At 42.5% G+C, this 72,089-nt stretch overlaps 1 protein-coding gene across 1 annotated transcript; it reads left to right on the top strand.

Annotated features, from left to right (window-relative positions):
• The first annotated feature begins 21,389 nt into the window (after window positions 1–21,389).
• HTR3B (5-hydroxytryptamine receptor 3B) lies at window positions 21,390–62,016 on the top strand. Its single transcript, XM_008073347.2, has 9 exons — window positions 21,390–21,435; window positions 28,172–28,332; window positions 47,708–47,752; window positions 48,080–48,189; window positions 48,589–48,758; window positions 49,561–49,718; window positions 60,217–60,427; window positions 60,562–60,744; window positions 61,781–62,016. The coding sequence occupies exons 1-9, from the start codon at window positions 21,396–21,398 to the stop codon at window positions 62,014–62,016; spliced, it is 1,314 nt and encodes a 437-aa protein (XP_008071538.1). The 5' UTR covers window positions 21,390–21,395.
• Window positions 62,017–72,089: the final 10,073 nt, after the last annotated feature.

Here is a 72,089-nt window from a genome sequence, read left to right as displayed (position 1 = left end):
GCCACAGAGCGAGATTTTTTTTTCTTCTTGTTTTAGTTTTATGTTTTTTTCTTCTTTCTTTCTGTTTTTTTTTTAGATTTTCTGTTTATGTATGGTATTTTTGAGGGTAAATACACCAACAGGGGGGTTTTGTTTGTATGTATGATTGTCTGTATGTTTTTGTCTTTTTTGTTTTTTTATTTTTGTCTTTATCTCTCTGTTTAGTCACTAGTTGGTACCCTTGTCTGTTTTCCCTCTTCTTCTTCTCTCTCTACCTCCCTTTTGTATTTCTCCTGCCTTTTCCCCTTTTTTCTCCTTTCCTTATCTCATTTTGCTTTCAGGGGGCAAAGAAACAGTCCCACTGCATGGACAGATTGTAAAGCAGTGGGAAGGGTGTTGCAGGGGCCCACACACCTGTTAGCAAACACTAAGATCTACAGACTTATCTACAGAAACACTTCAGGCTAGGAGAGCTTGGAGTCGAATCTTCAGATTTCTCAAAGATTAACGATTTCAACCAAGAATTACCTACCCATCTAAGCTAAGTTTCATCAGTGACAGAGAATTAAAATCCTTCCCAGACATTCAATCCCTAAAAATTTATACTGCCTCTAGACCAGTTCTACAAAAAACACTTATGAAAGTATTAAACACAGAAGAAAGGAAAAAAAGAACAATAATGCCTTACCCAAAAATGCAGGGAAAAGGTTGAAAACACACATGAATCAACCCCCAAATCAAAAGAAAGACAACAAACAAACAAACAAACAAATAGCAACAACAACAACAAACTCTACAAGAACCTCATGATAGGGATAAACTCTCACCTCTCAATAAATAGCCTGAATGTGAATGGACTAAATGCACCACTGAAAAGACATAGAATGGCAAATTGGATAAAATATTATAAGGCAACAATATATTATCTTCAAGAGACTCATCTCACCAGAAAGGAGACTCACAGACTCGAAGTAAGAGGATGGGAAACAAAATTTCAGGTGAACGGAACACAAAAGAAAGCAGGAATCACAATCTTAATATCAGAAAGAATACCCTTGAAGCTATCAAAAAATTAAAAAACATATGGAAGGTAACTACATAATGATAAAAGTTTCAATCCATCAATAAGAAATATCCATCCTAAACATATATGCACCCAACATAGAAACACCAACTTTCATAAAGCACCTTCTAGATAAACTAAAAAAAAGATATTGACTTTAACACTATCATAGCTGGGGACATAAAAACCCCACTAACTACCCTAGATAGATCATCAAGACAAAAAGTCAACAAGGAGATCTGGAACCTCAATGAGACGCTTGACCAAATGAACTCCATGGTTGTTGGATAGAACAACATCTACTCATCACCACATGGAACTTACTCTAAGATCAACCACATCCTCATCTATAAATCAAGCATAAACAAGTTCCATAAAACTAAAATTTTGCCATGCATCTTCTCAGATCACAGTGGAATAAAAAGAAATATCAACACCAACAAAGTTTCCCCAAAACTCACAAAGACATTAACACTAAATAGCATGATGCTAAACAACTCCTGGGTCAAAACAGAAATCAAAGCAGAGATTGAAAGATAACTGGAAACAAATGAAAACGAGGAAACATCTTACCAAAATCTCTGGGATGCCATGAAATCAATACTAAGAATGAAATTCATATCTCTACGAACACAGATGAAGAAAATGGAAAGATCACAAGTTAACAATCTAACAAATCTAAGGAAGCTGGAAATACAAGACCACAAAAACCTTAACTTCAGCAGAAGACTCCAGACTACCAAAATAAAAGCCCAAATTCGAGACATGGAAGACAAAAATATAATACAAAAACTCAATAAAACCCAAACCAGGTTTTTTGAAAGGGTAACCAAGATTGATGGAACCCTAGCTAGACTGACCAAGAAAAAGCCCAAATAAATAAATCAGAAATGCAAAAGATGAAGTTTCAACTGACTGTGAAAAAATACAAAAGATAATCAGAGATTACAATTAGTTTTGGAAACAAACTCAAAAACCTAAATGAAATGGAGGACTTTCTTACATCACACAACCTCCCCAGGTTGAAACAAGAAGAAATTGAGACTCTAAATAAACCCATAACAACCCAGGAAATCGACTAGGTCATAAGAAAACTACTTGCAAAAAACAAAAAAACAAAAAACATCCTGGACCAGATGGCTGTTCAGCAGAATTCTACAAAGCATACAAGGGGGAGCTGATACCAGTCCTATTGAAAGTATTCCAAGCAAAGAGAAAGATGGAACTCTCCCCAAATGATTTTATGAAGCTAACATCACATTAACACCCAAACCAGGTAAAGATCCAACAAAGAAAGAGAACTACAGGCCAATATTCTTGATGAACATAGATGCTAAAATTCTCAACAAGATTCTAGCAAACTAGATCCAAGAACACATCTCAAAAATCACCCACCATTACCAAGTAGACTTCATCCCCAGAATGCAAGACCATAAATGTAATTAAATACATCAACAGATACAAAAACAAAATCCACATGATTATATCATTAGATGTGGAAAAAACTTTTGATAAAATCCAGCACCCCTTCTCAACAAAAACTCTTGAACATCCAGGCATATGTGCGACATACCTCAAAATAGTAAGAGCCATCTATGAGAAACTCACAGCCAACATGCTGCTAAACAGACAGAAATTGGAACCATTTCCCCTGAAACGTGGAACTAAACAAGGATGCCCACTCTCACCCCTCCTGTTCAACATAGTATTGGAAGTCCTAGCTAAAGCAATCAAACAAGAGAAGGAAATCAGGGGTGTCCAAATAGGAAAAGAGGAAGTTAAGTTATCCTTCTTTGCAGACGACATGATTCTATACCTTGAAAACCTAAGAGAATCTGTCAAAAACCTCTTTGCACTGATAAAGGACTTTGACATAGTCTCAGGGTATAAAATAAATGTGCAAAAGTTAGTTGCATTCCTATACAACAATAAAAAAACAGAAACCCAAATATAAAACACAATCCCATTCACAATGGCTACACAAAAAAATGAAATACCTTGGCATCTTCCTAATCAGAGAAATCAAAGACCTTTACAATGAAAACTACAAAACACTGCTCAAATAAATCAAAGATGATACAAACAAATGGAAAAACATTCCATGCTCATGAATTGGAAGAATCAACATTGTTAAGATGTCCATCCTTCCCATGGCAACCGATAGATTTAACTCAATACCCATTAAATTGCCAGCAGCATTTTTCTCAGACCTGAAAACCACAATGCAGGAATTCATATGGAAACATAAATGACCAAATAGCCAAAACAATTTTCAGCCTAAAAAAGCAAAGTGGGAGACATCACTCTTCAAGACTTTAAGCTTTATTATAAAGTTACAATAATCAAAACAGCCTGGTATTAATAGAAGAACAGGCATGTCGACCAATGGAACAGGATAGAGATTCTAGAAGCAAAACCTCAATTTCTCAACCATCTCATCTTTAACAATGCCTCCACCATCAACCACTGAGGAGAGGAGAACCTAATCAGTAAAGGGTGCTGGAAAAACTGACTGACCACATGCAAAAGATTAAAACAAGACCTCTACCTATCACCGTACACAAAAATTAACTCTAAATGGATCAAAGTCCTAAATGTAAAACCTCAAACTATAAGAATCTTAGAAAATGCAGGAGACACCCTTATGGAAATTGGAACTGGCAATGAATTTCTGATAGAAGCCCCAAGTGCCCATGCCATAAGAGATAACATAGACAAATGGGACCTCATTAAACTGACAAGCTTCTGCAAAGCCAAAGAAACCATCAAGAGAGCAGGAAGACAGTCCACAGACTGGGAAAAAATATTTGCCAACTGTATATCTGACAAAGACCTAACACCTAGGATCTACAAGGAACTCAAACATGCTGAAAAGAAACAAAGTGGGCAAAGGATATGAATAGACACTTCTCAAAAGAAGACATACAAGCAGCTAACAGATACATGAAAAAATGCTCAGCCTCACTAGTCATCAAAGATATGCAAGCTAAAACCACACTGAGATGCCACCTAACTCCAGTCAGGATGACCATCATCAATAACTCAAAAAACAATAAATGCTGGAGAGGATGCAGCAAAAAGGGAACACGTCTACACTGTTTGGGAATGTAAACTAGTACAGCCTCAATGGAAAACAGTGTGGCAATTCCTAAAAGTTCTAAAAATCGACCTCCCCATGATCCCGTAGTCCCCCTATTGAGAAAATACTCGGAGGAACTCAAATCCCTCTATGGAAAAGATACCTGCACATGCATGTTTATTGCAGCATTATTTACAATAGCAAAAACATGGAACCAACTGTGTTGCCCATCAAAAGAGGACTGGATTAAAAAAAAAATCCTTTGATGGAATATTACATAGCCATAAAGAAGGACAAAATTATGATCTTCACAGCAACTTGAATGGACTCAGAGGCTATAATACAGAATGATCTATCACAGAAAAAAAGATCTGAATATCACATGTTCTCACTCATAATCATACCTTGAACAACTATCATAATATTATTAGAAAGGGATTGGCAGTAGTAGGAAACTGCCATGGGAGGGAGGGCACACCTCATCAACAAGGGTTCCTGCATAATGAACATTTGTATACCTAGCCCTGAATTGTACCTCACATATTTTTTTTAAAAATTGTAAAAATAGAAATAAATTTAATGAAAAATGTGCAAGTCCACTTTACTGAAAACTACAAAATTGTCAAAGAAAAAAAGAGACTGAAAATAAAGAGAAATACCATGTTCATGGATGGGAAGCCTCAAAAACTGTTATGTTGTCAGTCTTCTCAAATTGATCTTCAGTTTCAATATAGCCCCATCAAAATCCTAGCAAGCTTTTGTGTAGAACTTGCTAAGCTGATTCTAAACTGTATTTAGAGGAGCTAGAATAGCTGAATAGCTAATACAATCTGGAAAAGGAGAACAAATATGGAGAACACATTCTATATGATTCCAAGTCAGGTGGTATTGGCAAAAGAATATTCCAGTGGTTCTCCCCCAGGAGACACTTGGCAATATCTGGAGACAATTTTGATTGTCACAAGTAAGAGAGTGGATAATACTGACATCTAATGAATGCATGTCAAGGATGCTGCTAAAATCCTATGATGCACAGAACAGCCCCCCACAATATGTAATTATCTAACTCATAATGTCAGTAGCCTATAGTTCCAACTACTTGGAAGGCTGAGGCAGAAGGATCGCTAGGACCCAGCAGGTTGACGCTGGGGTGGCCGTGAGTGTGCCATTGCACTCCTGCCTGGGTGCTGAAGTAAGACTTCAATTTAAAAAAAAAAAAGAAAAGAAAAGAGAAAAAGAAATGGGGCCTTTTGGGAAGTGATAAAGTTATGAAGACTTTAACCTTTATACATGGGAATAGTGCCCCGATAAAAGAGGTTGTGATGGAAACTGTCTTGCCCCTTCCATCATATGAAGACACAGAAGGTGCCATCTTGGAAGCAGAGAGCAAACTTTCAACAGACATTGAATCTACCTACACCTCGAGTTTTGACTCCTCAGCCTAGACAACTGTGTGCAATAAATTTCTATTGGTTATGAATTATCTAGTCTAAGGTATGTTGTTATAGCAACCTGAACATACTAAGGCAAACCCAAACTCACATACTTACATTGCTGGTAGGCATATGAAATGGTATAACCACTTTGGAGAACTTTGACAGTTTCTTAAGTGTTAAAAATACACTTATCCTAATGTCCAGCAATCCCCATTCCTAGGTTTTTACCTAGAGATGGTGAAAGTTATATTCATGAAAATATTTGTACAAGAATGTTCATAGCAGTTTTATTTATAATAGTCCTAAAAATTTTTTCCATTTATAAATTTATTTTTAGTTGAGGTCTCACTCCATCGCCCAGGTTGCAGTGCAGTGGCACAATTACAGCTCACTATAACCTCTAACTCCTGTGTTTAAGGGATTTTCCTTCCATAACCTCCTAAGTAGCCACGCACCACCACACCTGGATGATTTAAAAATTTTGTATAGAGATGGAGTTCTAGCTATGTTGCCCAGACTGGTCTTGAACTTCTGGTCTTAAATGACACTCTCACCTTGGCCTCCAAGTGCTAGGATTACAGGCATGAGCCACTGTACCTGGCCTAATAGCCCCAAATTATGAATGACCCAAATGTACATCCATAGGAATTTATTGTGTTATATCCATATGGTAAAATATTATTCAGCAATAAATATCAATGAATTATTGATACATGTAACAACATGTTTGAATTTCGTTTTTTTCTTTTTTTCGAGTTGAAGTTTCTCTCTGTTGCCCAGGCTGGTGTGCAGTGGCATGCTCATGGCCACCACAGCCTCGACCTGCTGGGCTCAGGCAATCCTTCTGTCTCAGCCTTCCAAATAGCTAGGACCACAGGTGCACACCACTGTGCCTGGCTAATTTTTTGGATTATTGTAGAGATGAAGTCTCGCCAATTTGCCCAGGCTGGTCTCGAATCCCTGGGCTCAGACAATCCACTTGCCTTAGCATCCCAATGTGCTGGGATTATAAGCTTGAGACACTGTGCCCGGTCTGTGACACTTAAGAAAATAAAAACAGAAGCCTCAGACTAGAAAAAAATATTCATAATACGTATATAACAAAATGACTCATAACCAGAATGTATAAAGAACTCCAACAGATTTATTGTTGCTGTCGTTGTTGTTGTTGGAGTCTCACTCTGTTGCCCAGGCTGGAGTGCAGTGGCACGCTTGTGGCCACTGTGGCCTCAACCTGATGGGCTCAGGCAATCTTTCTGCCTCAGCCTTCCAAGTAGCTGGAACCACAGGCACGGGCCACCACGCCTGGCTGATTTTTTATTTATTTATTGTAGAGATGAGGTCTTGTCAAGTTGTCCAGGCTGGTCTCAAACCTGCAGGTTCAGGCAATACTCTGGCCTCTGTCTCCCAAAGTGCTAGGATTACAGGTGTGAGCCACTATGCCCAGCAATTGTGTACATTTTTCAAAACCTATCTGCTATGGTTTGAAAATGTCTCCCAAATTTTGTGTGTTAGAAACTTAATCCCTAATTTCATATGTTGAAGGTATTTGGAGGTGGGGCCTTTGGGAGGTCATTAGAATTAGATAAGGTCATCGGGTGGGTCCCACCATGAAACTGGTGGCTTTATAGGGTGAAGAGAGACCTGAGTTAGTATGCCTCTTCTCACTTACCTCCTAAGTAGCTAATGCCTCCCACCATGTCATGATGCAGCAGGGAGGCCCCTACCAGATACCAACCCCTTGATTTGGACTTCCCAGCCTCCAGAACTGTGAGCTAAATATACCTCTACCTTTAGAAATTCCTCAGTCTGGGGTTATTCAGTTATAGCATAGAAGATGAACTAAGATATCATCAGACTATATGTGCATTTTGCTGTATGAAATTATCTCTATTGAACAGTAACAACAACAAAGCACAAAAAAGAAAAAATGTAAAAAGTAAGAAAAAATAAAAAGTGAGCTTTCTAAACCAAAGGTGGAAGTTAGAATAAAACCCTTTCAAAAACTGTATCCAGCTGGGAGGCTGAAGCAGGAGGATCACTTAAGGCCAGAAATTCAACACCAGCCTGGGTAACACAGTGAGACCCTATCCCTTAACGACAAAAAATTTTTATGAATGCCATAGCCATACTACTATTTGTTTATTAATTTACTTATTTGCTTCTCTATTTAGAGACAGGGTCTTGTTATATCACCCAGGCTGGAGTGCATTGGCACAATCATAGCCTACTGCAGTCTCAAACTCCTGGGCTCTAGTGATCTTTCTGCCTCAGCCTCCTGAGTAGCTAGAACTACAGGCATGTGCTGCCATACCCAGGTGATTTTTCTTTATTCTTTTTTTTTTTTGAGTTGGAGTCTCATTCTGTCATCCAGGCTGGAGTGCAGTGGCATGCTCATGGCCATTGCAGCCTCAACCTGCTGGGCTCAGGTGATCCTACCACCTCAACTTTCCAAGTAACTGGAACTACAGGCACACGCCACCACACCTGGCTAATTTTTTTTTTGTAGAGATGAGATCTTGTCAAGTTGCCCAGGCTAGTCTCGAACCCGTGGGCACAGTAAATCCTCTTACCTCAGCCTCCCAAAGTGCTGGGATTATAGGCGTGGGCCACCGTGCCCCGCCAATTTTTCTAAATATATCGTTTTGTAGAGACACAGTCTTGCTATGTTGTCCAGGCTGGTCTCAAATTCTTGACTTCAGGCAATCCTCCCTCCTGCCTCAGACTCCCAGAGCACTGGGACTACAAGTGTAAACCACTGTGCCTGGTTCAGACTAGTTTTAATAATATGATCTTTATTTATTTGTTTTAATTAATTATTTTCAAGGCAGAGCCTCACTCTGTCACCCAGTCTGGAGTAGAGTGGTGTAATCATAGTTCACTGTAGCCTTGAACCCCTAGGCTCTAGTGATCCTCCTGCAACAGGCACATACAACCATGCATGACTCATTTGCCTTTTTTTGAATTGGTGTCTCACTCCGTCGCCCAGGCTGGAGTGCAGTGGCATACTCAGAGCCACCCCAGTGTCAACCTGCTGGGCTCCGGCGATCCTTCCACCTCAGCCTTCCAAGTAGTCGTAACTACAGGCACGTACTACCATGTCCAGCTAATTTTTTGATTTAGTGTAGAGATGAGGTCTCACCAAGTTGACCAGGCTGTTCTTGAACCCATAGGCTCAGGCAATTCACTCACCTCGGCCTCCTAAAGTGCTGGGATTGCAGGCTTGGGCCACTGTGCCCGGCCAATTATATAACTTTAAAAATAGTAAAATGGCTAAAAACTTACTATTTTTCTGAAGTGGGTAGCCACTTCAATTATATAGCCCGACCACTTATATAACTTTAAAAATAGCAAAATGGCTGAAAACTTCCTATTTTTCTGAAGTGGGTAGTCTTCAATTTCTTCCAAGGGCTAATCAGGTAATTTGGAGTTGATTCCATCTCTAAGATTCCTTGAGAGTTACAAACTAAGAATATGAAGGGGTTAGTACATTTAGCAATGACAGAGCATCTTGGAAGACTACACTGGGCCTGTTTTATTACAATCAATAAAAGTATGTTGTATACATAAATGAAAGAACCTGTAAGCCAGGTGCTGTGGCTCACTCATATAATCCCAGCACTTTAGGAAGCCAAGGTCAGAGGATTGCCTGAGTCCACGGGTTTGAGACCAGCCTGAGCAACTTGGTGAGATCTCATCTCTACAATAAATCAAAAAATTAGCTAGGCGTGGTGGCACGTGCCTGTAGCTCCAGCTATTTGGAAGGCTGAGGTAGAAGGATCACCTGAATCTAGGAAGTCCAGGCTGCAGTGGCCGTGAGTGTGCCACTGCACTCCAGCCTGGGCAACAGAGTGAGACTCTGACGCCAAAGAAAAAAAAAAAAGAACATACATTATTATGAGCTGAATTACGTCCCCCCAAAAACCTCACATGTACCTCAGAATGTGACTATATCTGGAGACAGGTCCTTTAAAGAAGTAATGGTGTTAAAATGAGATCATTAGAGGAGGCCTTAACCTAACATGACTCATGTCTTTACAAAAGAGAAGATTAGGACACAGACAACACACAGACAGAGAGTGACTTTGTGAGGACCCAGTGAGAAGGCAGCCATATGCAAGCAGAGGAGAGAAGCCTTAGAAGAAACGAACTCAGCTGGCTTCCTGTTCTTGCATTTCTTGTTCTTTTTTTTTTTTTTTTGGAGTTAGGGTTTCACTCCGTCACAGGCTGGAGTGCAGTGGCACACTCACAGCTCATAGCAGCCTCAGTCTCCTGTGCTCAGGTAATCTTCCTGCCTCAGCCTCCGGAGTAGCTGGGACTACAGGTCCACATCACTGTGCCTGGTTAATATTTTTGATTTTTGTGTAGAGATGAGGTCTCGTTACGTTGCCCAGGTTGGTCTCGAACTCCTAGGCTCAAGCTATCCTCCAGCCTTGGCCTCCCAAAGTGCTGGGATTACAGGTGTGAACCACCATGCCAGGCATTTGTTCTTGAACTTCGAGACTCTAGAACGGTGAGACAATAAGTTTCTATTGTTTAAGTGACCAGGTCTGTGATATTTTGTGATGCCAGCCCTAGCAAACTAATGAGTACATATTCTATTCATTAATTCTAATAGGCCAGGCATGGTGGCTCATGCCTGTAATCCCAGCACTTTCAGAGGCTGAGGTGGAAGAATTAGGAGTTTGAGACCAGACTGAGCAACATAATGAGAACCTTGTCTCTACAAAAAAATAAAAAATTAACTGGACATTGTGGCACACACCTGTAGTCCCAGCTACTCGGGAGGCAGAGGTGGGAGGATCATTTTGTTGAACCCGGGACTCTAATGAGAGAGATAGAGACCACAAAGAGCCAGCTCCCAGGAGGTCAAGGCTACAGTGAACCTTGATCATGCCCCTGTACTCCATCCTGGGTGACAGAATGAGGTTCTGTCTCAAAAAGAAAAAAAAAATAACCCTAATTGTTGAATTTAACAATTATTCATTGAACATACACTTTGCTGTGCTAGATGGGGGCTGGCAGATTAAGATATGGCCTCTTGCTCTTAAATGACCTCTAGTTCAGTGAGGCAGACAGACATGGCAATGAGGAAGGATTCTACACAGGCTCAGCGATGTCTCCACACTGTCAACTTACATTCCTCTGCCTACAGTCATGTGTCTTTGAATGACAGGGATCCGTTCTGAGAAAAGCACTGTTAGATGGATCTTGTTGTGAAACTTTGTGGAGTGTACTTACATGAACCCAGATCCCGGTTTCTGTTTCTGTGTGCCCTTCTCTCGGCTTCTGTGTGCTGTTGCTTCCAAGGCCCACATGTAGGGCTTTTTTATGGAGGCTTCTCATGGAGCACTAAAGCTTTGTCTGCCCAGGAAAAGAGCAAGAAATATCTGGGCATTCACCTGCTATGTCCCCTTAGCCAAGGACCCACAGGTGTGAGGGAGAGTATGCAAGCCAGACTTCCTTGTGTAGTCTTTATTGTAAAGTTTCCTGAGTGTTCAGGTGGAAACCACCTTTTCCCCTTCCTGATTTCTTTCTTTCTTTCTTTCTTTCTTTCTTTCTTTCTTTCTTTCTTTCTTTCTTTCTTTCTTTCTTTCTTTCTTTCTTTCTTTCTTTCTTTCTTTCTTTCTTTCTTTCTTTCTTTCTTTCTTTTTTGAGTGGGAGTCTCACTCTGTCACCCAGGCTAGAGGGCAGTGGCATGTTCCCAGCCACTGCAGCCTTGACCTGCTGGGCTCAGGCGATCCTTCTGCCTCAGCCTTCCAAGTAGCTGGAACTATGGGCATGTGCCACCATGCCCAGCTAATTTTTTGATTTGTTGTAGAGATAGGTCTTTCCAAGTTGCCCAGGCTGATCTCGAACCCGCGGGTGCAGGCAATCCTCTCACCTTGACCTCCCAAAGTGCTGGGATCATAGGCGTGAGCCACCCCACTCAGCTTATAATAACATTTAAAGTGGGTTGAATGTTTTCTAGGACTACAGGGAATCGGTGAAGGCCAGCGTGACAGCCGCCACAAGGTGGTGCTCTGACTGTATTCAAGCCCCAAACTCGAACTGTATTCACAGTTCCCCACTCTTTTCAGGGCTCTAACTAGAGGTCTGTCACACTCCAGCCATATGCAGCCAGCCTATTATTAGTGCCAAGCCTTCCTCCTGGCGCAATGACAGTGTAAATTTCAGTGATGGCAGAAAGGGGACAAATACAGCTGTTGTGCATTTTAGAATAATTGCTCTAGGCCATTTGGAGACAGCTTTATAATAACAGCACTTGTACAGACTTATACAATATTTCACTTGCCTATTTTATCGCCCCCCCCTCCACCCAACACTCTGCATCATGAACTGGTGAATTCATTCAACTTGTGTGAGTCTGGAATGATCTGCCTCCAGTTTTACAAAGTGAAGGTTGTGATTCCCCCCAGAAGGCACTGTGCTCCCTCTCGTCTCAGCATTCAGCCTTTTCACATACAGTTCCTTCTGCTGGGAGCTCCATGCCCCCTCTGCTCACCCAGTTAACCATCCATACTCAGCATAAACGCTGAGTAAAAGCCCACGCCCATTCCAAGTCTGGTCTCCGTTATTTACCCCAGTCTTCTCCAGTTCACCCATTGGTAGGCGTTTCCCTCATGGTATTCTAAGTGGTTCTTGTTTTTTCAAAACTGTTGAAAACATAATAGAGACAGGGGTCTCATTATATTGCCCAGGCTGGGCTCGAACTCTTGGCTTCCAGTGATCCTCCTGCCTCAGCCTCCCAAATGCTAGGATTGCAGGCCTGAATCACTGTGCCTGGTCCTAAGTGTTTGTTATCTGTCACCTCCATGCCAAGTCCCTTGAGCTGTCTTATCTTTATAGCCTCAGTGTCTATTACAGTTTTCTACATAGTGAGTAGAAGAATGAATACATAATAAAAAAGCTCTAGCCGGGCACAGTGGCTCAGCCTCTAATCCCAGCACTTTGGGAGGCGGAGGCGAGAGGATTGCCTGAGTCCGCAGGTTCAAGACCAGCCTGGGCAACTTGGTAAGACCTCTTCTCTACAATAAATCAAAAACTAACTGGACGTGGTGGTGTGCATCTGTAGTTCCAGCTACTTGGAAGACTGAGGCGGAAGGATCACCTAAGACCAGCAGGTGTAGGCTGTGGTGGCCATGAGTGTGCCGCTGCACTCCAGCCTGGGTGACAAAGAATGAGACTCCAACTCAAAAAAAGAAAAAAAAATCTCTAAAAGATCAAAGATTATTCCTCACTTTGAGTCTGCAAAAGAGATGGAAATATCCAGAAATATATACCTGAACTAGAATAGCTTACTGGCTATTGTGATGGACTGCTTCCATGTCTTTCCACAGAAAATTCCTTAAAGAACCTAAATGTAAAAGCAGGGACTATACAGTGAGCCACAGATCAGTGGAGACTTGCTAGTGCTGGTACAGCAGAACTTGAAGGCCGGGAGTCTGTGCAGAAGGCTTGAACAACATAGCTTACCGTGTAAGATTGCCACACCTCATAGGCTAAGTAGTTTCTTGGAAATGATATAATTGGGAGCATAAACAGTAGCAGCAAACTTCTGTATCCCTCCAAATTCCTTCTATGTCTTATCTTCCTCTGGTTTGGGAGGGACATCTTACTCCCAGGGAATATAAGACCCTTGAACTTTGGGCACCTTCTGAGAGAATCAAAAGGAGGCATGACCTGCCCACATTTGTGTTTCGTGTCTATTCTTTGCACCGATTGCTCAATGGTTCGGGCACAAACTAAATACAAGCAATCTTGCTCTGAATCCACATCTTCCTTCTCACTCAGCCTTTGTGAGATGGGTGGTGAAAAGACAGAATTTGGGTGCAGCTGAGAAAAAGCTGGGGTCTGCTCGGCATCTTTTGTGCATAAGCCGTTGTTATTTTCTGTGTATTTGTTAATTTTTCCTTCCATCCTTCTGAAACATTTAAGGAACACGCACTAGGTGTCAAACTTGGTGCTGGAGATACAGAGATGAATAAGACAACAGTGTTCTACCTTCAAGGTATTCGCAAAATTCTAGAATACAAATACTCATAATGCACTCGAGTGGGTGCTGTGATGGAGGGATATATGAGGAACTGTAAGATCAAAGGAGTAGTTGTGGTGTTCTGGTAGAGGTTTTGTAACCAGCTGGCAGGAGGAGTTTTGTAGTATTTACCAGTTTCCATGTGACCAATTCTCCTGTCATGACTGACTTCAAGTTACCAGCCAGATGTCACTGAACGCATTTAGGAAGGTATGTGTGCAATTGTTCTTTTGGTCAGTGAGAGCTGGGTCCAGCACTCTACTGTGATTTCGACCTTTTGAGACCCTGAGCAAAGAATCCATTCATGCCGTGCCTGGACTTTTGACCTACACGACAGTGAAGGAATACATGAGTTCTGTTTTAAGCTGCTACATTTGTGATAATTTGTTATGAAGCCATGGAAAACTAACCTATGCCGATTAAACCCTTTTTACAGATGTGAAAACTAAGGCTTAGAAACAGTAAACAGGCATGGTGGCCTGCGCCTGTAGTCCCAGCTACTCAGGAGACTGAGGCGGAAGGATTGCCTGAACCCAGAAGGTCGAGGTTGCAATGAGCTGTGATTGTGCCACTGCACTCTAGCCTGGGTAACAGAGTAAGACTCCAACTCAAAAAAAAAGAACTTCAGCTTCAAACATTCACTGCCACGCTTACCTTTGAGCATTTGACCCCTTTCTGTCTGTGGAAAGTGGATAATAAACTTTTTCCTCCTCTCTTAAAAAAAAAAAGGAAGAAGAAAGAAACAGTAAACAATTTGGCCAAGGCTATGAGCATCTAGCAAACGATGAAGCTGGAATGCAAAATGAGATCTCTTTAACTCCAGGGACTAGGACTTTATCTCTTGTGCTCTGTGACTTTTCACAGAAAACCATGACATATAAACCATGAGAGGCCAGACCTGTGAAGGACTGTATTCCTTTGCTTATTTATTTATTTTTTCAGGGACTAGAAAATGTGCATTATATTAAAAATGCAATTCTAATCTAGAGGAAAATTTAATACTGAGTATGTCTTTGGACTTTAAGTGCCACTTCCGTGGTTAGCTTGATATTTATTTCAGAGGACCACACCACAGGGTAACAGAAGCTCCACATAGGACTCTACTCATTAAATGTTTGAGTTTGGCTGGAGTGTCCATTTCTGCTTTTTTCCTCCAGCCTGACCAGATGTGCTCAGAAAATTTGGTTTCCCCTGAATATGTACATCTGTCAAAACTCCTGTCAATTTCAGCACGACTGCCAAGGGAGTGAACAAAGAGAGTTAGCGATTAACTTCAAAGAACTTTGTTGGAGAGGAATAAAGATATTTAAGGCTTATTTTGTGAACTAATTGCATTTGCATATTTATGGGATTTACTGATATAGCAGTAATTAAAAACTATTTAGTAGTCTTAAAGGACACATAACTCAGTTGCTGTTTGCATAATAAACACTTCCTTATTATGTTTGCATAATAAACCCTCTCCCCTTGCTTCTTCCAAAAGACATTGGTCGATCTAAGAGGTGCTATATCCTACTTCAAAATAATGGGGAAACATAGTGCAAGGGCTCATGGGACTGTGAAGTGGGGGCGTCTGAGGGAACTATATTTCTAGGTACTCTTTTAATGATGGGCCTGGTCTGAACTTCTGTGGGAGAATGGCAGATTAAGTCTTTCTTTCACTTAAGTGATATTCCTTAAGAAGTCAAAACATCATGATTCCAGTTGTTTTATTTATTTATTTTTAAGATATGGGTCTTACTATGTCATCCAGGCTGGAGTGTAGGGGTTTCACTCATAGGTGTGATCATAGTTCACAGCCACAGCCTTGAACTCCAGGCTCAAGTGATCTTCCTTCCTCAGCCTCCCAAGTAGCTGGGACTACAGGCACCAGCCACCGTGCCCAGATTTCACATTTTTGCCTTAAATAACACTGATTTGCCTGAAAGGCCTGAATGAAGCTTATCCTTTCTAAAAAGATGTCTGGGGAATTATCAGAAACAATGCTAATAAAAAGCTTTCTCTGGGCTGGGTGAGGTGACGCATGCCTGTAATCCCAGCACTTTGGGAGGCTGAGGTGGGGGGATTGTTTGAGCCCAGGAGTTCAAGACCAGCTTAGGCAATATAGTGAGACTTCTCTACCAAAAAAATAAAAAATTAGACAGGTGTGGTGGCATGTGCCTATAGTCCCAGCTACTCAGGAGGCTGAAGTGGAAGGATTGCCCGAGCCCAGGAGGTTGAGGCTGCTGTGAGCCATAATCATGTCACTGCATTCCAGCCTGGGTGACAGAGTGAACCCCCACTCAAAATACAAAACAAAACAAAACTAAAACCCTTTCTCTGGATGAAAAATGCTATATTTAAGGAGCATGAAGAGGAACCATTTTCATGAAATATTAAAGGTTAGGGTGAGGGGAAAACACCACATCTAAAAATACTGAGTAAACAAACTAAACCCAGACAGGACAGTAAGTTTAGAAAAAGAAAGATCGGGCCGGGCGCGGTGACTAAAGCCTGTAATCCCAGCACATTGGGAGGCCAAGGCAAGAGGATTTCCTGAGCTCAGGGGTTCGAGACCAGCCTGGGCAAGTTGGTGAGACCTCATCTCTACAAAAAATCAAAAAATAAGCAGGGCGTGGTAGCGCACACCTGTAGTTCCAGCTATTTGGAAGACTGAGGCGGAAGGATCACCTGAGCCCAGCAGGTCGAGGCTGCGGTGGCTGTGAGTGTGCCACTGCACTCCAGCCTGGGCAACAGAGTGAGATTCCGACTCAAAAAAGAAAAAAGAAAAAAGAAAGAAAGAAAGATCGGAGCCAGCTGACAGTACAGAGAAGGGCTATCAAGGAAAGATCAGGAAGCATCTGTATACAAATAACCTTGAAGACAAGTCACTCACACAAAACCATCCCCATCTTGGCAGAATTCATCAGACAATAAAGAGCTGTAATGGCAGGATCACCAGACTGTTGTGAAGTTAGCTAATGAAGGTCATAATGTACCTATATTACACATCATTAGCAATGGCCTTCCAGTAACAGATGGGCATATGAGAAAGTAGGAAGAAAAGGAAGGGAGGCATGTCCCAGAAGGTTTGGCTTAGAGTCATAGCTTACTAAACTGTGTGGCAAGAATTGCAATGTCAATCATCACCTTAATTAAACCTTTGTACAAAGAGAAGTTTCTGCTACCCTTTCCCTCCCTAAAATGCTACTTATGTAGCTATGTTGCCTGTAGCTTGCCTTCCCTTGTCACAATTCATCTCATAAGTAACTGATAATTCTAAGAACTGATGGAAAGTGCTGAGCCTTTGAGAGCCAGATCAATTCTCACTGATTTCATTTCCTGATGAAGCTCCATTTATCTGCTCACCTTCTCTACAGAGCATTTCTCAGATAAACTTTCCATAACTGTATATCAAAGTTCCTCCACCAGGTTGCGTTCAAATGTCTTTCTTCTTCTTTTTTTTTTTTTGAGTTGTAGTCTCACTCTGTCGCCCAGGCTGGAGTGCAGTGGCATTCTCATGGCCACTGCAGTCTCGACCTACTGGGCTCAGGCAATCCTTCCACCTCAGCTTTCCACCGAACTACAGGTGAGTGCTACCATGCCCAGCTAATTTTTTTGACTTATGGTAGAGATGAGGTCTCACCAAGTTGCCTGGGCTGGGCTCAAACCCACAGACTCAGGCAATTCTCTCACCTCAGCCTCCCAAAGTGCTGGGATTATAAGCATGTGCCACTGCGTCTGGCCTAAATTTCTTTTTCTTCTAAATATTTTCAAATGTACTGCAGAATCTGAAGAACAGTAGAAAGAACTCCCCCCCTCTATCCCTCCAGCCATCTGAGTGTAAGTTAGCAACATGAAGTGCATTCATCCTTGAATACTTAGCCTGTTGGTCTTACAAACAAGAGCATTCTTTTGCATAATATCAATAAAATCAAAATCAGAACATCAACATCGCTACATTACTACAATCTAACCCATATACCTCATTCGAGTTTCACCAATTCTCCCCAAAATGTTCTCTATAAGAGAAGGAACCAATCCGGAATCACATGTTGCACTGTTATCATGTCTTTTAGCCTCCTTAAGTTAGATACAGTTCCTCAGTCTTTCCTTAATTTTTGTAACCTTGACACTTTTGAAGGTTACATGCCCTGCTATTCTGAATGTTTCACAGTCTGAGGGTGTTTGTTGTTTCCTCTTGAATAGGTTCAAGTTACAAATGTTTGACAGGATTATACCAGAATTGCTGCTGTTTTTTCTCAATTTATCCTATCTGAAGGTATACAATTTCCATTCCTGTCGATGCTAACTTTCATTATTTGATTAAGATATTGCTTTCCAGTCCTCACCACAGAAAAGATTTTTTAAAAATATTTGTAATTAATAAGTATTTTCGGGCTCAGTGGTTCAGCCTGTAATCCCAGCACTTTGGGAGGCCAAGGCATGTAGATTGCCTGAGTCTGTGGGTTTGAGACCAGACTGGGCAACTTGGTGAGAGCTCATCTCCATGAAAAATCCAAAATTGGCTGGGCGTGGTAGTATGCACCTGTAGTTCTGGCTACTTGGAAGGCTGAGGTGGAAGGATCGCCAAAGTCCAGCAGGTCGATGCTGGAGTGGCTATGAGAGCGCCACTGCACTCCAGCCTGGGAGACAGAGTGAGACTAACTAAAAATAATAAGTATTTTATATAGCATTTTATATAAATGTCCTGTTTCTCAACAAACTTTCACCAACTAGATTTAGCATCCATGATATTTCTTGTATGAATCAATTATTATTAGGAAGAGTCTATCATCCCCTTAACATTTATTAGCTGGCATTCTTTTTTGAGAGAGAGAGAGAGCGAGAGAGAGAGAGAGCGAGAGAGAGAGAGAGAGAGAGAGAGAGAGAGAGAGAGAGAGAGCGAGAGAGAGAGAGGGAGAGAGAGAGAGAGAGAGAGAGAGAGAGAGAGAGGGAGAGAGAGAGAGAGAGAGAGAAGGTCTCCCTGTGTTGCCCAGGCTGGTCTTGAACTCCTGGGCTCAAGCAATTCTCCTGCCTTGGCCTCTCAAAGTGCTGGGATTACAGGCATAAACCACCATGCCCAGCCTGTTGACATTCTAATTTTTAAGGAAAAGTTTCTCTTCTTCCCATTTAAATGCATTTATTTAAATCTTGAGGACATTATACCAAGTGAAATAAGGCAGTCAAGGACAAATATGACACATACTGCATGATTCACTTATAGGGTGTACTTAGGGTAGTGAAATTCATAGATTATTATTGTTATTTGGTGAGTTATAATTTGTCATGATCTTCATTTTATTGATTCTGATGCTCAGATTGTCCTAGATTTGGTCAGTGGTACTTTACTTTCTGGTACGACAAGATGTTCTAGGCTCTTCTTATACTCTTGCTCACCTCTGGTATCAGTCATTTCTCCATTTCTTACTTTTAGGTGAATATGGTACTTAGAATCTAAGGTATGGGTGCCAGGTGTGCTCATCACTATTGGGGTGTCACACTTCCAGGCCCTCTAGTGGAAGAACTAGGGAATATATGTATGTATGAACATGTGTACGCAAACATTTACATCTTTTCTTTCTCTCTTTCTCTCTTTCTTTCTCTCTCTCTCTCTCTCTCTCTCTCTCTCTCTCCCCCCTCCCTCCCTCGTTCCTTCCTTCCTTCTTCCTCTCTCCCCCCTTCTTTCTTTCCTTACTTTCTTTTTATTTTGTCAGAGTCTCACTCTGTCACCCAGGCTGAAGTACAGTAGCCCAATTATGGCTACCACAGCCTCAACAGGCTGGGCTCAGGCAATCCTTCCACCTCAGCCTTCCAAGCAGCTGGAACTACAAGTGTGCACCACCATGTCTGGCTAATTTTTTTTATTGATTGAAGAGAGAAGGTCTTGCCAAGTTGCTCAGACTGATCTTGAACCCCTAAGCTCAAGGAATCTTCTTGCTTCAGCCTCCCAAAATGCTGGAATTATAGGTGTGAGCCACTGTGCCTGGCCATATTTGTATTTATTTCTATATTTAGCTATAAGTTCTGAAAACCACAGGTTCATACTGATACCTCCAAAACCAACTCAACCACAGAATTAGGCCCATTTTATTTATTTATTTATTTATTATTCTTTTTTTTGAGTTGGAGTCTCACTCTGTCGCCCAGGCTGGAGGGCAGTGGCACACTCCCAGCCACCGCAGCCTCGACCTGCTGGGCTCCGGTGATCCTTCCGCCTCAGCTTTCCGAGTTGCTGGAACTACCGGAGTGCGCTACCACACCCGGCTAATTTTTTGATTTATTGTAGAGATGAGGTCTCGCCAAATTGCCCAGGTGGGTCTCAAACCCGCGGGCTCAGGCAATCCACTCACCTCAGCCTCCCAAAGGCACGGGATTACAGGCTGAGCCACAGAGCCCGGCTGGGCCTGTTTTATTCCCTTTCTATATTTATAACTCCCTTCACCAACAGTAGGAAAGTAGTTACGCTACTTTTATTGGTAGGTGAAAATTAGGTGAACTTTGTGAATTCTAAATAAAAGCACTAGTCAGGCACGATGGCTCACACCTGTAATCCCAGTTTGGGAGGTGATGGTGAGGGAATTGCCTGAGTCCAGGGGTTCGAGACCAGCCTGGGCAATTTGGCAAGACCTTGCCTCTACAATAAATAAAAAAATTTAACTGGGCGTGGTGGTGCACACCTGTAGTTCCAGCTACTTGGAGGGCTGAGGCAGAAGGATCGTCTGAACTCAGCAGGTCGAGGCTGTAGTGGCTGTGAGCATGCCATTGCACTCCAGCCTGGATGACATAGTGAGACTCCAACTCAAAAAAAAAAAAAAAATGTATATATATATATATATATACATACACACATACATACTTCCCCCTCATTTTGCTCTGTGAAAATTTATCTCAAACTGTGCCTCTAGAGTCTCATTTACAATAAGAAGCAGGCAGATGTTAGAAATGGTATTTGATTTTTGTTTCTAGATCATATGGGGGGGAGTCTACCAAATGACACAGGATTATTATATAGAATTATGCATATTTTTCCTTAATAATGAAGAATGAATGGGTATTCAATCAAAAAGTTTAAAAAGAAAACTTTTGTTAAATGATGTTAAATAGTTTTCATCTTCAATAAGCCTAGAAGCATCCTTTCTTAGGTAGTTACTTTCAGAATTGTGGTCAATGAAGATTTAAGAAGCACTCCTATTTATCAAAAATCAATGTTTCTTTTAATTAAAGGGGCTTAGGAAAAACAGAAAGCACTTTTCCCATTGTATTGTTTGCAGTTGTTCTTCATGAGACAATACTGAGTTTCCATTAGCTTTGTGTAATTCAAGCATCTGATAACCATTGTCAAATGCTGAAGACGTTACTGCATAAGTCTGATTTAGAACAGCTATTTGGATTTCAATTATTAATGAAATTAGTGTCCTGAATGTCAGCAAGAGCATTGCCTTAGGTAAAGGCTGTAAAGGAAATCATATTAGTGTGGAATTTCCTCTCCTTAGGGACTCCTCTTAGATTACATTATTCACTTAGCTATCTCCTGTCAGGGAAATGGAAATGTTGGCCATGATCTGATCTTGCGGCAGAACCAAAAGGAGACGTTCAGGGATTTCGTGATGGCATCAGTTCCAAAACGTATGCACGGTGCTGGCTTTGCTTTTGGTCCTACTGAGTGTTTACCAAATAGCACCTGTAAGGATAGTGCAAGCTGGCAAACAGAGAAGGACGGAGCGGAGAACATTTTTTAGGAAGAATTGAGCGGCCTTCCATCTGGTAGGCAAGTTTGCATTTTTCCTCTTTGGGACCTGCCCAGAAACATTGGCAAGTGTGATGGCTCCTCTGTGGCCCTGTATCCTGGTGGCCATCTCAGGTGAGTCCACTTAGCGATTTTATTAGGCACTGAGTGTTAATTTTGAAGCTAGAGACACTATTTTTATACACCGTGCTATAGAATACCTGAGTATTTGTTTTTATTTGTCACCTGTAAAATGCCAGTCCTGTGAAGGTACGTGGAGATTTGTGATTTATTCCTGAAATTGCAGATATACATACAGATAGCATCAAACAAACTTTTTACACATAGCTGAAAATATGCTCTGAGATGTTATAATTGCTTGATACATTTCTTCTTCTCTAGAAATCAAGCTCTTTGCAGCACCTTACATTGAGAGTTTGGGGCATTCCTTTTCAAATTTGCTTTTATGTGTGAATAATATATTGGTATTATCCAAAATAGTTTTGACTTCACTATGAGCTTTTAACAGCCCAGAGAAAAAGTCTCTTGGATTTGTCACAGCAACGGACATGGGTATATCATTTTGGTAGAGGTTTTATCATCCAGCATTACCACATCTATATAGGTGATAATTATATTTCTAAGGACCTGTATAAACTTGCAGATTTTGAGCATGTAATTCCTCTTAAAAACACTTCAGAAACTAATGTTTTTTTTCTAAATTTCTGGAACTATACTTTGATAGTGCCAGTATTAACTCTACTGAATCACACCATTTTAGTTAGGATACAATTCATTCTTAGTAAGTGTGTACAAATCAAGAATTTATGGTTATGCTGGTGTTTCCCAATACCCCACTTCCTTGAGGGTTCTCCTAGAGCTTGTTTCTGAATTCTCAAGTTTTAAAATATAACTGGAAGCAGAATGAGTCAATTACAGAGATGAGTTAGAAATTTGGTAGCCAGGAAGCTGAAAATGATTTTTTTATTGGGTAGAGAAGAAAAATAGCCACTTATCATTAAAGTATAAAAATCCTGAATGTTGAACGTAAAGGATAAAAGCATATCTTAATTATAAAAATAAAAACAGAGGAAATTTCATTAAATGCCAAATGGGTTTCTTAGCAGAAAATAATTGTGAACATTAAACTAAGATAAAATAGAAAAATGAAGGTAAAGACACAGAAGAAATTCTTAATGATATCTCTTTCTAATGTTTTGTATTATGCATGATTTTTGTTCTAAATGTAGCAGAAAAAGTGTTTTAATAGCGTCTAATAACCAGTGCTTCACCATAAATCACACTGAAGACATTTGTTACAGAAAAAATATGCCTTTTGGAATTTTACTGAGTTTTACTTTATTTACAAATTTTACTCTATTTACAAACCAGGATGATTTGTAAATATAAGAGCACTGAACCAACCACCAAGACACGGCTGCTCCCAGGAGGCCATGTGTTGAGGCAGAAGGAGGCCTGAACTTGGAGAACCTTCTAGACCCTGCTTCACACTACTCACCAGCCATATGACCCCGAGCAAGCCCTTTGATCTCTTAGAGACTCAATTTCCCCGTAGGTTAATTGTTTAATTTTTAATTTTTAATTTTTTTTTGAGTTGGAGTCTCACTCTGTTGCCTAGGTTGGAGTGCAGTGATACACTCACGGCCACCCCAGCGTCGACCTGCTGGGCTCAAGTAATCCTTCCACCTCAGCCTTCCAAGTAGCCAGAACTACAGGCGCGTGCTACCATGTCTACCTAATTTTTTTTTTCGTAAAGATGAAGTCTTGCTAAGTTGCCTGGATTGGTCTTGAACCCGCAGGCTCAGGCAATCCACTTGCCTCAGCATCCCAAAGTGCTGAAATTATAGGCTTGCCACCAAGTCTGGCCAATTGTTTATTTTTTAAAAAATCAATCAATTAATTAATTTTGAAAGTCGACATCTCACTCTTCACCCAAGCAGGAATGCAGCGACACAATCACGGCTCACTGGAGCCTCAACCTCTTGGGCTCAGATGATCCTTCTGCTTCAACCTCCCGAGTAGTTAGGACTACGGGCACACGCCACTGTGCCCAGCTAATTAAAAAAAAATGTTTTTGTAGAGGTGAGGTCTCGCTACATTGCATAGGCTGGTTTCAACCTCCTGGGCTCAAGCAATTTATTCCCAAAGTGCTGGGATTACAGGCATGTAACCGTTCATTTTGAGTATTCGTGAAAATCAAATACGATAGCCTTGTGGAATTGTAAGGTGCAACACAAATGTAAGATATTATTAACCTGAAAACACACACCCAGAGAAAATAACACTGGTTGTTTCTGCCCAATAATGTACCCCACACAGTAAGTCAGTCTTCCTTTTGAAGGGTTACTCCCTGCTGTTCCTGATATTCTCAGGGAGCCAGGTCAGTTTAGTGTCATGATGAAGAGCTTGGACTTTGAACCCAGACCAGCTGTGTTTAAATTGTAGCCTCTTCATTAGCAAGATGTGTGACCTTGGGCCATACTAACCTCACTGTGCCTGTAGTTCCTCACCTGCGTAAAATAGTGCCCTCCTGGGCCAGGCGCAGTGGCTCACACTTTTTTTTTTTTAATCAGAGTCTCATTCTGTCGCCCAGGCTGGAGTGCCGTGGTAGCTTACAGCCACTGCAGCCTCAACCTACTGGGCTCAGACGATCCTTCATGCCTCAGCCTTCCAAGTAGCACACCACCACGTCCAGCTAATTTTTTGATTTTTTTGTAGAGATGAGGTCTCACCAAGTTGTCCAGGCTGGTCTCGAACCCCTGGACTCAAGCAATCCTCTCACCTCCGCCTCCAAAGTGTTGGGGAATTCAGGCGTGAGCCACATTTGTAGTCCTAAGCACTTTGAGAGACTGAGGTTGGAAGATGGCTTGAGCCCAGGAGTTGGAGACCAGCCTGGGCAACACAGCAAAACATTGTCTCTACAAAAAATAAAAAAGAAGAAAAAGAAAAGAAAAAAAAATTAGCCAAGTGTGGTGGCACGCACCTGTAGTCCCAGTTATTCAGGATGTTGAGGTGGAAGGATCTTCTGAACCTGGGAGGTCGAGGCTGCTGTGAGCCGTGATCGTCATGAACATGCCACTGCACTTCAACCTGGGTGACAGAGTGAGACCCTGACTGGAAAAAAAAAAAATAGTGCATTCCTCATAGGACTGTAGAGTATCTATCTTACAAGGTCATTGTGAACATTAAAGAGTCTTCATGAGAAGGGTTTAGCCTAGTGCCTGACATACAGTAAGCATCCAGTTAGTGTTGGGAATTCAGTACCTAAATCTCTATTTCCCTCTGACCTCTCACATATATGTATAACTTTCTTTTTATCCTAAAGATACATACTAACTACAGCATGAGTAGCACTTTTCATTAAAGTGCTCCAAACACTATAAGTAAGTGCATGTAAGAGAATAACTCATTCAAACAAGGAAAACAAAGGAATAATCATATTGTATTCTTATCTTCTTTTTAAAACTCTCTTCACCTACAAGTGCTCAGTCCCTAACACATCTTTACTTTCCAGAAATCTTACAAGTGAATTAATGGAAGCTGATTATTAGCATTCAAGGAGGCAGTGTTGGCAAGGAATCTTTTCTGGGTCTGTTGATAGCTTCCATCAGTGTCTGTTGAAACATCACTGAACTGTGAGTCATTTAGTGCTTGTGTGAATGTCACATTAGCTTTCAAGGGGCATAATTTACTGTTAATTAATGGTCACTTAAATCCTTAATCTCTCTCCTGTAATTGATCTTTCTCCTCAGGCAAATTTGCATTCATAGTAGAAATGTAATTTATTATTTCTTCCCATCTCTTCCTCTTTTTGGTTTATTTAAGCACATTTCCGTTTGCTTATCATTTTCTCCCTTCTTTGCTGATTTCTCTTTTGTTCTTTGTCCTAGCTTCCAAAGACTTTCTCCTTTTGACCAAAGATTTTGACATATTCCAGAAAACACATGTTTATCCACAGGGAACCTATGGATTGTCTCCTAGAAAAGATAGCAGAGGGGAACTTGAGTCTTTATGAGCAGTGGGTACAAAGAGCACAGTCATTTCTCAGAATTATGTTTTAATGTGGTCTTAGGTCGTTTCCTGTATTGAAACACACCCATTTTGGTGTTTCCCCAACTGAGACTTGAATTGGGAGCTTTCAAGTGAGGTAAAAGTAAAGCTGCCCAAAGCAAAGTTTGCAGGAAAACACCAGGTCCAGCTTAGCTTTATGTTCCTGACTTCCCTCCCTTTGGGTAAAGCAGCGAGAAACATTCTTAGGTAGAGAGATTCACAGCACACTTTTTGACAATAATGGTTCACAAAAACTCTGCAAATGATGCCGGATGCAAGCCACCCACCTTCGTCCTGCACGCCTGAATAGCTAACGCCATTTTCGGCATCTTCTTGGGTGAATAGTGAGGGAGTTAAAATGCTCGTTAGAGTCCCAGCTCTGATGGGAATGAAAGTGACTATTGCATTGCCCACAAGGTGTCTGACATTGCACCTCCAGCATCGTTGTTAACATTTTGGGCACACTGACATTGTTAAATCATAGAAATTGCTGCCTGTGGGCAAGTGACATGACATCATTCATAAAGAAATGGGTATAAACAGGATTGTCGCGCAGGGAGAAGCGATCTCATTTACAGTTTCCTGCTGGATCCCTCATACCTTCAGCAGCTCATCAAAATAACCATCAAAACCACTGAGAGCCCAGGCGAATTCACACGCAGGACACCACAGATGGATTTCACTCACGCGCTGTGTCAGGAGGTGTGCAATTTGCTTCAGTCCAATGACTTAGTGAAGCTTTGAATCCCCTAAGGGCTGGCAAAGCTTGTGAACAAAATATCTTTTTGCAATTCAGAGAAAGCCCTCGCAAATTTGTCACTTCCAATTGCTGGTGCCCATTTCTCTTGCTTCCTTTTCCCTGGCCTCTCCTACAAATACAGCTCCCCTCAAATCAAGATTTGGTGGGGGGTGGAGGGAGGGGATCAGAAGAAATGGTTGTTCCCTGGATCCAGAGAGAATTTTCCCAAAATAAAGATCTCATTTTCTGACAAGTGCGTTTTATTTAAAAACAGACAAAGGGAGAAAAGAAATTTTTGAGGAGCAAAGTGTGAATTGAGATCTCATTATCTAGAAATCCATACAAGTCTTTGGGTTCACTGGTTTGTCTATGTTTCTGCTTGCGTTTTCTGTTCGATTGTTGAATTACAAATTTTAAAAAGTCAAAATAAAAACCAAGGTAGGAGTTGTGTTGGCTAAGTGTACAGTTAGGTTTCTTCTGTATGCCAGGAGGGGGTGGTACAGGAATAAAGAAAAGATTCTGTCTCCAAGATGCATGATTGCTGTAAAATGGAATTGGAGTGCAGTTTACAACCTTGGAGATGGGACTGATTTATGTTTACAATGAGGTTTTTCCACTGGACACTTAGAGCATCAGCTTACTTTAAAACAAGTGTCTGCCAAAGACCCACTAGCTGGCTATGAATTTATGCAGATGGGGGTGAGTTGGAAACTATATTCTACTTAAGAGCCACCAAGTCCTGAATAGTCTGAACTCTCCTAAAGATGCTAAGTATCTCTTTATTTTCTTTTTTCGTCCCCCCCCCTTTTTTTTTGAGGGAGTTACACTCTGTCACCCAGACTGGAGTGCGGTGGCATGATCACAGTTCACCACAGTTTCTACCTCCTGAGCTCAGGTGATCCTTCTACCTCAGCCACCTGAGGAGCTGGGAATATAGGACTATACCATCACACCTGGCTTATTTTATTTTATTTCCTCTTTTAGTTTTTATTTAAAATTGTGGGGTACAATTCAGGGCGAGGTATATAAATATTCACCATGCAGGTACCCTTATCGATGAGATGTGCCCACCTTCCCCAGGCAGATATCGACTCCTGTCAATCCCACCTCCCCACCCTCACACCCCCCTCCCCACAGTTTCCCACCACTTTCAATCCTTTTCTTATAGTAGTACCATAATTGTTCAAGGTCCATTTATGAGTGAGAACATGCAATACTCAGCTCTTTGCTTCTGTGAGAGATCACTCAGTATTATAGACTCTAAGTCCATCCAGGTTGCTGCGAAGTTCATGATTTTGTTCTTCTTTATGGCTGTGTAGTATTCCATTGCGTATATGTACCACATTTTTTTAATCCAGTCCTCTTTTGATGGGCAGCATGGTTGGTTCCATGTTCTTGCTATTGTGAACAATGTTGCAATAATATTTTATTTTATTTTTATTTTTTGAGTCAGAGTCTCACTCTGTCACCCAGGCTGGAGTGCAGTGACACACTCCTGGCCACTGCATCCTTGGTCTACTGGGCTCAGGCAGTCCGTCAGCCTCAGCCTTCCAAGTAGCTGGAACCATAGGCATGTGCCACCATGCTCACTGATTTTTTGATTTATTGTAGAGACAAGGTCTCGCCATGTTGCTTAGGCTGGTCTTGAAACTCTGAGCTTAGGTAATTCTTTTGCCTCTGCCTCCCAAAATGCTGGGATTACAGGCGTGTGCCACCACACCTAGCCTAATTTTATTTTTATTTTTGTTTTTCATAGAGACAAGATCTTGCTATATTGCCCTGGCTGGTCTCAAACTCCTGGGCTCAAGCAATCCTCTCGCCTCTGTCTCCAAAGTGCTGGGCTTACAGGTGTGAGCCACCACACCTGGCCTAATTTTATTTTTATTTTTGTTTTTCATAGAGACAAGATATCGCTATATTGCCCAGTCTGGTCTCAAACTCCTGGGCTCAAGGATCTTCCAGCCTCGGCCTCTCAAAGTGCTGGGATTAACAGGCATGAGCCACTGCACCCGGCCAAGATCCTCTTATTTTTATCTTCACAGTGATAGTTTTCTTTTTCAGGAATTCTTGCCACAGGTACACCTCAGCCCAGGAATTCTGCTCTGCATCATCTCACCAAACAGCTGTTACAGAAATATCACAAGGAAGTGAGACCAGTGCGTGACTGGAGCGAGGCCACCCTGGTCAACCTGGACCTATTTGTCCATGCTATATTGGATGTGGTAAGGACCATCTTGCCCTTTCCCCTTCTTGTAACCCTCTTTTAAGACGACCTGCAGTGTAAGCAGGGGCCTAGGGCAGGTAATCTTTTTATTTTTAGTTTTTGAGTTGGAGTCTCACTCTGTCACCCAGGCTGGAGTGCAGAGTGACACGCTCATGACCACTGCAGCCTCCACCTGCTGAGCTCAGGTGGTCCTTCCACCTCAGCCTTCCAAGTAGTCAAAACTATAGGCACGTGATACCACACCCACCTTATTTTTCGGTTTACTGTAGAGATGAGGTCTCACCAAGTTGCCCAGGCTGGTCTTGAACCCCTGAGCTCAGGCAATCCTCCTGCCTCGACCTCCCAAAGTGCTGGGATTACAGGCTTGAGCCACCGCGCCTGGCGGGTCACCTTCTTACGACTAGTTGAATTGGCAGAGAAGTTGTGCTCGATTCATTTTAGCAGCTAGTGTGAATAAAATATTTATTAGGCAAATCACACTTTCTATTCCCCAGTGTACATTGGGAGGGGCAAAGAATCTAGAAATATGAGTTTCGCTAAATTAAGATGTTTAAGAATTGTGGTCATGGACCGCAGTACATATTTTGCTGAAACCAAAAATATCAATGGGTTCCCCATGGTTCATATTTGTGAGCGATAATAGTAGATTTAAAAAGAGATTGGCCAGGCGCCATTGGTGGCTCACGCCTGTCATCCTAGAACCTTGGGAGGCCAAGGCGGGTGGATTGCTTGAACCCAGGAGTTTGAGACCAGCTTAGGCAACATAGCAAAACCTTGTCTCTACAAAAAAATCAGCGGGCGTGGTGGCATGCACCTATAGTCCCAGCTACTTGGGAGGCTGAGATGAAAGGATCACCTGAGCCCAGGAAGTTGAAGCTGCTGTGAGCCATGACCATGCCACTGCACTCCAGCTTGGGTGAAAGAGTAAGACCCTGACTCAGAGACAGAGAGAGGGAGGGAGGGGGAGAGAGAGAGAGAGAGAGAGAGAGAGAGAGACAGAGAGAGGGAGGGAGGGGGAGAGAGAGAGAGAGAGAGAGAGAGAGAGATCCACTACTTGTCTGAAATGGTAAATGCCTTGGTATCTTGAGTTTATAAGTATTTGCTAAGGATGGCAGGCAGGATTAGTTTATTAAAGCATCCCATTCCTCGTAGATCTGAAAGATGGTTGTGGGAATGAAATGAGGACATGCATGAAGTAGTTAGCAGCGTTCCTAGCAAGCCATCAATAAATGACGGCCCTGATGGTTATCCCCTTGTCCTCTTCCTCCTTTGTTCTAATTACAAAGTCTTCAGTGTCAACAGGCCCCAGGTTGATTTTGCTTTTCCTTAAAACCAGACTTTACTGGGCTTGTTTTGTCAAAATAGTTTAATAATTGTTTTTCAATTTGCATCTCAAAACTTTTTTTTTCTAATCGAGAGATATATATTTTTTATTTCATTAGCTTTTGGGGGTACAAATAGTTTTGGATTACATGGATGCATTGTATGGTAGCAAAGAAGTCTGGGCTTTAAGTGTCCCCATCACCTGCCCCTGTGCACACTATACCCAAGAGGCGATTTTTCATCCCTCTCCTCCTTCCTATCCGCCCCTTTCTGAGTCTCCAGCGTCCGTTTATACCATTCTCTATGCCTCTACAGATCCTTGGTTTAGCACCCACTTATAAATGAGAACATGCAGGTGTTTGGTTTTCTGTCCCTGCGTTAGTTCACCTGGGATGATATTCTCCAGTTCCATCCAAGTCGTTGCCAAAAAAACCCATTAATGAATTTTTTTTTTTTTTTTTGAGTTGGAATCTCACTCTGTCACCCAGACTGGAGTGCAGTGGCTGTTCCCGGCCACCGCAGCCTCGACCTGCTGGGCTCCGGCGATCCTTCTGCCTCAGCCTTCCGAGTAGCCGGAATTACAGGCATGTGCTACCACGCCCGGCTGATTTTTTGATTTATTGTAGAGATGAGGTCTCACTGCCCAGGCGGGTCTCGAACCCGCGGGCTCAGGCGATCCACTCACCTCAGCCTCCCAAAGGCGCGGGATTACCGCTGAGCCACCGAGCCCGGCTTATGAATTTTTTTTTTTTTTTAATGGCTGAATAGTCCATGGTATACATGCACCATATTTTCATGATCACTGCTCAGCTGATGGGCATTTAGGTTGATTTTGCATCTTTGCAATTGTGAATTGTGTTGCAATGAACAATCACATGTAGGTGTCTTTTTTGCAATTGAGGTATAATTACATTTATTGAAATGCACAGATCTTAAGTATACAGAGCAATGAGTTTTGATGATTACACATGCCCATATAATCCACATCTCTATCAAGATATCAGAGATCCTCAAAAAATTCCCTCATTCCCTTCCTAGTCCAGAAGGACTGTGATTAGTTTTCCCAATTCTAGACATTCACAGGAGTGAAATTTTATTATATGTACTCTATTGTGTCTGACTTTTCCACTCAACGTGATGTTTTTGAGGTTCGCTCGTGCTGTTGTGTGTATCAATTGTTTGTTCCATTTTATTGAAAAGCGGTCTTCAGTTATTTGTTTATCCATTTTCCTTTTGAACCATTAAGGTTGTTTCCGGTTTTAGAATAGTATGAATAAAGGTGCTAAGAACATTCTTGTACAAGTCTTTTTGTGTATATGTTTCCATTTCTCTTGGGTAAAACCTAAGAGAACTTGAATGACTGGGTCACAGGATGGTATACACTTAATGAGAAACTGTCGGACTGACTTACAGAGTGATTGTACATTTTACACTCCCACCAACAAGCTATGAGAGTTCTTGTTGCTTCACATCTTCACCGACATTTGGTGTAATTAATGTTTTAGATTTTATCCATTCTAGGAAGGGTATAGTGGTATTTCATCGTGTTTTTGCTTTACATTTGCCTGATGGCTAATGATTTTGAGCTCTTTTTCATGTGCTTATTGCTTGCTACAGATCTTTCTTTGTGAAGTACCTGTTTAAGTCTCCTCTCTCCTCTCCTCCTCCTTCCTTCCTCCTCCTCCTCCTCCTCCTCCTCCTCCTCTTCTTCTTCTTCTTTTCTCTCTCTCTCATTTTTGTTGAGTTGGGATCTTTGGGATCTTACTCTTTTCCAGGCTGGAATGCAGTGGCACAATTAGGGCTTACCACAAACTCCACCTCCTGGGTTCAGGCAATCCTTCCACCTCAGACTTCTGTGTAGCTGAGACCACAGGCGTGTGCTACCATGCTCAGTTTATTTTTTATTTTTTTGTAGAAATGAGGTCTTGCTATGTTGCCTAGGATGGCCCCAAACTCCAGTTCTCCCCCCTTGACCTCCCAACATGCTAGGATGACAGGCATAGGTCACCACATGTACCCCATTTTCCCATTTTTTTATTAGGTCTTTGGTCTTTTTATTATAGATTTATAGGAGCATTTTTTAATATTCTGGGATTCTGGGTACAAATCCTTTGTCAGTTATGTATTGTAAATGTTTATTCCTGGTCTGTGTCTTGCCTACTCATTTTCTTAATGGGTCTCATGATGAACAAACATTTTAAAATTTGATGATGTCTGTTATGGTTTGAATGTGTCCCCCAAATCTCATCTGCAAATTCTTAGGTTGATGGTATTTAGAGGTGGGGCCCTAATTAAGATGGTGGCTTTAAAAGGAAAGGAAGAGAGATCTAAATGGATGTGCTCATGCCCTCTCATCACACGATGTCCTCTACTATGTTATGAAACAGTAAGAAAGCCCTTGTCAGATGTGGTCCCTCAACCTTAACCTTTCCAGCCTCCAGAACTGTAAGAAATACATTTCTTTTTTTTTATAGATTACAGTCTTGGGTCTTAAGTTTTAGCAAGAGAAAATGGACTAAGGCAAAGTCCATTTTTATTAACTTTTTATTTGTGGTGCTTTCTGGGTACTAGCTAAGAAATCTTTGCTATTCAAAGTCACAGAGATAGTCTCCTTTGTCTTCTAGAAGCTTTATAATTATTAGCGCTTAGATTTAGGTCTATAATCTACTGATAATTAATTTTCATGATAGTGTGAGAGATGGGTCAAGGTTTGTTTGTGTGTTTGCTTTGTTTTATTTTTTGCATTCAGATAAGAGTTGTTCCAGCACATTTATTTTTTCATTTTTGAGACAGGCTCTAAGATTTATTATCATTACTAAATCTTATGAGTTCTATTGTTTCCTACCTTTATTCCCAGCGTTGGCTATAATGAGAGTTCTAGAAAGAGCCGAAAAGAAACATGCTTCCTCCTCTCAATTCCAACAATGTAGCTCTTCAGTTCTGGCCTCTTTGAGATTGGGTCAGTGTCTTTTTTTTTATTGCCAACACCATTTTTTAGAAAACGCTTTCCTTTTCCCCACTGAAATGCCTTTGTGCTTTGCTCAAAAATTAAATTGATTGTATAAGTGTCAGTCTATTTCTCTTGAAACCAGGTAGTATAAGTTCTCTAATTTTTTTCTTTATTTTAAAGGTTGTTTTTTTTTTTTGGCTTGTTAGGTTATTTGCATTTTTATATAAATCTTGGAATTACCTTGTCAATTTCTACTTTTCCTTTTTACATTTATTTTTTATTTTTTGAATTGGGGTCTCACTCTCATCCAGGCTTAAGTGCAGTGGTATGATCACAGCTCTCTGCAGCCTCGACCTCCTGGGCTCAGGTGATCCTTCCACCTCAGCCTCACAAGTAGCAGGGACTATAGGTTTGTGCCTAATTTTTTGATTTCTTTGCAGCAATGAGGTCTCACAATGTTGTCCAGGCTGATCTCAAACTCCTGGGCTCAAGTAATCCTCTCACCTCGGGCTTCCAAAGTGCTAGGATTACAAGGGTAAACCACCATGCCTGGCCAATTTCTACTTTTTAAAAAGCCTGCTGGCTGGGCTTAGTGACTCAACCTATACAATCCCAGCACTTTGGGAGGCCAAGGTAAGTGGATTGCCTGAGTCCGCAGGTTTGAGACCAGCCCAAGCAACTTGGTGAAACTTTGCCTCTATAAGAAATTTTTAAAAACTAGCCGGTAATGGTAGCGTTGTGCCTGCAGTTTCAGCTATTTGGAAACCTGAGGCAGAAGGATAGCTGGAGCCCAGCGGGTTGAAGTTGGGATGGCCGTGAGTGTGCCACTGCTCTCCAGCCTGGGCGACAGAGTGAGACTGCAACTCAAAAAATAAAAATAAAAGCCTGCTGGTAGCTTGTTTGGAATGGTGTGAAAACTACAGATCAGTTTGAGTGAGAATTGACATCTTAATAATATTGAGCATTCCAATTCTTGAACATGGTATGTCACTGATTCTTTAGTGGTGTCTTGTAATCTTCATTGTCAAAGTTTTACATATAGTCTCTTAAATTTGTTTTGAACTATGTTTAATGCTACTATAAATACTATATAAAGTTTTCTATTTTGTAATTTTTGTTGTTGTTATGTTTGATTTTGTATGTTGACTTTGGATTCTGTGACCTTGCTAAATTCACTTATGATTATTGTAGTGCTTTGTAAGTTAATATTTTCTGTATATGTGATCACGATATCTAGTAGTTTTTTTCCTTTGTAATTTATAAATTCTTTTTATTTATTTACTTATTTTGGTTCTATTGCTTGCTCCCATTCTCAAGGAAAGTCTTCATCATTAAGGGTAAGGTTAGTTAGTTTTTTTCTTATCGGCGTTCTTTATCTGATTGAGGAAGTTTCCCATTTCTTGTATGCTAAGAATTTTTTTTTTTTTGAGTCGGAGTCTCACTCTGTCACCCAGACTGGAATTCAGTGGCACGCTCATGGCCACCACAACCCAACCTGCTGGGCTCAGGGGATCCTTCTGCTTCAGCCTTCCAAGTAGCTGGGTTCACAGGTGTGCGCCACCATACCCGGCTAATTTTTGATTTATTGTAGAGACGAGTTCTCTCCAAGTTACCTAGGCTGGTCTCGAAGCCCTGGGCTCAGGCAGTCCTCTCACCTTAGTCTCCCAAAGAGCTGGGATAACCGTGCCCCGCCAAGAATATTTTAAAATCATGAATGCATATTAAATTATGTCAAATGCTTTTTCTACATCTGTCTGAATGATCATATAATATTTCTCTTTTATTCTATTCATATGGTAAATTATATTGATTGATATTTTGTTTTTGTTTTGAATCTGGATCTTCCTCAGTTACCCAGTCTGGAGTGCAGTGGCACAATCAGGGCTCACTGAAGACTTGACCTTCTTGAGCTCAGGCGATGTCCACCTCAGCCTCCTGGGTTGCCGTGACTACAGGTGTGTGCCACCACACTCTGCTAATTTTAAACTGTTTTGTAGAGATGTGGTCTCACTATGTTGCCCAGGCTTGTCTCGAACTCCTGAGCTCAAGCAATCCTCCTGTTTCAGCCTCCCAAAGTGCTGGGATTATAGGCGTGAGTCACTGCACCTGGATTGATTTTTCAAATGTTAAATCATTTCTTCATACTTGGGATAAACCACACTTGATCTTGATATATATATCGTGTGTGTGTGTATGAATGAGGGGGACCCAAAAAACCCCCACAATCAAGACAAGTGTCCTAGGAACCCAACAGCATTGGTATATCAGCTAGTGTTGTGAGAGGCTGTGTTCAGCTTCAGTGAATTTTTTTTGGAGAGTCTTTCAATGCCTTTGCCTGTTTATTGGCTTAAAATTATTCATAATTTTTTCTTTTTGTTATGTTAATGTACATAGGCTCTCTTGTAGCCTATTTTAAGTCTCATATTGGTAATCTGAGTTTTCTCTTATTTTTCCCTGGACCAATCTTGCTGTAGTTTTATCAGTTTTTTCAAATAACAAAATTTGGACTTGGTAATTTTCTCTGTTGATTACTTTCTAACTCACTGATGTGTGCTTTTGACTTTATTTCTTTCTTCTACTTACTTTGTTTTGTTTTGTTTTTTGAGTTGGTGTCTCACTCTGTCACCCAGGATGGAGTGCAGTGGCATGCTCATGGCCACCGCAGCCTTGACCCGCTGGGCTCAGGCAATCCTTTCACCTCGGCCTTCCAAGTAGCTGGAACCATAGGTTCACATTACTACACCTAGATAATTTTTTGATTTACTGTTGAGATGAGGTCTCACCAAGTTGCCCAGGCTGGTCTCGAACCCCTGGACTCAGGCAAATCTCTCTCTTCCACCTTCCAAAGTGCTGGGATTACAGGCATGAACCACTGCACACGGCTTACTTTGGTTTTAATGTGTTCTTTTTAAATCTAGTTTTGCAAAGTATAAACTTAGACAACTAATTTTAAACCATTTTTCTTGTTTAGTATAAGCATTTAAAGATATACATTTTCCTTTAAACACTACTTTGTTGTATCCTACAAGTTTTGTGGGTTTTTTTTTTTGAGTTGGAGTCTCACTCTGTTGCCCAGACTAGACTGCAGTGGCTGCTCTTGGCCACCGCAGCCTCGATTTGCTGGGTTCCGGCGATCCTTCCGCTCGGCCTTCCAAGTATCTGAAACTACAGGCATGCACTACCACGCCTGGTAATTTTTTGATTTATCGTAGAGATGAGGTCTTGCCAAGTTGCCCAGGCAGATCTCGAACCTGCGGGAGTAGGCAATCTACTCACCTCAGCCTCCCAAAGCGTGGGATTACAGGCTGAACCACAGAGCCTGACCTCTTTTTAGTTTTAAAGGCTATTTTTGATAGATTCTTTTAGATATTCTGTGTAGGAAAATTACACTGTCTGTGAGTAAATTCTTACTTCTTTCTTTCCAATCTTTATACCTATGTTTCCTTTTTGTCCCTTCTTGCACTGGCTAGGACCTCCAGTACAATGTTGAATAGAACTGCATATTGTTCTATAATACTGATTCTATAAGTGTGGTTGACAGTGTTGTTCAAATCTTCTGTAATCCTTTTTTACTTTTTTGTCTTCTTTCTTGGGTACACTTGTTCTTTTAATTTCATAAATTTCCCAATTATGATAGTAGTTTGTCTATTTCTTTGTGTATGTTGGTGCTCTGTAATTAGGTGTGTACACATTTAGAACTATATGTCTTTTTTTCTTTTGAGTCAGAGTCTCACTCTGTCTCCCAGGCTGGAATGCAGTGGCATGCTCATGGCCACTCCAGGCTCAACATGCTGGGCTCAGGGGATCCTTCTGCCTCAGCCTTCCAAGTAGCTGGAATTACAGGCATGTGCCACCACGCCCAGCAAATTTTTTAAAAATTTTATTGTAGAGGTGAGGTCTCACCAAGTTGCCCAGGCTGGTCTCCAACCCATGGGCTCAGGCAGTCCTCTCATCTCCACCTCCCAATGTGCTGGGATTGTAGGCATGAGCCACCGTGCCTGGCCAGAATTGTGTCTTCTTGACAAACAGATTCTTTTATCATTATGAAATGGCCCCTTCATCTCTGGTAGTATTCCCTTTCTTGAAGTTTTCCTTATGCTTACCTTTTGCATGTTATATCCTTTGCCATCCTTCTATTTTGAATAGGTGTCCCTTGACAACATTTGTATTTGAAATAATTTGTTGTAGACAATAGGCAGATGGGTCTTACTCTTTTTTTTCTTTAAACTTTTTATTTTGAAGGCCAGGTGTGGTGGGTCACGCCTATAATCCTAGCACTTTAGGAGCTGAGGTGAGAGGATTGCTTGAGCCCAGGAGTTTGAGACCAGCTGGGGCAACATAACAATACTCCATCTCTACAAAAAAAATTTTAAAAATTGGCCAGGCATGGTGGCGTGCAACTGTGGTCCCAGACATTTGGAAGGTTGAGGTGGAAGGATCACCTGAGCCCAGGTGGCTGAGGCTGCACTGAGCTGTGGTTCTGCCACTGTACTCCAGTCTGGACAACAAAGTGAGACACCAACTCAAAAAGAAAAAAAATGAACTTTTAATTTGAAATCATTATACACATACAGAGAGCTACAAATAATTGTACAGGTGCCCAATCTCTCCCAATGGCAATATCTTGCATAAATATAGTACGGTATCCATACTGGAAAATCAACATCAATACAATCCAGAGTTTATTCAGATTTCTCCAGTTTACTTGTACTCATTTGTGTGTGTGTGTATGTGTGTGTAGTTCTGTGTCATTTTATTTTACACGTATATCTTTGTGTAACCATCACCACACAGCACACAACCGTGTCATCACCCCAGGGCTCCCTGGTGCCATCCCTTCACAAACATGCCCCCTTCTCCCCTACTAATCCCTAACTTGCTACCCCTCATCTCTTCTCAATCTTGATGCTATTTCAAGAATATTAAGTAGATGGAAACATACAGTATAGAATCTTTGAAGTTGACTTTTTCTCTTTTTTTAGATTAGAAAATAGGCCAGGCGCGTTGGCTCAGCCTGTAATCTTGGGACTTTGGGAGGCCGAGGTGAGAGAATTGCCTGAGCCCAGCCTGGGCAACTTGGCGAGACCTCATCTCTACAATAAATCACACAAAAAATTAGCTGAGTGAGGTGGCATGCATCTGTAGTTCTGGCTACTTGGCAGGTTGAAGTGGAAGGATCGTCTGAGCCCAGCAGGTCGAGGCTGGGGTGGCCATGAGCGTGCCACTGCACTCTAGCCTGGAAGACAGTGAGACTCCAACTGAAAAAAAAAAAAGCAAGAAAATATAGTTTATTTAAAAAGTAAACTAGAAAGAGAGAGAGAGAGAGAGAAAAGAAGAGATTCACCTCCCCAAGGTAGGGAAGGGGGCCAAAGCCAGGAAGCACAGTGACAGTCATAGCTCAAAGATCATCACATGGCCACACCAGAGTCTAGTAAGGCAATGACAGCTTTTTTCCTCTGGCATAACTCCCTTAAGGTTCATCTGTGTTGCTGTGCGTACCACCAGTTCATTTCTTTTTATTGCTGAATACTATTCCAGGTTATTGCTTTTGTTAAGCTGGTCTGACAGTCTGTGCATTTTAATGGAAGTGCTTAGTCCATTTGCCAATACCATCTTGCTATTCGTTTTCTAGTTGGCCCATGGGTTTTTGTTCCTCTGTTCTTCATGCGCTGCCTTATCTGAGACAATTTAATAAAAAATAAAAATCATAAAATACTTAAAAATATTTGATTATAGTATTTGCTTTTTGGCTATCCATCTTTGTATTGTTTTTTAGATCCAGCCTTAAGGATTTCCATTGTTTAGTTATTACATTATGTTAGAGTTCACATCATGACAAGTCACATAAAATGTATGAAACTTACAATGGTAAAATTCCATTAGCCTGCTCCCCCATCCTTTCCGTGACTTTTGTCTTCAGTTTTACATTTATGTACATAAAATACCCCCACAACATAATTTTTTTTCTTGAGTCAGGGTCTCACTCTGTCACCCAAACTGGAGTGCAATGGCATGATCACAATGATCATGGCACACAGCAGCCTCGATCTCCTGGACTCAGGCGACCCTTCCACCTCAGCATTACAGGCGTGTGCCACCATGCCTGGCTAATTTTTTTTTTTTTTTGTAGCGATGAGGTTTCGCTATGTTGCTCAAGGGGGTCTTGAACTCCTGTGATCAAGCAATCTTCTCATCTTGGCCTCCCAAAGTGCTGGGATTTCAGGCGTAAGCCACTTCACCAGGCCAATATTATTATTTTAATGTACTTTGTTAAAATAATTTAATAATTTCTATTTAGTTTATTTTAATGGAGATTTCTATATATTAATATCTCAAAACTAGCAGTAAATCATAGGATTTACTGCTAGTTTTGAGTCAGTTTTTTTTTTTTTTGACTCAGAATTAAGTATTGAAATTGCTGAAAAAATAAATTAGAAACTTAGAGTATAGGGTTTAATTTTCTTTTTTAACTGATTCAGGTTACATTGGTGTAATTTTTCCCCAGCTTACATAAACCACTAATCAAGTGTTTCTTAGTAATCAGAAATATTTAAATGACATCAAAAATCCCCCCTCCTTTTACTTAAACAACAAATTGCATTTTTCCTAGTTTTATTTTCCCACTCATTCTATTAAAAATCCTAACCCTGGCTGGGTTAGGTGGCTCATGTCTGTGATCCCAGCACATTGGCAGGCCAAGGTAGGAGGATGGCTTGTACCCAGAAGGTCGAGACCAGTGTAGGCAACATAGTGAGAGCTCATCTCTACAAAAAAACTAAAAAATAAAAAAAGCAAAAAATTAGCTGGGCATAGTGGCATGCAACTGTATTCCCAGCTTTTTCAGAGGCTGAGGTGAAAGGATTGCCTGAGCCCAGGAGGTCGAGGCTGTGGCAGCTGTGATTGTGCTGTTGCACTCCAGCCTGGGCAACAGAGGGAGATCCTGACTCCAAAAAAAAAAAAGAAGCTGTAAGATCTGAGAAAATATTGTTTAATTACATACCAGGAAATACCCCACATCCAAAGATCTGATCTTAAACCGTTCCTATGAAAAAACTTTGTCTTTTTTCTAATTGGATATTGAACTTGAATTATGAAGACTTAATCTTCTGGGGCTGTTTCTTCACCTGATTAAAAGATATATAATTAATTCCTTTCCATCTACTTGTCAGTGGGTTATTATGACTGTGTTGCTTACCAGACATTGTCCAATGGCAAAAGCATGGTTAGAGTGGAAATAACAACACAAAACATGTCACGTACCATCCTGGGGCAGAGATAGAATCAGCCTTGAGTAAGGGACTAAGATTACTTCTTAGTCCTCTCCTCATCCTTCTCCTTTCTGGCTTCATATTGATTAAGATACAGTAAAATCGCTCAGGCTTCCCTTTACAGGCTTATTTGGAGATGAATAGAAAAGATGTAAGGTCTTTATATTCATATTTTCCCTGGGAACAAATGTATCCAATTGACATTTTTTCTCTAACTCTTTCTTCTTTCCCTGACAAAAAGAAAGTCAGATTCTTTGTAGGAGGTCAACAGAACACCACTGTTTTTTTAAAAATTTTTTGATTTTAAAGATGTGGGGTACAATACAGTTAGGTATACAAATGTTCATTATGCACGTACCCTTGTTGATGAGGTGTGCCCCCGACTCCCGCCCCACCCAGCCAGATTCCCACTACTGTCAATCCTTTTCTTATGGTATTATGATAGTTGTTCAAGGTCTGCTTATAAGTGAGAACACGTGATACTCAGAACTTTGTTTCTGTGATAGGTCACTCAGTATTATCCCCACTGCTGTGGAGAATACTCATTTGTTACTAAAATATGTTAGCTGTAACATATTATTGGTCATGGCAAATTTTATTTTGGAAATCTGGAAAATTCCTATATCTTATCCCCCTGCTATTATCTCTACTGTCCTGCTTATCTTCTCCACGGACTCAGTACTTTATAACGAACCTGGACCCCTTGGTTCTTCCTACCTGTACACCATTCATTCTGCTGTTTCTTCAGCCAAATGTCTTTTTCATCATTCTCCATCTGCAACATATTATCGTCCTTCAAAGCCCGATTTCTGAAAGAAATTCCCCTCAGTTCCCTAAAGTGACAGCAATATCTCCTTTCTTTAAATCCACTTATGTCTGTATAGCTCTCTTAAAAAAAAAAAAAAAAAAAACTTTGAAAAGACCCACTTTTTCTTTTAAATTTTTATTTATTTAATTTATAGAGACGTTGCAGGGGGAGGGAGTTCTTACTTTGTTGCCCAGGCTGGTCTCGAACTCCTGGGCTCAAACAATCCTCCCACGTCAGTCTCCCAAAGTGCTGGGATTACAGGCATGAGCCACCATGCCCGACCTTAAGTCTGTGTATTTCCTAATGTACTTAGTTATTTGTTACAATGTCATATGCCCTAATTTAGTATGAGCGACTTGTTGGGAAGGCTTTTCTTACTCATATTTGTATTTCCCACAACGTGCAGCACGATATATTTTACTCCCAAGACACTGGATGGATCCTTGTCAAAGGAATGAATGAATTTAAAAATATAAGTACCAATTGTAGATGGTCTTTATAAATGGCGTGGCTATTCTGAATATGCTTCACAAATGTCTCTATTGCGTGCAGGTGGGCCAAGCCTAAACTTAGTTCCAGAGACAGGAACAGTTTTGAAGGGCTTGATAAAATTGCTCACAGATTCTGCTCAGACAAGGACACTCCCAATGTGAATAGATAACTTGTTGGATGCATCTGCCAGCCGCTGAACTGCTGGCAAGTTTTGTTTAGAATGAAGAGCTTTCAGCCCAGCACCTCGCTTCCATTATAATGTTTTGCCTCCTGTTTTGTTTATATAAAAGACTACAGTCTTGTCTTAGAATTTCTGGGTATTATGAGTACCTTAGGGAAATCTGATTATAGAGATAATCTACTCAACAGTGAAGAGTTTCAATTTGTTTCTATTGAGTTTTGTCAATTCCGAATCCCAGATACCTTTGTATTCCAGTCCATTGACTAGAGCCTCCCAGCCAGACGTTGAGGCATCTGTTTCTATAGTCTCCGGAACTGGGAAAGATAAATAAGAATGTGGGGGAATTATCTGTATATTTGCTAACCACCAATTTAGATCTAAATAGACTCCCTCTGTTAGGAAGACTAATGAATTCCAATTCTCTGAAATATCCTTTGCTTTTAACAAGCAAGATGGAAGGTAGCTAAAGAAGAAAAAAAAAAGGAGAGAGCTACACAGAGGGAAAAGCTGTGAATAATGCCACCAGAGAACCAATTATGTTCACCAGCTGGCATTGAGAAACTTGTTTCCTTTGACAAAAAAAGATTTTAGTTTTAGCCTCAAAATACTTTTTGACATTGTGTTCTTTAGGGCTGAATGACGAATCCTCCCAGCCACCCCCATAAAGTGCTAGAAAAAAAATTCTCAGCATTATTGTTGCATGGAATATGCCAAAGCAAGAAGATAAAAACAAGCTAAGGCATCAACATGGCAGCTAATAAGAATCAGCTGGATAAAATGGTAGCGAAACTGAAAACAGAGAGACCCTCTCCCCTGCCATGTGACTGAATCAGTGAGATACATTCACAAAACTTGGTGTGTCCGTGATATAGAAACTGGCAGGGACAGTAAATAGATGTAAAAGTATATTTCTTGTGAAAGCGTAGTTAACTACTATATTTCCCAGTAATAGAAACTGCCTTTTTTCTTATTTGTGGGGACTTGCCTTTTTTCTTATTTGTGGGGAACTTCATTGATTGCAGCTAAGCCTAGAACTGAGCCCTTTGTGCTTTAGTGGGTGAGACATGATCTATTGCATGATCTCTCAGCTGGTAAAATTTGCAAAGAAGTGGTGTCACCTAATCTCAAGCTCTCAGTAGAGGTCTTGTTTTTCAACTGCCAGGACCCCTGCGGAGTCAATCTTGGCTGGGAGTCCCCTCTGGTCCTCCTACAAGATGTTCCTTGGGGAAATACTTGTGAATTCAATCTTTTCACTTTGTATACCACTTTAAAACCTGCCTTTCCCCAGTATCTATTTAACATCCATAAAAGGTCAGGCTTGGTGGTTCAGCCTGTAATCCCAGCACTTTGGGAGGCCAAGGCGAATGGATTGTCTGAGGCTGGGGGTTCGAGACCAGCCCGGGCAACTTGGTGAGACTTCATTTCTACAATAGAATTTTAAAAAATTAGCCAGTTGTTACAGCTACTTGGAAGTCTGAGGCGGAAGGACCAGCTGAACCCAGAAGGTCGATGCTGAGGTGGCCATGAGCATGCCATGGCACTCCAGTCTGGGCGACAGAGTGAGATTCCAACTCAAAAAATAAGAAGAAGAAGAAGATTATAGAATAAAGTCCATAAAAATCTGTAGAGCAAGTTCACTCAGAACCAGGCTTTGTCAAGCCACGGAAATAGGGTTACTATATATCTATCTGCTCATAATTCCTTCTTCCTTCTCAAGGTATCTAGAAAAGCTTATTTGGTGGTAATTTGCTTTCTTGATTGTAAGAAGGAGAGACTTTAAAAAGTTTACTTGTGGCTGAGGTGAGTGGATTGCCTGAGCCCGCGGGTTCGAGAGCTGCCTGGGCAACTTGGTGAGACCTCCATCTCTACAATAAATCAAAAAATCAGCCGGGCATGGTAGCGCGCACCTGTAGTTCCGGTTACTTGGAAGGCTGAGGCGGAAGGATTGCTGGAGCCCAGCAGGTCGAGGCTGCGGTGGCCGGGAGCGGCCACTGCCCTCCAGTCTGGGCGACAGTGAGACTCCAACTCAAAAAAAAAAAAAAAAGTTTACTTGTTTCTTCTTCAAATGATGCCCTTTTGCAGAAGTCCCGTGTATGCCGGTGTAGCCTGTGTGTTGCACAATTCCAGGTATGAAATCCACATGGACCTATAGCATCAGCAGTGCCCGTCTACCCGTGCCCACGCTTCATTCTCCAGAGTAGCATGTAGTCTTCACCCTATGCACAAAGATATATATTTTTATGCGGCTGGGTAATAATTCACTGGACAACTAATTTAATATACTCTGTTCTGGGGAGGAAAGCAGAACTATCATTTGCTTTCATATCATTAACTTCCTAAACACTGTTACTGAAATTTGGTAGTGTTCTAAATATTATAGAAATACAAAGGTTATCTAAATGACTCTTTCACTTTGAACCAGTATCAGCGGAAGAAGTATTTTATACATTTTTATCTCACATTTCTTCACTTTGGATTTTCCATCCGCTTATTCTCTTCTAAGGTTGTAGTTTTTAGTGATGGATCATATGTAGAAAGGAATGAGAAAAAATGAGGTCAAGGAGAGTTCTTTAACAGTATTATCAACCTTTTTTCTTGTAAATTTTCTGGAAATGTCTTAAATAATGACTTCCCTTCATTAATACATTTTTGTTTAAATAGCAGACTTATCGAGATGTAGTTCAGCCACACAATTCACCCATTGAAAGTGTACATTTCAGTAGTTTTTAGTACATTCACAGAGTTGTGCAACCATTACCACTATCTAATTTCAGAACATTTTCATCACCTCAAAAAGAAACCCTATATCCATTAACAGTCACAGCCCACACTCCACCCACACAAGCCCTAGGCAAATGCTCATCTACTTTTTATTTCTATAGATTTGCCTATTGTAGACATATCATATAAATGGAATCATAAAATAAATGGCATCTTATGACTGACTTCTTTAACTTAGCATGTTTTCAAGGGTCATACATGTTATGACATGTATTAGTATTTTATTACTTTTTATTAATAAATACCATTCAATTGTATGGATATATCACATTTTGTTTATCCATTCATGAGTTTATGGATGTTTGGGTTGTTTCCACATTTTGACTATCATAAATAATGCTGCTATGAACATTCTTATACAGGTTTTTTTTGTGTGTGTGGACTTGTGTTTTCTTTTTTTTGAGTTGGAGTCTCACTCTGTCGCCCAGACTGGAGTGCAGTGGCCACTCCCGGCCACCGCAGCCTCGACCTGCTGGGTTCCGGCAATCCCTCCGCCTCAGCCTTCCAAGTAGCTGGAACTACAGGTGCGCGCTACCACGCCCAGCTAATTTTTGATTTTTTGTAGAGATGAGGTCTCGCCAAGTTGCCCAGGTGGGTCTCGAACCTGCGGGCTCAGGCAGTCCACTCACCTCAGCCTCCCAAAGGCGTGGGATTATAGGCTGAGCCACCGAGCCCAACTGTGTTTTCAATTCCTGTGGTTATATACTTAGGAGTGGAATTGTTGCATTATATGGGAAATCTATGTTTAACCTTTGGAGGACCTACCAGCCTGTTTTCCAAAATGACTGAGTCACTCAATAATCTTACCAGCAATATTTGAGGGCTCCAATTTCTCTGCATCCTTGTCAACACTTGTTATTTTCTATCTTTTATTTTAGCCAACCTAGAAGGGATGAAGTGGTAGCTCATTGTGATTGTGGTTTTGATTTGCATTTTCCTGTTGAATAATAACATCGAACATCTTTTCATGTGCTTATTGACCATTTGTGTATCTCTTTAGGAGGAATATATATTCAAGTCCTTTGCCCATTTTAATGATTATTTTTACTTGTGGGAAAATACACACAACATAAAATGTATCATTTTAACCATTTTGAGTGTACAGTTCAGTGGCATTAAGTACATTAAGATTCTTATGCTGCCATCCCCACCATCCCTTCTCCAGAACACTTTTCATCTTGCAAAACTGAAACTCTGTACTTATTAACCATAACTCCCCACTTCCTCTTCCCCCAGGCTGTGGCAACCACCATTCTACTTTCGGTCTCTATGAATTTCACTATTCCAGGTACAGCCTATAAGTGCACTCATGCAGTATTTGTCCTTTTATAACTGGCTTATTTCACTTGTTATAATGTCCTCAGGATTCATCCATGTTGTAGCATGTGCCAGAATTTCCTTCCTTTCAAAGCCTAAGTAAGATTTCAATTTATGGATATGCTACATTTTGTTTATTCATGTGTCGATGGACACTTGGGCTGCTTCCAACCCTTGGCTATGTTGAATAATGTTGCTATAGACATGAATGTACACATTTCAGTCCAAATCCCTGCTTTCAATTCTTTGAGGTATACACCCAGCATTAGAATTGCTGGATCATATGATAATTCTATTTTTATTTTTATTTTTTTAGGAAATGCCATACTGTTTTCCATAGCAGCTGCACAATTTTACATTCCTACCAACAGTGCACAAGTGTTCCAATTTCTGCAGATCCTCACAAACACTTGTTGTTTTCTGCTTTTTTAAAATAGTAGCCATCTTAATGGGTGTGAGATGGTATCTCATTGTGGTTTTGGTGATTTGCATTTTCCTGATGATTAGTGGTTATATTAGAAAGTTCGGGCTGCCATAACAAATACCACAGACATGGTGGCTTAAAAACCAGCAATTTATTTTCCACAGTTCTGGAGGCTGAGAGACCAAGATCAAGGTTCTGGTTGATTCATTTCTTGGACGGCCTTCTTTCTGACTTGCAGATGGACATCTTACATGGTATAGAGAGAGATCTTTATCACATTCTTTTCTTATAAGATCCCCAGTACTATCAGATTAGGGTCTTATCCCTATGATCTTATTTAACCTTAAGTATGTCCTAAAACCCCCATCTCTAAATATGGACATATTGGGGTTAGGGCTCCAACATATGAATTTTGGGTTATACATTTGGCCCATGGCAATGATGTTGAGCATCTTCTCATGTGCTTGTTGGTCATTTGCATATCTATTTTGAAGAGGTGTCTATTTAAGTTCCCTGCCCATTTTTAAATAAGGCTGTTTGTCTTTTGTTGTTGAGTTATTTTTATTCTGGATAAAACTCCTTATGAGATATATGATTTACAAACATTTCCTTTCATTCTATCAGTTGTCTTTTCATTTCTTGACTGTGTTCTTTAAAGCATAAAGGTTTTTAATTTTGATGAAGTCCTATTTATTTTTTCTTTTCTTTCTTTTTCTTGGTCAGATCCTCACTCTGTTGTCCAGGCTAGAGTGCAGTGGTGTGATTACAGCTCACCACGGACTTGATCTCCTGAGCTCAGTGATTCTTTCACCTCAGCCTCTTGAGCAGCTAGGACTACAAGTGTGCCACCACACCCAGCTAATTTTTTTTGTTTGTTTTTTAGAGACAGGTCTGGCTATGTTGCCCAGGCTAGTCTTGAACTCCTGGCCTCTAGTGATCCTCCAATCTTGGCCTTCCAAAGTCCTGGGATTATAGGCATGAGCCACTGTACCTGGCCTATGTTTTCTTTTGTTGCTTGTACTTTTGTTGTCATATCTAAGAAGCCATCATCGAATTCAAAGTCATGAAGATTTACTCCTATGTTTTCTTCTAGGAGTTTTTTAATTTTAGCTCTTACGTTTGGGTTTATGATTCATTTTGAATTAATGTTTATATATGGTGTGAGATAGCCCTTTTCTTTTCATTCTTAAGAACATCATAGTTTTAGAATGTTCTTTACTAGATTAAATATAAAAAATTGGTAAGGAGGTTTTTATTGCTGCTTTTGGCTTTTTAAAAAAATTACTGACTCAATGCAGACATGGAAAATCATATCTTTTATATCATCTAAAAATGCTTTATTTACAATAAGCTCATTCATTCTGTTTAATAAGCAGAGAACTCTAAACATAGGGTAACAACAGAAATGGCTGTCAATAACTGTTGATATAACACTCTTTGAAAGATTGTGAATAATGTCTTGATTACAAATAAAAGTGTGGTCTCCTCTTTTTAGCCCAGAATTGGCTAAGAGTAGATATCATTTTTTAGTCTGATTAATGGTAGAGTAACTAATTAGAGTGGGAGAGAGATTAGCAAATCACTCAAGATGTCAAGTGCAGTCGAAGTACCATTTTGTCATAGATAATATAGTAAAGCTCATAGCGACAGGTGTGCATAATAAATAGGAACCAAGAATGCTCAGGTATTGAAGAGTCTAGGTAATGTTTTTAGAATCAGCATTATTTGCTTAGATTTTATTTTCTCCCTCTGTATTGTCATACTGCGGAATTGGGCTTTGATTTATTGACATTCCAACATCTGGTGCGAATTTTCTTTTTGCTTTGCAGGATGCACAGAATCAAAAATTAAAGACAAGTGTATGGTACCGTGAGGTAAATGATTATGTTTCCCTTTATGCATGCTGGACTTCTCATCTAGATCTGCTGCAACACATAATTCTAAGGAATAGATATTATCTTTGTATTTATAGTTCCTTAGATCTTCAGCAGGCCTGATTTATCAGAATCCACATAAGATGTATGGTCATGGTTTCTGGTTGGGGCTACCATCTTTAGGATTTAGATGGAAAGTCCTCTTTTCTAACAGAGAGTACCAGAGGGATGATAAATTGGATTATTAATTCAGATCTCTCCTTAGTTCTTTAGTGAGGTTGACATTGCCCCACTTTGATAAGTTTCCTTTTTGGCTACTCCTAACAGGTTTGGAATGATGAATTTTTATCCTGGAACTCCAGCATGTTTGATGAGATTAGAGAGATCTCCCTACCTCTAAGTGCCATCTGGGCCCCTGATATCATCATAAATGAGTGGTAAGTGTACTGGTGTGTATTTCTGTGGGGTTTAGACTGCTTGCTTGGACTATCCAGCCCGTTACTGCTTACTCTCAGTCAGTTACTGTTGTTTTTCTCAAATTGAAGAGGAATATCTTGTTGGGGACATTCAGACTGGAAGTACCTTGAGCTGGCATTATTTAAAATACAGATTCAATTACTAATGTGATTTGTAACAGTAGCAAATGAGTTAATGTATGAGGCTGTCACTGCGGAGTCCATCTTTGCCAGGGTGAATAATCTCATGGGAAATGTGATTCTGTCTTGGCAGAGCTAGACTGGTCCTAGGTCTCATGGCCACTACATAATCAGTCTGTGTATGTTTTGAGATGACTGAAGTGCTCTTTGTAACAACAAGTTCTCTTGTGTTTAATATAGTGTGGACATTGAGAGATCCCCTGACCTTCCCTATGTCTACGTAAACTCATCTGGGACCATCAGGAATTCTAAGCCTATCCAGGTGGTCTCTGCATGCAGTTTAGAGATATACGCTTTTCCGTTTGATGTCCAGAATTGCAGCTTAACCTTCAATAGCATTCTGCACACAGGTAAGACCTACCTATGCTGAGTTGAAAAACATACCTATGCTGGGTTGGAAAGCGTACCTATGCTGGGTTGACCCATGTAGATGAAATTATTTTATACCATCCCTCGGGTCTATTTTATTCTTGTACATAATGGAATATTTAAAAATCAAAATTTCTTCTTACAGTTTTTTGGGCTCCTGCTGTAATTCAGACCAAGTATGATGTTATGACCCATTGGTACAGTTGATTTGGAAATCTGATATTAGGCCTTGACTGCTATTTAGACTGTGAAAGAAGTCACAAGACAAGTTCCATCATTCTATGGAGAGTGGACTCCAAACCCTACATTCTTATTTATTTTTTTGAGTCAAGATCTCACTCTGTCACCCAGGCTGGAGTGCAGTGGCACCATCCTAGTTCATTGTAACCTCAACCTCTTGGGTTCAGGCAATCCTTCCACCTCAGCCTTCCACGTAGCTGGTACTACAGGTGCACACCACCACATCCGGCTAATTTTTTATAGAGATGAGGTCTCACTATTTTGTTCAGGCTGGTTTTGAACTCCTGGGCTCAAGCCATCCTCCTGTCTCAGCCTCTCAAGGTACTGAGATTACAGATGTAAGCCACTGTGCCTGGCCCATTTTTTTTTAATGACTAGAAAGATTTTATTTTCCACCTCTAAGCCCGAATTCAAATAAGGCCAATGAGATGGTGCATGTGGGGGACAAAATAAAAGGACAGGATTCATTTTGGAAGCTGGAAAGTAGGTTGGTGTTGGCATCTCTTTCTCACTGGTGAAGTCAATTGTTTTTGTTGTTTCCAGTGGAAGACGTAGACCTGGCCTTCCTGAGAAGCAGAGAAGATATTAAGCATGACAAAAAGGCATTTTTGAATGACAGCGAGTGGGAACTTCTTTCCATATCCTCAACATACCAGATCCTGCAGAAGAGCACTGGAAATTTTGCTCAGATTCAGTTTAATGTAGGTCCTGTCTTCTCCCTCCTGTCTCTGCTGTCTCCCTTCTATCTGCATTCTTTAGCTTTCTTGATGGGCCTGAGGATTCTCTGCTCCATTGTGTATTCTCATTCATTACTCCTAGAGAACAGTTGGTTCAGATGGCTCAGGACACTCACTTGCATTCCAGCATTTCAGAGAGCGGAGTTTCAGTGAGAGATCCTGGGTGCCTGCTGATGATATTTCACAAATGAATATAGAAAAGATGGTGTTCAGACATCAGAGACCTGAACCACCCATTGCAGCAGGAACCCTCAAATCTTTCAACACATACTAACATTATCACTTCTAATTGCTGCTGAGAAAAAATACAAACAAACCCACACACAACAAAAACAACAATTGGGAAGACTGTCTCATTAACATGATTGTCCCATTTTTCACTGAACAGATTATCATTTAATTCCAGAAGCAGATGCCTAAAATGATCATATGATTAACTTGAATATCAGAAGGAATTAGCCAGTAAGTCACCTGCAGGACCCTCAGAGATCACTGGTAGCTTTTGGACCAGAGAGAACAACTGACTGAAAAAAACATAATGAGAACCGACACTCCTCTGATGCACCCCTGAGAATGCCCTTGACTGCACTGTTCACCAGGAAATTTGTCCAGTGGGGGGCGGGTTCGGAGGGTGGGGGGACACAGTGAAACTGGTTACCTTGCACTCCAGAGGCATCCATTCCTTCTCTGGCCTTCCTGGAAAACTGTTTTCACACGTAGTCTGCAGCAAGTTCTTGCAACTGGTAGACACACTGTTAGTATTCAGCAGTGCGTATTCTTTTCTGCACAAAGTCAGCTAGTGGTAGGTGGTGGGGGAAGGGTGATCCTTTCATGTCAATTAATGAATCCAGTTGAAAAATAGAGACTGCAGGCAGGTCAGGATTGCACACAAGATGGATTCTTCCAGAAACAAACCTTTGGAATAAGAGGAAAAATTTAGACTAGACTAAGGTGCTGTGATGCTACGGACATGTTAAACGGGTGGTGGTGAAATAAACTATTATTAAGGGCACAGATGTCCCTCCATTGGTTAAAAGTCGTATGCTGTTTCCACAAAGCTCTTGTTAAATCAGGGTCTCTTAGATATATCTGTGGTTTGAACCTGACTGATATATCATGCTGGCTAGTAGCTAATTGCAGCTCATATCTTCCTAGGTGTGGCTTTGTGTTCTTGCCTAGAATTCTGCTTGATTTTTCAGCAAAGCTTGCCTCATGGCCTGTTTGTCCACTTTTCTTAGTGAGGGAAAGGGAAAGAAAAAAAGAGAGAGCGTTTTAGTTTTTTCAATTTCAATGAGTTTCTTGGCTAAGAGTAAACACCTCATTAATTTTAAAGATATCAGCCCACAAACATTATTAATGCAGCCCGAATAATGGAGAGCATTAAAGGGAAATGTGAAGGAGTAACACGTGCAAGGTGGAACGTAGTCACCTACCAAGCGCTCCAGAGAACGCTGCACACACCATTACCTACACGGCACGGAGGAGACAAACAGAGGCTAGAGTCGGGGCAGGTAAATGGGAGCGTGTGCGTGCAAGTGCTCTCGTTCTCTCGTTCTCTCACTCTCTCTCTCTCTCTGGCTGTCTCTTTCTTTCTCCATTATTTGTAGTTACATGTCACCTTTCATCCTAAATATTAATTTGTCAACAACAGCTGAAGGTTTGTTATGTACTACTTTGCATTCAGATATGATGGACAGAGATGGTAAAGGATGGTTTAATGAAGGTGAGGCTTCCCTGGGTCTCAGAACTGTGGTCCACCCCTGTGCTCTCCTCACTGCCATGCTTGCTCCGTGTGTACTGTGTTTCTGTGGAGGGGTGCTGGAGCCAGGCCTGATACCATTTCATGTGCTTGGAGCCTTTCCCTGCGTCCCTTTGCCCTGGGGATGAAGGTGGGTTTTCTAGCAAGACTGGTATCCACCCTGGTCTTCAGGAACAGAGTAGGGAATGAGTTCTGAGTAGAGTCACAGATCATACTTGGTAGGGCAGAGAGCCTGACTCAGGAGCAATTCCGCAGCTTTACAAGGCTAAAAGTAGATTCAGTGATTATCATGGTTCTCGGTCTCTCTCAACCTCGCTCAGCCTCCATGCCTCCCATTCCTGCTCTGTGCACTGTGCCTAGACTCATCGTGTTCTCTTACTCTGTACCAGACATCCCACTCTGAATTTAGTAATGGAGGCCCCCAGGTGTCCTTCATCAGTCCTTGGCCAGTGTTGTGAGTTCAGAACTCAGTTCTATGCCAGTGCTGGGCCTGCCAGGGTCCTGACAGCAAAGGGCCATCTCCTCTTAATCTAATCACCAGCTGTGTCTCAGTCCAGGCTGCTCAGCAGGAGGCTGGGGACAGGTGGGGTAAGCAGGAGAAGCAATGATCTATTCTGAATACATCATCACCCTGGGCCTGACGTACACGGTTGCCATTTATAACTAAATGAAGTGCTCCGGATGCCCTGCGAGTTTCAGCTAATGTGCAATCATAGCTGCTGGCTCTGGGACACGAATTGCTTATCAGAGGGCACCATGGAAGCTTTGGAGTCGGGCTACGTTCCACAGGGGGCCCAGAGTACAGGCACTTCTCCCTATAAGGATGTCTGTGTGCAGCCTGGGACCTGGTTCAGCAGCCATGGAAGGGGAGGTATCCTCCAATACATTATCGGAGGTGCTGGTTCCCAGAAACAGCAGGGTGAGCATTCGATTTTTGTACGGCAGTGGAGGCTTTTTGGTTTTGTTTTGTTTTAAAGAATGAGGGTAGAAGTGGGAGGAGGCAGGAATGAAATTTAGAAACTCGTGTTGGATGGAAAAGGGTGGACAGCTGTGGAAACTAAACCAAGCCTAACCACAGATATCTTCACAGTGAGTAAAGTGTTCATTCAAGCAGGAACTGGGGTACCCAAGAGCAGGAATGGAGGTACTCCTAGAAAATGCAAAGGGGCATTTGGGAAAGAAAGGCGCTTTATTTATTCCTTTTTATCTGTCATACTTTTCCTTTCTAGATTAAGGTAGAGAAATTTTGCTGAGATACCCATTGAATAAAGCTCATGGACTTGATAGAAGATGTCTTTAAGCACCAACAGACCATAGGAGGGAGAGAGAGAATTTAGAATCCTACAACTCCTACCTGGGTCACTCCAGTGATTTGGGAATCATGGACTTTCTGCTAATCCAGACTGATCCACAGTCCAGGTCCAAGAAGCTCTCACTCTGGTGCAAAGGTCTGACTTAAATGGCAGCAACTTTCCCATTCTTTCTGAATTGGGAATGTTGGGAGGGGCTTGGGAGAGGAGGAAAATGGGCTTCTGTATGAAGCGTGAGTCTGGGCATCAAAATTCCAACTATGTCATAAAGACAGTCATGCAAAATTGAGTACTGGTGGGGTCTACCATCAAGGAGGCAATCAGAAGCTAACCTTGGGGCCTATTCCATCTCCAAGGAGCTCTCCACACACACATTCTGAATTAGATTGATCTCTTTCATTAACATCAATAGGCTCCAAATACCTTTGTGTACTTATTATTACCTGGCTTTAATGGATAATGAAATTGTGGCATAATATTGCTAACACCTGAAGGGTGTCTAATGGGGGAACACGGACTGAAACTAAAGTGCTTTTTCTTCCCTTTCTGTGGAATTTAAAGGCAGCAGCTCCTTCAGTCCATTAGAAATGATGGGCTCTAGGTAGGGGCAGTTTTGCAGGGAGCAGTGTCTCACTGAGCTGGGACATACCTTCCCCCCAGCAGAAGCAGGGGTTACTGGTTCTTTCATGATCTGCAGAGGTAGCCATCAGAGAGACTGACCTCAATAGGATAGGTCCCATTTAAGCTAACTCCACACTTCCATCCTGTCGGAACTGAAAGGAACCTTATTACCATACTCCAGTACAATCCAATGACTTCTTCTGAGCTTTTATCATGTGCCAGGCTCAATGGCAAACACTTAGAACATAAAGATGAGTAAGACAAAGCTCCTGACATCTATCACAGACTTCAAAAATCTTCCCAAGGAAACAGAATAACAATAGCCATAAAACCAGGCACTTATAAGCCGGGAGCAGTGGCTCATGCCTGTAATTCCAGCACTTTGGGAGGCGGAGGCGAGAGGATTGCTTGAGCCCAAGGGTTTGAGACCAGCCTGGGCAACATGGCAAGACCTTGTCTCTACAATAAATCAAAAAATTAGTTGGGTGTGGTGGCACATGCCTGTGGTTCCAGCTACTTGGAAGGCTGAGGTAGAAGGATAGCCTGAACCCAGCAGGTTGGGGCTGCAGTAGCTGCGAGCGTGCCACTGCACTCCAGCCTGGGAGACAGAGTGAGACTTCGACTCAAAACAAAACAAAACAAAACTAGGCACTTACTTTATGCCTGGCACCAGTTAAAGAGTTTGTACATGTCATGCTCACATCCCTATGAGATGAGTGCCCTAAGTATCTGCATTTTTACACATAGATGAATTTAGGTGCAAAGAAATTAACTTATAAGAGGTTACAAGGTGACTGGTAGAGCCTGGACTTAAACCTAGGCAATCTGACTTCAGAAACTAAGTGCCTATATCCTAGATCATGCTGATACACAAGTCAGCATAATTCAGGATATTACAGTCTGTCCTTTGCCGTCCACCCTCCGTGCATTACTGGGCAAGTCATCTGTATCAGTTTCGCAAGGCTGCCATAAAATAGTACCCTAAAACAACAGAAATATATTCTCTCTCAGTTCTGGACACCAGAAATCTGAAATCAAGATTTTGGCAGTGTTGGTTCCTTCTGGGCATTCCGAGGGAGGATCTGTCCAAGTCTCTCTTCTAGCTTCTGTGGTCGCCAGCAGGCTTTGGCATTCCTTGGCTAGTAGATGTATCCTTCTCATCTTTTACCTCCATTCTCATATAACATTCTCTGTCTCTCCTTTTTATTTTTTGAGTTGGAGTCTCACTCTGTCATCCAGGCTGGAGCGCGGTGGCACACTCACGGCCACCCCAGCATCGACCTGCTGGGCTCCGATGATCCTTCTGCCTCAGCCTTCCAAGCAGCTGGAACTACGCATAGCTAATTTTTCAAAAATTTATTGTAGAGATGAAGTCTCACCAAGTTGCCCGGGCTGATCTCAAACCCACGGGCTCAGGCAATCCACTTGCCTTGGCCTCCCAAAGTGCTGGGATTACAGACTGAGCAAGAGTCTCTTCTTATAAGAACATCACTCATATTGGATTAAGGGCCCACCCTACTCTGGTATGACTTCATCTTAAGTAGCTACATCTTCAGTGGTCCCCTTTTTAAACAAGGTCATGTTCTGAGGTTCCAGAAAGGACATGATTATTTTTTTTTTTTTTTTTGAGTTGGAGTCTCACTCTGTCGCCCAGGCTGGAGTGCAGTGGCACACTCACGGCCACCCCAGCATCAACCTGCTGGGCTCTGGTGATCCTTCCTCCTCAGCCTTCCAAGTAGCCGGAACTACAGGCACACGCTACCATGCCTGGCTAATTTTTTTATTTATCGTAGAGATGAGGTCTCACCATGTTGCCCAGGCTGGTCTCAAACCCACAGGCTCAGGGAATCCACTCACCTTGGCCTCCCAAAATGCTGGGATTATAGGCTTGAGTCACTGTGCCCAGTCAGGACATGAATCCTGGGGACACTATTCAACCTAGTATAGTCTGTCACCCTCTGGCCCTCCCAAATTTATTTCTGCCACATATGCAAAATACATTCACCCCATCCCTATATCCCTCAAAGGTTAACCTGGCATCATTCCAGCATCAACTCTTAATCTAAAATATCATCTAAATAGACACTCAAAAAGTTCCACATCTTATCACTTAAATAATCTAAATCAGGTATAGACTTTGATTATGGTCCATCCTGGGGCAAAATTCTTCTTCGTCCACAGGTTTGTGAAACATCCAACCACCAAAGTCTGGTTTGTTTCTTCTTTTTTTTGAGTCGGAGTCTCACTTTTTCACCCAGACTGGAGTACAGTGGCATGCTCATGGCCACCACAGCCTTAACCCTCTGGGCTCAGGTGATCCTTCCGTTTCAGCTTTCCAAGTAGCTGGAACTGCAGGCATGCACTGCCATGCCTGGCTGATTTTTCTTGATTTATTGTAGAGATGAGGTCTTGCCAAGTTGCCCAGACTGGTCTTGAACCCATGGGCTCAGGCAATCCTCTCACCTTGGCCTCCCAAAGTGCTGGGATTATAGGTGTGAGCCACAGCACAGGGCAAAGTCTGGTTTTTGATCCCATAAGACGTGGGTAAGGGCAGGGACTGTCCTATTAACAACAGCACTGACTCTGGTATTTAGGATACCAGACACCTTGCTTATGCCCACCTTGCTGACACCTTGCTTATGCCCAGTTAATATTGAACAAAGAAAAGAGTTCTCTGAGGATCAAATGGGATCATGAAAACAAAAAATTTTTAGAAATTATGCGATAAAATTAGAGTTTCTTTAGGCTATACTGGCTTATAGAGAAAATTAGTCCCCAGGTAAATCAGCCTCAAGAAAAAGGTTGAGTCCTTTGTCTTGGAAGAAAACCAAGACTGTAGGTACTCGTTGGTCTATAAAGGTAAGAGAATGGCTGAGGTGGTTTTGGAGGGCCTATCTAGCTTTCCAATTCCATAAGCAAATGAAGATGGGGAATTTCTTGGCTTTATCTTAAACCAAAAGCTAACTGTCTACACTTGTACCTGTTTCCCCCCTCTACTTTCATCTACTGTTGATATCCTGCAAGGAATGTTCTCCTGACAGGGTTGGCTACATAATTTGTGGGGCTTAGTGAAAAATAAAAACGCACAGTCACTTGTTCAAAGATTAAGAATTTTTCATGGCGCCAGTGGAGCTTTAAACCAAGTGCAGGATCCTTCCAAGGGTTGGCCCTTTGTGAGGGCACTCTCTCAGAAATCAGGGGCCTGAGGGGCCACATTTGTCCACCTTTGACTCCAGCCCAGGCTTACTTTTGCTGACTGTGACAGCCTCTGGGTGGAGGGGAATCATCTTAGCTTGTGCTCTTTACGTAAGGACTTTCTTTAAAGAGCGTAAGGGCTCATCTCAATTGTACCCAAGATGTTTGACAAGACAAAAGTAAACTGCTTATTAAAAGAAGGGAAACCAAAGCATGGAGAAGTTGATTGTGTCGCTCAGGATCACTGAAACTAGCACATATGGGCACTTGGAACCAAAGGCCTCTGGAGTTCTGTACCCTTGACTTTAAGTGTGGGCTAATTCCAAGCAGCCAACATGCCCACGTGTACTTTTCTTGAGGGTGGTGTTCCTATACTTTTCTTTCCCTCCATGTCATATCTGCCACGAAGTTTCTAGAGGGGGTTCCCACTTCTGCCCTCCAGAGACAGCAGGCTTGGTCTCTACCCTCACACTCCACCATCCAATAAGGCCAGATTGTCAATAGCCCAGGGGGGGCTCACAGCACAAAACCTCCATGGACTTTGGTCACTTGACTCCCCTTTCCCTGGCCCCATCTAGCCACAGCCGTCTCAGTCACAGCACGATGACAGGAGCTAGAGAGGTGCAGGTTGATGACAGTTAATTTTGTTGTTGTCTTTCTTGTTGACTGCACTTTGGTAGAGATGTGCTTTAACCAAATTATTTCAAAGCAATGAGTGTCACTCTGGTTTAGATATTTGCAGCCAATTATGTTTAATGTGAAAGACGACAGTCAGGTTACAATGTGCCAAGCCGCTCTGGCCTGCCAAGCTCCATGGAGTCGGGATGTGCTCCCAGACCCAATGGCTGGGGAGCCCCTGCTGTCATCGGCAAGGTGATGTCCTGCCTCTCCCAGCCAAGCTCTCCTCGCCCCTGCCTCATGCTCCATCGCTGGCCTCCGCTTTGGCTTATTTTTATGTGATCCTCTTCTAAAGTGGGAGATGGGGATGAGGGAGCAGGACCCTGCACTCAACTTGGAGGTCTGGTCAGGTCAAGAGATGTAGCCATGCTGTAGTGGGAAAGAGTACTGGGCTTGGAATCGGGAGATGTGAGGGCACATCCCAGCTCTGCCACTTGGCGGGCCTATTCACCCAGGGGGCTGAGCTTTATTTTTGAAAACCTAGGCTAGGCGCTATGGCTCACACCTGTAATTTCAGCACTTTGGGAGACTGAGGCGGGAAGAGTGCTTGAGCTCAAGAGTTCAGTATGAGCTGGGCAACATAGGGAGACACTATCTCTACCAAAAAAATTAAAAAATGACTTGGACATAGTGGTACACACCTGTAGTCCCAGCTACTTGGGAGGCTGAGGCAGAAGAATCATCTGAGTCCAGGAGGTTGAGGCTGTGGTGAGCCGTGATCATGTCACTGCTCTCCAACCTGGGTGACAGAGTTAGACCCCCAACTCAAACAAAGAAAAAGAAAATATAGGAAGTGGAAGATGTTATCTACCAACAAGTGACAAGTTTGCCGTGAGCATTAAATCCCATCGTATGTGTGAAAGCATCTAGCATACTATCTGACTTGTAGAAAGCATTCCATTGTTTGGCAAATCAGAGGAATGGGAGATTTCAGACATTATTTTTGTCCAAATATAACAGCAAAGGACCCAAAAAGTTCTTTTGCTCAATAAACATTTATTTAATCCCCACCATAAGATAGGTCTTGTTTTTGGCCCTGTGGGGGTTTATCACCACCCCAGAGTCAGCATGAGATGAGAGTCCATGGTCTAGTGGGGAAGCAGCCTTGCCATTCCCTGATTTCTCTTTAGGAAGGATGAGAATAGAGTATGTGTTTATTAAAGACACTTCCCATCACTATCCCAAAGAAGCTAGGTATAAAAAATGGCAGCATGGGTGGGGTGCAGTGGCTCATGTCTGTGATGCCAGCACTTTGCGAGGCCGAGGCGGGAGGATTGCTTGAATCCTGGAGTTCGAGACCAGCTTGGACAACATAGCAAGACCTCATTTCTACAAAAAATAAAAAAAATTAGCTGGGTATGGTAGCAGTCCCAGCTACTCGGGAGGCTGAGGCAGAAGGATTGCCTGAGCCCAGGAGACCGAGGCTGTGATGAGCAGTGATCATTGTGATCCTGCCACTGCACTCCAGCCTGGGTGACAGAGTGAGACGCTGACTCTAAAAACAAAAAAGGCAACATGAATGGCCATTTATGAGACTCAAATTCCAAGCTACAAGAGTCACTCAACAGCACTGTATGGCCAGCATAGTGTAGGTCAGTGGGACAGCTGCAGGTGACCCCAGTGAAGACCCACTTGCCCCTCTCTTTTCTGCCTGTACCCTTGGAGACTGAGCTGTGGCCTGCAGAGATGGGATCCTTGGTCATGGCTGGCCCGGTTGGGGGCAGGGCAGGTAGAGGGAGCAGTGGCCAGAGACTGGAGGGAGGAGAGTGAGTGAACTTCTCTATTTCCCTCCCAGTGGAGTCCTCCTGGGCTGGCCGCCACCTTAGGAGGAAGCCACAGCCCCTGTCTGGCACAGAGAAACAGATGTCTCTCCTCACATCTGTTTACCAGACCAACCCTTGGCCCCTTTAAGCCCAAGGGTAGTAACGGGCCATCCAGTCTCCCCAAAGCCCGGGGGCACTACCTTTCTTCCTGTGGTTTCCCTGTGCCCTGCCCACACTTTGCCAATAGTCTCTTTTTTCAAGTCCTCTTCAGACTTCCCAATTTAACTTTGTGCGTTTTAGTCCTACTCAGGCTCTGATAGACACACAGGGGCTAAGGAGTCCATAATCCAAGTAAGGACATCGACTAAACTGAAAACAATACAGGCCAGGCATGGTGGCTCAGACTGTAATCCCAGCACTTTGGGAGACCAAGGTGAGAGAAATGCCTGAGCCCAGGGGTTCAAGACCAGCCTGGGCAACTTGGTAAGACCTCATCTCTACAATAAATCACAAAAACTAGCTGGGTGTGGTGGCATGCGTCTGTAGTCCCAGCTGCTTAGAAGGCTGAGGTGGAAGGATCGCCTAAACCCAACAGGTTGAGGCTACAGTGGCCGTGAGCGTGCCAATGCACTCCAGCCTGGACAACGAGAGTGAGACTCCACCTCAAAAAAAGAAAAAAAAAAGAAAGAAAGAAAACAATGCAATATCTTGCATAATAAGTAGTTTAAGAAAGAAGATTTTGGTTTTAAAACCATTTCTCACTTACAGCTGTGAGTTTAAACAAGGAATTTAACCTCTTGGAACCTCAGTTTTCTTGTTTGTAAAACTGAGATGATGATACCACCAGCCCTTAAAGTTGCAAGGATTGAATAAAGTAAGCATAAGTCTAGTGCCTGGCACACAGCAAACGGTAAATAAATGCTAGCTGCAGCATCTTGCTATAATGATTAATAATATTACTATTAGCTCTATGCAAAAGCTTAAAGGATTTTTATTTTTAAATTTTCTAAACCAGTGGTCCCCAACCTTTTGGCAAAACTGCTAGGATTTCAGGGAGCATTCCTGGCTATGGATTCAGCCAAACATTAGCCTGTTGGCTGAGATCCTCTTCTCATCAGATCTCTTGTCTCCGGCAGGTAGTGATTCGCCGGCACCCACTGGTCTATGTCGTGAGACTGCTGATTCCCAGCATCTTCCTCATGCTGGTGGACCTGGGGAGCTTCTACCTGCCACCCAACTGCCGCGCAAGGATTGTGTTCAAGACCAATGTGCTGGTGGGCTATACCATCTTCAGGGTCAACATGTCTAACGAGGTGCCCGGGAGCACAGCTAGCACGCCTCTGATTGGTAAGCAACCTTGGGGGAATCGGATGCCTGGCTTACATGACTCCCATCAAAGACCTGATGCTGCATTTCAGACCGGAGGCGTGAAAGGGCCAGGCACTCTGGCTAACTCCACCTTCTCTGGCTCCTTCTCTCAGGGGTCTTCTTCACAGTCTGCATGGCCCTCTTGGTTCTCAGCTTATCTAAGTCCGTCCTGTTGATCAGATGCCTCTGTGATGAATGGCATGGTGGGCAGGAGCGGCCCCTCTTGTGCCTTCCAGGGTACACAGATGCTGATGAGCCCAGAATGGAGCCCAGGGCCCAGCGTGCTGGAGTAACAGGTGTGTGAGAAGCTTTGCCATCCAACTCTGCCCTTATCGATCACTCTCAAAACTAATTTACATGGGTAATGTGTCACGTCGAACTATGTGGAAATCAGGCGAGGCGTGGCATTTTATGGTACCTCTCTGGGGACTGAAGGTCGCCTCCTGCCAGTCATCTAGAAAGCCTGATTTTAGCTTGGAGGCCAGGCTCAGCTGCCCTTAGCTTGTTGTTCTTTCCAGATTCAACCAATGATCTAAAGTGGTGGCGTCATTGACTCCCAAATAGTAGAGTGTTGGGGTACACACACACACACACACACACACACACACACACACACACACACACACACACAGACACACACACACACACACGGGCATATACATATACACACACATGGAGTTTGTTTACATTTGAGTTCTAGTTGCTTAATGTAAATAAGTATAGGAATCATCCCTGGTCAGGCATGCTCATGCCTATAAACCCAGCACTTTGGGAGGCTGAGGCAGGAGGATTGCTTGAGTTCAGAATTTCAAGACCAGCTTGGGCAATAGAGTGAGACCTCATCTCTACAAGAAATTTAAAAATTGGCCAGGTGTGGTGGTGTGTACCTGTAGTTCCAGCTATTCAGGAGGCTGAGGCAGAAGGATCACTTGAGTCCAGGATGATGAGGCTGTGGTGAGCTGTGATCTTGTTACTGCACTTGAGTCTGGGCAACAGAGTAAGACCCTGTCTCAAAAAAAAAAATTCATCCTCGCCTCTAAAGTGCCTACTGAGTCAACCTGGGCTGATCCTCGGCTCAGAAGGTCTCCCGGATGGACCTAGGCTGCACGCACCCTACTTAGGTAACAACTCTCACATGTTCTCCAAGGCTTCCTTCAGCCCAGCCTTGCCTCCCTGAAGCAGGTGAGGAGAGAGTCCATAACCCAAATCCAACCCACTGCTCACTCTTGCTCACAACTTTCCTTGAAGGATGAGGTCATCAGCTTCAAGGGAAAAATTCAAGTGAGCCTGGTTGCCCCTGGCTCACCTAAGGCATTTCCCTCTATCACGCAGAGTCCTCAATCTGTCAAGAGCACCAGGACCAGTCAGGGACCCTGAAGGAGGTCTGGTCCCAGCTTCACTCTATCAACAACTACCTCCAAACTCAGGACCAGATGGCTCGACAGGAGACTGAGTGGCTGGCCCTCCTGTACCGTTTTGACCTACTGCTCTTCCGAAGCTACCTTGTTGTGCTGGGACTCTACGCCATTACCCTGTGCTCCCTCTGGGCACTGTGGAGTGGCTTGTGAAGAATGAAATGTGTGGGTCTCAAGCAATGTGCTATCACAACACTTAGGGGAGAGGGGAGATCAGAGATGGGAAAGCAGTGGGTTAAAAGCCTTCCACCCCCATTGCCTCTTTTCACTGAGTCCAGGTGTGCACACCCAATGGGCTGCTGAATGGCCCAAAACAATGCACTCATGATGGCAATGTAGAAAGAGTATGAGGTGTACAGTAGAGAGTAAGCTTCCCTCCTTATCCCAGTCTGCTCCCCAAAGTAACTACCATTGCAATCTCTTCCAAAAAATGTATCAAAATGCACATGCATGTTTCATCAGTTTTTTTACAAGTATACGATCCCTCCATCTCTAAGCCCTGCCTTGGTCATTTATTCAGCCACTCTTTCAACACACCCTTTATTGAGTATGGATGAAGTTGTAGGAGTTATGCGAGGCAAAGCAAGTCCATCATTCTCCATTTGATTGGATTCCCACGGCCAGCTTTGGACTAACAAGAACACAAAGTTCCCTCCATATCCGTAAACTTCTGAAGCTCTTGTTCCCGCTATCCCAGCTGAGTCCCCTGCCTCTGCCTTCCTCCAGTGTTTCCACAGCAGAGCATCATCGTGGAAGAAAACCCAGATGCCAAGGCTGCTAGGCCCAATCTAACACAAGACTTAGTGAACATACACTGTGTGTAATGACAGAGCTGGAGGATGGGCATAGCCCATTGTCCTTTGTTCAAGGAATTTACAACCCACTGTCCCTGTATTAGTCAGTGAGGGCTGCCATGTTAAAATACTACACCCTGGGTGGCTTAAACAGAGGTTTATTCTCTCACCATTCTGGAAGCTACAAGTCCAAGATCAAGGTACCTGTACTATTAGTTTCTTGTGAGACCTCTCTCCTTGGCTTGCAGACAGCCACCTTCTTGTTGTGTCTTCACATGATCTTTGCTCTGTGTATGGACATGTCTACATGTCTGTGTCCAAAATTTCTCTTCTCTCTCTCTCTCTCTCTTTTTTTTTTTTAGTCAGAGTCTCACTATGTTGCCTGGACTGGAGTGCAGTGGCACACTCAAGGCCACCGCAGCCTCTACCTGCTGGACTCAGGTGATCCTTCTGCCTCAGCCTTCCAAGTAGCTGGAAATACAGGTGCACGCCACCACATCCAGCTAATTTTATTTTTGATTTATTGTAGAGACGGGATCTCATCATGTTGCTCAGGCTGGTTTTGAACTTCTGAGCTCAGGCAACCCTCTCACCTCCACCTCCCAAAGTGATGGGATTACAGGTGTGAGCCTCCATGCACAGCTAAATTTCCCCTTCTTATAAGGGCACCAGCTATGTTGGATTAGGGCCCAACCTAATGATCTCTTTTAACCTTAATTACTTCTTTCAAAGTCCCATGTCCAAATACATTCTGAGGTACTTGAGGTTAGGATGTCAACACATGAATTTTGGGGGCTGAGGGGAGAAGAGGGACACAATTTAGCCCATAATACTCACATGATTGTGAATGTTTGGCAGGTCTAGAATCTGTAGAGTGGGCTGGTGGGTTGAAGACCCAGGGAAGATTTGCAGTTCAAGTGCAAAGGTGTTAGAATTTTCTCCTCTTCCAGGAAGATCAGTCTTTTTCTATTAAGGCCCTCTTGCATTAAACAGGGTAATCTGTTCTACTCAAAACTGACTGATCTAAATGTTAATCTCATCTAAAAATACATTCACAGAAACATAATGTTAGACTAAATATCTGTGTAGTACATCCTAGCTGAGTTGACACATAAAATTAACCATCAACTGTCCACTGGCCCCTAAGCTTCACCAACTATACCCACAGTCACTCGTCCAGAACATGAGAACCCTTGTCACCCAGCACTTGGGTAACCATTCAACTTCTGGCACATACTCTCCACTAGCCAAATCTGGCTGAATAGCCTATCTTATGACAGTTCCTGTGGCCTCATAACCTGGGTCCTAGATCAGAGTTCAAGCCTTCGTGAACAGAAGAATATGCCAAATAGAAGCAGAGCCTTCTATAAAATACCATCCCCTTCTCCTTTCAAAGTCTTACATCCAAATACAGTCACATTCTGAGGTATTAGGGGTTCGAATATTAATTTGGGAGGGCAAGAGGATGGGGGACACAATTCAGCCCATAACAATCACTTACTTGTGGCGGTTTTGCTAAGCCAGAATCTGCAGAGTGGCCCAGTAAGCTAGAGACCTAGAAGCCTTCTTCTGATTCTTCTGTTCCTTTGCCAATCTGTATGTCAGCTGTCCCAGAGCCCTACCCTACATAGCCTTCCTCTCCATACCCCTTTCCACCTTATCACCCATGATTCTCCCCCATCTCCATCTTATGTTGCCCTGTATTCGTCTTCCTCTTAATGTTTTGTGGTCTCTTGTGTTTGTGTGTGATTTGTCCTAGAAGGGTTAGCCTGTTTTCTCTTCCTGGCTTATCCTCCATCTCTGCCCAGGTCCATAAAGAGTTTTGTGTCACATAGTGATTCTGTGATGATATTGCAGAGCAACTCATTCTAGCTCACTGCTGATGGCGGACACATGTCTAGTGTGTTTTCCCAAGTCTGAAAGACACAATCTACCCAAGGTCAGACCCCTAGCCCCTGAGCATCCCTCTAGCTCCCACCCAGGACAGTCATCAGGAGGTGGTTGGGTAGAACACAGCGGGCAGTGCAATATCATCCATCCTGATGCTGTCAGCAGAGGACATAGAAGTCCAAAGTTGTTTGCTGGAAACTTTTTCCAGCACCGAGATTGCCTTAAAAAAAAAAAACAAAAACTGTCCCCCCATCCCCCCGAAGAAAAAGAATTTAAATTCAAACAGCCTCTACCTGCATCCTTCCTCTCTCATTACCTCCCAGTTAGTGCTCAGCACCAATTGTCCATGAAATTCCACTGCTGCTGTTAATGAAATGAAGAACATAAGAAGTTTGTGAACAGGAAGTGTCCATGCAAACCTCCACCTGTTTCCTTTCTCGCTTCCTACTTTCTACGACTGGCCTTCTCTGTCTCGACGTGCTCAGTTAACCTCTGTCATGTCTCTGGCTTTCTCCAGTTCACAGAGGAGGAGAATGCTGCAGGGAACTCCTCGTTGCAGTCTGTCTCCTTCCCAAGCATGTCTTTGAGAAAGCACCAGTTCAAGAGTCAGGAGTCCTGACGACTGTGGTCCTGGCTCCATCGGTGTCTACCTAGGAGACCTTGAGCTTAACTTCACAGACCCCAACTTAGCTTATTTGAAATTGGGGCTATTTATACTTACTTTTATGCCTATGAATTATGAGGTTTAAAATGAAGCAATATAGTGAACAATGCTTTGAAAAGTAATACCTCACCAAGTAAAAAGAGAAGACCTGCCTACCATCAACAGATAGATTCTAATCTTGAGTCTTTGGTATAGGATCTAATTCCCAACTCCCTCTATCAGAATCCAGTTATGGGCTCTGGGTCTCCCCAGGGTACCTGTATTGCAGGACCCAAAGGCCATGGGCAGAGGGCCTTGGATGGTGGGGTTGCCAGAGGAACTTCCCATTCCATCTCCCACGTGGCTCACCTTTGCTCTATTCCCAGATAATATGGGCCAGGTTTTTTCTCTTTTTTTTTTTTGAGTCGTAGTCTCACTCTGTCGCCCAGGCTGGAGTGCAGTGACACACTGCTCACGGCCACTGCAGCCTCGACCTGCTGGGCTCAGGCGATCCTTCCACCTCAGCCTTTCACGTAGTTGGAACTACAGGCACGCGCCACCATGCCCAGCTAATTTTTTTGACTTATTGTAGAGATGAGGTCTCGCCAAATTGCCCAGGTCTTGAACCCGCAGTTTCAGGCAATCCACTCACCTCGGTCTCCCAAAGTGCTGGGGTTACAGGCTGAGCCACCGAGCCCAGCCTAGACCAGGTTCTTTATGTCAGTCTCTGAGAAGCAGCCCTTCAGGAGCGATCCCTAGTGACTAAGCAGGTCCCCACCAACCTGGACTCATTCTCTGTCTAGTGCCAAGTGGCCCTGATCTCAGCTGTAGCCAGGAACTCATTCTAAGCCTCCGGGTGGGGTCTGTATCCCTAAAGCAATGACATTATTAACAAATGGCACTACAGACCTCCTCCTGGAACAGTGTCCCTCTCTGGTGGAGGAATGTGGGGTGCCAGCCGCCCTTATTTACCGAGCAGCTTCAGCTCAGCCCCTCCAAATGTTCATGCATTTCATGATTCCCATTTCATCAAGGAAGGAAACTGAGGAACAGAGCAAAAATGGGATTCTCCCAGCTGTGAACGCTCCTACCATCTGCTGCTTCCCAGAACCTGAGGTAGTTTCATCATTCACCAAGAAATCACAGCTCCAGTTCTGAGGACATTAGGATGTCTAGAAGAAAAAACAGGTGAAGCACAGTCCCAGGCTGGCCAGGTCACAATCAGATCCTCACTGGATCTCAAGATAGCTTCCAAGTACCACTATATGGCCTCCCAGAACCTCTGCAGCTTTTTCTATTGTCAATATTCAGGTGGTAGGAGGGTCTCCCGTCTCCTCTCGAGATATCCCCACCACTTTCTGCAGTGGTCCTGGAGGAACAGGCGCTGTCACCATAAAGGAAGTCGAGTCTTTGGCCTCTATGACATAGGACGTCTTCCGTGGTCTGACTTTCCGCCTGGATGGGGAAGAGCCAGGAAGCAAATAAGAGTGGCCATGAGGTGAGCTATGTACCCCTGATAGAATCAGTCTTCCTCTGGGCTCAGCCTCAAGGCTTCACAAGGCTTTTCACTCCTCATTTCTCAGGGATCTAATTATACATCCAAAGGCACAGAAGTGGCAGAATCTAAACAGTACCCTGCCCTGAGCCCTGAGCCTTCTAGAAAACCCCAGAGCTTGGGTTTTAAGGTAAACGAGTTCCTCCGCCAGTTCCTGAGTGGTGCATGGCCACTCCAGGGCAGAGAGCCCAGGTCCTGTGTTCCCTCCAGAAGGCTGGGCCTCCCTCGATGCACCCTGTCGGTGCCTGGGGACCCACCTCAGTTGAGCTTAGCCTACCCCATCTTGGTGCCCGGCTCAGACTCCATCTCAGCAGCCAGAACTGCTCAGTCCTGAGTTATTTACCTGCCGAGACGGTAAGAGCTTCATAATTAGCTGAGCAACAGCATGGAGGCTTTTTACGAGCAGCCACGCCCCCCACCACACTCTGGTGTCCGTAATTGAAATGACCCACACCAGTGATTAGATTAGGGGGCTGAAGAAGCCCAGCACGCCACCCTCAGCCCCTCCCCCGTCCTGTCGGGGAGGTGATGTAGTTAAGTTTTCGCTTCATTTGGCAGAGGCCATAAAGCAGGAATTGCAGCCATGCTTTCCGCAGGGGCTGGAAGGCACTGCTGGGCCGTGGGTGGGCTCCGTGTCAGGCAGCAGGCTCCAGATCTGAGGGGGTGGGGGAACCCTCGCTTCCCCTTTACCTCGTCCTCTCCTCCTCTCTACCTTTCCCCCGGCCTGCGCTGGGCTCCGAAGACCTGGGGCCCATGCGAGCCTAGCGGGACGATCAGCCTCTTTTGGTGTCACTGGGCCACCCTGCTCATGCTCTTGGAGAGCTGGGAGTGAGGGAATCAGGTATCCTGGCAATTCTTTTTCTCCCCACTTCCCAGCCCAATCTCGGAATCTTTGCAGCCCTTCCCCACACCAGCCTCCTCCTCAACCATGTCCCATCTTCCTGCTGCCTCCTCTCACCACCTGGCCCTTTTGCAGGAGATACTAGGTTTGGCTAAGTGATGCAATAGCTGAATTGTTTAAATTTCCTCTCATTCCTTCCTCTTCCCCCAGGGGCCTATGTCACCACACTGTCCAAAGGCCTGCTCACTGTTGTGCTCTTCCCAAATCTACCCTCCAGGACATGTGCACAAAAGCAATCAGAATCCTTTTGCTTGTGCCGATTCCTATACGGGCATTTAAAATTAATTTATTTTTGGCCGGGCACGGTGGCTCACATCTGTAATCCCAGCACTTTGGGAGGCCGAGGTGAGAGGATTGATCGAGCCCAGGAGTTCAAGACCAGCCCGGGCACTATAGTGGGACCCCCTCTCTATACAAACCAATCCAGAGCCCACAGCCCCCACAACCTCAAAAAATGAGTGTGGTGGTGCCCGCCTGTAGTCCCAGCTGCTCTGGAGGTTGAGGGGAAAGAGTCGCTTGAACTCAGGAGGTCGAGGCTGCAGTGAGCTGTGATCATGCCTGGGTGATCATGAGAGAGGCCCCGACTCAAAAAAAAAAAAAAAAATTAAACTATTCTCAAGGACAAGTTTATGACAAATTTTCAGTCTGGGATACATGTATCCCCAGAAAGGCTCAGCAGTGTGTCAGGTATATTCAAAGCTCGAGGGCGAACATGGTATCTCTTCTATAGCATTGGTTTTACTCAATAATGTATTGTTAGATAATGATTTACTCTCCTATGGAAATAAATACTGACATATTTTGGTGAAAAAGCAAAAATGTAGAATACAACATTGAAGATAAAATTTATTTTATTTAAAAAAAATTTTTACTTTTGTTATGAATATATTATATAATTGTATATACTTAAAATTTTTTTATTTTAAAGATGTGGGGTACAATTCAGGTTTAGCTATCCAAAGGTCACTGTACAGGTAAAGTTTGGGCCTCAATTGTACATACTTATGGAGTGCACGAGATGTTTTGATACAAGCATACAAGGTGTAATGATCAAATCACGGTAACTGGGGTGTCCATCACTTCAAACAGCTATCATTTCTCTGTGTTAGGAACATTCCAATTTCACTCTTCTAGTTATTTTGAAATGTACAATAAATTATTGTACATAAATAATAACTATAGTCATCCTAGTTTGCTACTGAACACTTGATCTTATTCCTTCCCTAACTGCATTTTTGTAGCTGTCAGCCATTCCTCTTTATCCCTCCCTCCCCCTACCCTTTCCAGCCTCTGGTAATCATAATTCTACTCTCTGTCTCTGTGAGTTCAAAACGATTTTTTAAAGCTCTCATATATAAGCAAGAACACGCAATATTTGTCTTTCTGTGCCTAGGTTATTTTTACTTAACATGATGTCCTCTAGTTGCTGTAAATAGCAGGACTTAAGTCTTTTGGTATTAATAACAATATTCCATTATGTATATGTACTACATTTTCTTCACTCACTTATCCGTTGATGGACACTTAGGTTGACTCCATATTAAATATAAACTTTAGCCTTCAAAGAAGGCAGGGGGCCTCTTTGACTCTGCCTCTGCTTTAAAATGTTGCATACTAATGGAAAATTTGAGGTATCGTAAGGCCAACAGATCAAGAGACAACTGCAAGGAAAGATGGTTTGTTACAGCTCCCAAGAGAGAGGCTTGAGCCACAGTACACCATGGAGAGGGTGTGTGCACAGCACAAACTGCCAAGGTTGATCCCAGGGGTGGGAGATGGTGAGGGACTCTCAGCAAGGGTCTTGGTTGTGGTTTCTGAGGGAAGAAACAGGTGAGGCAGGGTAAGTTAGTGTGAATAATTTCAATGGGCTCTGGGGCATAAAAATTGTCCCTTGCTGTCTGGCACCTGGCCCTGGGGTGACCAGAGCAGGTGAACAAGGGTCTGGAATACAATAAAAACAGGTTGTGGGAGATGTGGGCTCTGGATTAGTTTGTGTATGAAGAATATGCTTGCAGGCAGTTGTTTATTCTCTCTAGGAATTGGCTAACCCTGGGAGGAGCAGTCTCTCCAGGGTCAACAAAGCCCCAGATGTCAAAGCATCAAAATACAGAAAATCAGAGACATGGTCAGTACATCCCTTTCTGAGAATCCAGGCAGTATGCAATCCCTTTTTTCTGTTTTTCTGGATATTTCAGTGGAAATGGCACCATAACCCAAAGGACTGACTCTAAAGTTTTGAAAATGTGTAATACTGTGACAAGCAGGTAGGAAAACAATATTTAAAGAAAGCAAGACCTGAGTGAGATGTATTCATTCAGGCATTTATTCACTTACCCAATCATTTGTAGGAGTGACTTGAGCATTTGCTCTGTGTCAGGGACCTTACCAGGTGCCAGAATAGCATCTTGAATGTGACACTCAGAGTTTCTGGCCTCAAAGGAACTTTTAATTCGGCAGAAGTGGTATAGTGGAGAGAACACAGATTTTGGAGTCAGAAACATGCATTTGAGTTCCACGACAGCACAGTTGCTCAGAGCTGACATAGATTTCATTTGCATGCAAACCTGATAGCTTGGCAGAGGCTGCCTGGAGTATTGTCTTGAGACAGACTTTTGGGCCATAGGTGAGCTCTGTGGGAAAAAGTGCTGTAATGAATTAGCGATGTCAACCACAGGTGACATCAGGTGAGGGACAATCAGAACTAATGCTTATTGAGGGTTTTGCCATGTACCAAGCACTGTGCTTAGAGCTTTAGGTGGTATTATTCTAGATTTCTAGAATCTCTAGATAGATAGATTAGACAGATAGACAGATAGATAGAGAGATAGATAACACTTAGGGTTATTGATAATACTAGGGTTATTATGAGGATTATATATTTATATGAGGATAAATACAATGAATATATATATTTATTCATTCATAATATATGTAATCCTCACAATAACCCTAGTAATATCATTCCCACTTTACAGTTGAAAAAACTGAGGCACAGAGAGGTTAGGTAAGTTGCCAGGATCACTGAGCTAGCAAGCTAGCTAGCTAGCTAACTAAGATTGAAATCTAAGCATTCTAGGTCCAGATGTCCATGCTCCTGGACAGGTACACTCTGACTTCAGAGTATGCTCTCTTGACCTGTACTTCTTTTTATTATTGTTATTTTCTATTATAAAAATGTGGGGTACAATTCAGGGTTAGGTATACAAACGTTGATCATGCAGGTATCCTTGTTGATGAGGTATGCCCCTCCCTCCCCTAGCAGTTTCCCTCAACTACTAATCCCACTCCGCTCCCCTGACAGTTTCCCTCTACTGCCAATCTCTTTCTTATAGTAATACAATTGTTCGAGGTCCACTTATGAGTGAGAACATATGATACTCTGTTCTTTGTTTCTGTGATAGATCACTGAGTATGATCAACTCTAAATCCATCCAAGTTGCTACAAAGTCAATATGTTTGTCCTTCTTTATGACTGCATAATATTCCATTATATATGTGTACCACGTTTTTTTAATTCAGTCCAGCTTTGATGGGCAAAATGGTTGGTTTCATGTTTTTTGCTATTGTGAATAGAGTTGCAACAAACATACGTGTGCAGGTATCTTTTTTGTAGAATGATTTGAGTTCCTCCGGGTATATTCCCAATAGGGAATTGCTGGGTCATATGGAAGGTCAATTTCTAGTGTTTTCAGATACCGCCACACTGTCTTTTAAAGAGGTTGCACTAGTTTGCATTCCCAACAGCACTGTAGAAGTGTTCCTTTTTCTCTGTATCCTTGCCAGCATCTGTTGTTGTTTGTTTTATGAATGATGGTCATTCTTACTGGGGTTAGGTGGTATCTCAGTGTGGTTTTGATTTGCATTTCTCTGATGATAAGTGAGGTTGAGCACTTTTTCATATGTCTTTTGGCTGCCCATATATCTTCTTTTGAGAAGTGTCTATTCATGTCTTTTGCCCACTTTTGAATGGGACTATTTTTTTTTTCCTTTTGGCACTTTTGAGTTCCTTGTAGATCCTAGATGTTAGGCCTTTGTCAGATATATAGTTGGCAAATATGTTTTTCCCATTCTGTGGGCTGTCTCTCTGCTCTCTTGAGGGTTTCTTTTGCTTTGTAGAAGCTCGTTAGTTTGATGAGGTCCGACTTGTCTATCTTATTTCTTAAGGTATTAGCCTTAAGGGTTCTGAATAGGAATTGGTTACCAGTTCCAATTTCCATCAGGGTATCTCCTGCGTTTTCTAAGATTCTTATAGTTTGAGGTTTTATGTTTAGGTCTTTGATCCATTTAGAGTTAATTTTTGTGTATAGTGATAGGTAGGGATCCTGTTTCAATCTTCTGCATGTGATCAGCCAGTTTTCCCAGCACCATTTATTGAATAGGTTTCCATCTCACCAGTGGTTGTTATTGGAGGCTTTGTCAAAGATGAGTTGGTTGAGAAATTGA

The sequence above is a fragment of the Carlito syrichta genome, unplaced genomic scaffold (assembly GCF_000164805.1).
Source record: "Carlito syrichta isolate Samal-C Ts95f unplaced genomic scaffold, Tarsius_syrichta-2.0.1 Scaffold115681, whole genome shotgun sequence".
Classification (NCBI taxonomy): domain Eukaryota; kingdom Metazoa; phylum Chordata; class Mammalia; order Primates; family Tarsiidae; genus Carlito; species Carlito syrichta.
This window is presented reverse-complemented; position numbering and strand designations above follow the sequence as displayed.

Coding starts and splice junctions, on each gene's coding strand:
- HTR3B (XM_008073347.2), top strand. CDS start 21,396: ATGGCTCCTCTGTGGCCCTGTATCCTGGTGGCCATCTCAG. Junction 21,436..28,171: donor TATCCTGGTGGCCATCTCAG/GTGAGTCCACTT, acceptor TTTCTTTTTCAG/GAATTCTTGCCACAGGTACA. Junction 47,753..48,079: donor CAAGTGTATGGTACCGTGAG/GTAAATGATTAT, acceptor TACTCCTAACAG/GTTTGGAATGATGAATTTTT.